Genomic DNA, 71,490 nt, shown 5'->3' on the forward strand with positions numbered 1-71,490 from the left:
CGCTTTCAGGTAGAGGGGACGGCCAGGTGATGCCCCCAGCTTGTGATAGGCTGTGCTTCTGCTGCTGCAATGCCGACCCCGCAGCTGACAGTGTGCCCTGCCAACTCCAGTGCTGGTAGTGTTGTGCCTCCCAGGTCCACTGGGGGTTGTGTACCATCTGCTCTGCTGACCCCTGTCTCAGTGTGGCCGGTAACTGTGGCCTTAGTGCCGGCTGTGCACTGACAGCGGAGGAGCAGTCCCACCAGAAACAACGATAGGTCAGCCAAAAACACTGACAGTGGCGCAGCAGCCAGGGAAGAAGGGAACGTGCCGGGCCATTAAACACACTGACAGCCACGTAGCAGTTCCGCCGGGGACAGTTAGGCCGCCTGCAGACGGGCGGGTCGGATCTGGCTGCGCGGATTCTCGCCGCGGGACCCAACTCGAGTGCCTGCAGAGAGCGGCGCGTACTCACCCGTGCCCGCGGCTCCGGTTGTTTGATGTGCTGGCTTGCCGGGCAGCCGGCGCATGCGCAGACCAGAGACGGTGGCCGGGCAGTGACGTTTCTGTGCGGGGCTCGCAATAGGGCATGCCTCGGTTTGTTTGCCGCGCGAGATTTCGTGCGGACAAACCGCGGCCGTCTGCCTAGGATTTCGTTTGCTAACGCAATCCTATGGCAGCTTCCAAGGATGGAAATTTCGCGAGAACTCCCACCGCGGAATTTCCACCCGTCTGCAGGCGGCCTTACAGGGCAGCCAGGTAACAAAGCAGCGCGACAGCCAGCAGAGGACAGTTACAGCGTCGCAGCAGCCAGGGAAGAAGGGAGCGCCGTGCACACGGACCTCACCCTGGAGGGGACATGATCTGACAGCAGCAGGGAAACATCAGCCACCAGCGTCAGCCAGTCAGGTGCTTGGGGTGTTCTCTAACTCCACCAGGACAAACCCATCTAGCCACCCAGGACAAACCCTTTTCTCCACCCCTAGTTTCGGTGGAGACAAGATACACTAGTACCTGGAGTCTGTTCTATTTTTAGGCGTTTAACGTTCCTCATCAATGCAGCCGAAAACTAAAATAAAATGCTGCAAAACACCGCGATTCAAATTGCAGCGCTTTCAGCAACACATGTGTGAGGGATGCCTAAGTGAATCGAGTTTGTTAAAACCCCATTCACTTACAATGTTCAAATTCTGTAGCCGAAATTCCTCAACAAATCTGCTGTGTGTAAACACTCACCCTTTTTAGGGCAAGTTCACACAGCAGAATTTTCTGCGTGAATTATGCCCAAAAAACTGTGTCAAAATCCATGGCTTTCTGCAGCAGTTTTTGGCCCTGATCTGCATGCGGAATTTACCATCAATAGGCAAAATTTGGCGCAATTTCTGGCATCAGAATTCTGCTTGTGGATTTTTCCCATTGACAAGGCAAATTCCACATGTGGATCAGCACCAAAAGATGCAAATTTTGAGCCTGTTTTTGAGGCAGAATTCTCTGTAGAAAACTCCACTGTGAACGCTGCCGTGTGAACTGACCCTTACAGCAGGAACAATGTGCCGCATGCTTTTAAGGAACAATGTGCCGCATGCTTTTAATTGTTGCAGAAATGCTGCAGATTTTCATCACTGAATTAATTGATTCCATGGTGTTGAATCTCCTCGTGTGGATTTCCTCCATGACGTGTGGTCATACCCATACAGAACAATGCTTCCTTCCACCATTGTCCTAAACGGATCACACCATACAAAGCTCTAACACGTATTCTCCGTCCAGCAGCCTGCATGGTCAGCCAATCACCTTCCGGATGCATTTTTCTCACAACCAATAGGATCGCTCAGTGGTATTTAAAACTGCTGGCACCATCCAGAGAGCCGAACACGGCGGGGGGCTGGGTATGAGGCGGGGCTTAGTTTCTTTTTACCAATGACAAGGCTCGATAAACTAATAGATAGCATTGTGAGCCAATGGAGTGTGAGGTGGGCGGAGATCTCCACTCCAGCACGGCTGATACAGCGTGTGGCACTTTAAACTCTCCCGTGGAGGTTCAGGCGAGCTGGTTCTTGTGGTGACCGGCATCCAGAGAGTACGGCTCTGCAGCAGGACGTCATGGGGAGAGGTAACGGGCCGCCATGTGCTTGTATTATCCAGCACTCATAGGGTGTTACTGGGAAATCTGCTTCTGCTGGCCGTGGCTGAGCCGGCGGACTCCGAAACCTGTTAGGACGGGAAGCTGCCATAGGTATCCGTTGCTGTGCAGCCCTCGCCATGCACGCTGCAGCTTTCTCTCGGTCGCTGCTAGTAGATTCCAGTATTCCCCGTATCATTGTAGAAATTGATGGAAATGCAGAATATCCCATGATGCATCGTTTCCTTAGGAACATTGTACACCTACTGGGGAATACCATGTTGGCTGCAGCTTCTTACTCGTAATAAACTTTTCAGCATTTTTATTTTTTCTTGTCCTTAACCCTTCAGTGACAAAGGCTGTTTGTGCCTTAATGGCTTTTTTTTTTTGCTTTCATTGTCTCATTCCATAAGGCCTCATGCACACCGGCAATTTGAATTGCGGAATCTGTGATTGACACCCGCGCAGGAGATCCGCTGTTCAAGTCACCCATAGAAAAGCATGGATTTAATTTGTGGATTCCGTGAGCAGAAAAGAAATCTCCGCATGTTCTATTAGTGCAGATTCTGTGCAGACGGGCTCAGTTGACTTCTATGGAAGTGTATTAATCGCAGTGCATCTGCAAATGTCATTGTGGTTTTGTAGGCGATTCTAATCAGGTTGCTTGGAGACCAAGCAGGAAGGTGGGTGAAAAAAGTGCCCGCCCCCCTTTTTTTAAAAATATACCACGCGGACAAAACCTTGAATCTGCGATAGTCCGCAAGCATTTTAAATTCATTTCTGCGATAGATCGCAGGTGTTCCGCAAGCTGAATCCGGATGTGCTGTGTGCAGGCGACCGTTTTACTCTTTAATTTTTTTTCTGTCGCCATAGCCTTACGAGGGCTTGCTTGTTTTTGTTTTTTTGGGGGGTAGGGGGGAATAAGTTGTATGTGTATTCTAATGAACTGGATTATAATTTTCTCCAGCAGGCTTTTGGGGTATTTTGTCGCTTCCAAATTGAGTATTGTGTAGAAGCAGTATGCGCACACTGACCAAGTCAAACACGAGGTATCAGTCTCATGCTCAAAATGGCTCTCTGCCCAGAAACAGCCAGACAGGGCCTTTTATTGTACAGACACACAATGGGCGTGCAACAGGTTACATCAGTAACATATAGGATTCTCATTTGTCGGATCATATATAATCCCCCCTCCTTCCTGCCCACCTTCTCTCAAGTCCAATGTATAAGCAAGTCTTTGTCTTTAACATGTGTCCAAATCTGAAAGTGAAAGTAGATATCCCTTTGTTCAAGAAGATTCTGTGTGTGGAGGATGGGAGGACTGGGAAAACACTCAAGCAATAACATAACACTGTGATTTAACTCTTAGAAGCTGGTTGTGCAACTTGTGTAACTTCTATGTACTTAACTAACATTAGATCAGACATCCATTGTCTAGCAAATACTATGATTAGATTGTGTGTGTGTCCTTTAAACTCTTGAGCTAAAAGTCATTACAACAACAAAATACATTTGGGTTATATTAATCGATAGACATGATGATTATTTATAAAATGTCTATCACAATCCCCCCTTAAAATGTCTATCCTCTAATTCTCTATCTAATTTTCACAGTTTTCTGCGCGTGAGCCTATAACTGGAGCGCGTTGAAGGTTCGTTTTAGAGTCTTCAAGGGGGTGTAGGACTTGTCCACTCCTTCTGGGGATGCATCCAGCAAACTCATGGTGGGAGCGGCTTTTCCAGCATCAGTTTCACAGGTCTCTCTGACACAGGGGATAACACAGCAGACTAGAACAGAAAGGGTAACCATCAGTTCACATACAACAGCGACGCCCGTCTGTGCCAGGATCCTTTACCACCCGCTCATCCATGGCGAGTGCTGGTCCCAAAAGTTAGCTCTTTTTAGTTAGTGCGGTCAGCTTCTTAATGGCAACTGCGTCTTTACCCGCGGGTCACGTGTCGTCTAGGATGTAGGTACAACAAGTCTCCCCTATCATCTTTACAGACACTCCCCTTTTTAGCTAAAGTCATATCTAAGGTCACTCTATTTTTTAAAAAAAAAGTCATAGTCGAGGGTAGGTCCTATTGGTCGACTAGTCCCTATAAGGCGTCTCTAGTATAATTTATAAACCACTGCTAACTATAATAAACATAATTAATCCAGTCAACGTTTATTTTACCATAATGATCAGGAAAATGGACTCGAATCTAGTTTTAACTTGATCTCTAATTTTTAAAACTTGTCAGGTACCCCCCTTGGCTATCCTATGATGTCAATGTATACGTGTAGATCAAAACTACCACCAGGGGTCTCTCTTCTCGCTCTAGTATAATGTTACAATACTAGTAGCGTGCACAGGTACGCACGGCGTGGGACTCCCTAATCTTCACCCACACCAATGTCCCTCCTGGAGATAGTCCTAATGGTGAACACGTCCAGGTCGCCTCACCCTTGCGTCAGGGTTTTCCCACTGCCCGTAAGTCCCTACTCCTAGGAGGGGGGGAATCCCTACCTCACCTCAGAGGGAGGCCATGGATTCCCTGGGCTCATTTCCGGGCATCCATACCCTCTATCTGTACAAGTTAACACCACACAGGGTGTGCCCTCGCCGGAACCTAAGGTCTTCTGCACTATCCCTTGGCAAATGGGAATTCCACTGACAATCCATCTTAGGAGATCGGGGCAGGCACAGTACTAGTACATTTCTCCTTTTCTTTGGTAGCGTATGTGTTTGGCATTATCGGATCTGGCTCTTCATCTTTTTTAAACAAGGGAAATATTGGTGAGTTCCCCAAAAATCTCCCTCTACCCTGCCTATTTGCCTGGCAGGTGTAGTTTCCAGGGTAGTCAGTAATACTCTCTCCGGTGCAAAACACTTAAGTAGTTATAGAGTATTCCTTCTTCCATTTCTCACGGACAGTGTAATTAGCGGAAATGTTCGTGAAGAGACTAATAAACCACTCTTCAGCATCTACAGGGAGATTTAGGGGGACTATCCCCGAGTGTAGCCGGGCACTACCGCACACGCAACAGTTAGACTTGTTGCTCCTGTTAGCATTGTACCTCATCAACTCCAACCAGAGATTCTGGTCAGAGTAGCCAGTCGCTACTGTCAAGGTGTCCTCAAAAGGTAGGGTCGGCTATGATCATCATGTTCGTCAAGGTCTTTATCTTACGGCGGAGGGGGTTAATTATGGGCACGGGACTAAGTGAAGGCTTCCATTCGGCTGCATCTACCATATCCCTTATTTTAAACTTCCCTAAGGGATCTGTCCTCCCGTACCGGTATGTCCCCAGACTATAAGTCTCCCCGTCCCCCGGGCTTGGATCTCCCATGGTTAATGTAAAAACCGCATTAAAACCAAGCAACATACTAAGTTCAGCCTTCCAATACCTGCTATCCTTATTATTCTCAAGGAGGGTTATACGACTAATTAGGGATTTCCCGCTCCTATCTTTCTTATTTAAGGCACTTCGCGGTTTATAGGACCAGTCTATTCCTGTGTTACATCCCACTAATCCCCAATAACGGCAGTCTTCTCCCCAGACGTTATCAGTGGCGCAAACATATTGTATTCCCCGGGTATATAAGTCATATAACCAGCTGGACTGAGCTAAATCTGGCCTGCGGTGGGATCTTGCGCCTAGACACGGGACCACAGTACAATAGTCGAAGGAATATGCGGCTACTTGAGCATTGGACGAGTTATACTAGAAGGTAACCATACCCCCATATTCTTCCGACTAAGGATTCCAGTTGCCACCCTCCTCTCTCACTAGCCCTAACCAGAGTAATGTCCTTGGCACAACTAAGACTGGTCTCCCGGATCTGAGGCTTTCTTACAGTATGAAGCATGGATCCATGTAAGTCTTTCGGCTAGTTTCACAGCTGTGGCAGTAGTCAGAAGCACCTGGTAGGGGCCATCAAATCGGGGCTCAGGAGGGTGCTTCCTGAGGAACTTCTTGACGCACACCCAATCCCCAGGCTGCAAGATATGTGTCCCAGTGTCTGCCTCTGAATCTGGAAGAGAACACCTGTGCATAGGCTTTGGTTAGTTCTTTAACAACGAAAATCACATACTCAGTCAACACATCAGATTGTAATTGTAACCACTGAGGATAGTAACGACCTAGCCTTGGGGCTAGCCCAAACAATCTCATAGGGAGATAATGTATAATCCCCCCTGGGTTCATATCTAACACTGTATAAGGCTATTGGATGACAGTCTTTCCAAAGTGGCGTCATTTTTAAGTATCTTACTTTTTTAGCGTGCCACTACGTCTCTCCACCTTTCCACTACACTAAAGGTGGTACAGTATGTAAAAGGCCTGGGATACACCCAGAGCAGACATGACATGTTACATTCACCTGCGAAGTTTATACCTCTGTCTGACTCTGAATCACCTCTGGTACCCCATATTCACAGTTTACCTCGTTCATGAGCTTCTTTGCGGTTACCTACTTGTTTACCTTGGTAACAGGGTCGGCCTCCAACCTGTAAAGACATCAACAAGCACGTATTCATACTTCCCAACAAGTGGGAGCTGAACGTAGTCAATTTGCAATCCCTGAAATGGGTAGAGTGGTCCCGGCAAGTGTGATGTGGCAAATTTACTTCTGCCCTGTCTCACCTATGGCATAGATCATGCTAAACCGGACAAATGATGCAGCAGCTACAGAGAATCTAGAAGTCGCCCAACCTCTTTCAAGCGTCGTCGTCATTACTGCTTTACTAGGTGGGTCTTTCCGTCCATCAGCTGGGCCATCATGGGATACAGGAACTGTGGTGGGCAAGTGCTGTTGACTGGTCACCACACGCTGTCCTGTTTCTGCTGCTCCCATATTAGTCCATTTATTCTTTCCTTCCTTGCTGGCTGGTAACTGTAAAAGTCTTTAGCATATCAAAGTCCAAATTTTTGTCAATGTCCAAAGTTTTTTGCCACTGACTCATGCTGTCAGTACCTTTCTTCTTTCTTCCACGGCTTGAGGGCCGCTGCCTTTGCTGCGCTGTCAGCGAGGGTGTCGTCTCTCGCCTCTCCAGTGTAGGAATCGGTGCGAACTCTCAACTTTGTCAGGTAGAAGTAGGGCCTCCATGCGACTCTGTACCGCTGCACCATACTCAATTGGTTGTCCTGCTAAGGTAAAAAAACTGTCTGGCCTTCCATATTGGGCCGTAATCATGAGCTGTGCCAAATGCATACCAGGAGTCAGTGTAAAGGATTGCCGGTCTTACCTCTCGCCACTCTACACGCCTCAGTGAGGGCTTCCAATTCCGCTTCTTGTACTGTGACATGCGGAGGCAGAGCTTCTGCTTCTAGGACATCTTGTTGTGTGACCACTGCATATCCGATGTGGAGTCATCAGTCCTCACCCTGATACCATCTGCAAAAAGCTCAACATATGCATTATCAACAGAGGTTCTGATAACTGTTTGCATACCTGCAGTTTCTTACTGAATTAGTACTAAATAATCGTTCTGATGTTCTATTTCACATGGCTCGGAATCTTGTAGCACAAAATCATTTATTTTTTTTTTTTTCAAACCCAATAGCTGATCTACAACACCTAGATCATCTATGACCCAGATCACCTCTGCCTCCCCCCTTTTGAACAGGAATACTCAATGCAAAAAGAGTCATTGCGTTCAAACTAGTAAACCAAGAGGCACAAAAACAAGCACTTTGTAGGTCAAGGTGACATTGTATGCAGCGAAGTCTGAGCAAAAATCTCCTTACAAAAAATTTTTTTTCCTTTCAGGTTGCAGTTAGCATTTTTTAACACAAGGGGGCGCCACACAATTCAAATTTTACGTCACCCAGTGTAATAGTATTTCAGGGTATGGCCAGCGTTTAGCTTTTACTCTCCTGTCGGAATATAATTATAGCTTCAGTGTAGACTGACACTAGAATATACAAAAGACTTAAAGAAAAACTAAAGAATACGGATGAATTAACATCCTACTCTGGGCAATTCAATCCCTCTTTCTTCACATAAAAAGTAAAATTACTTCACCAAATTGCATGAAAAAGTTTGCTGGGTGACTATAGGGAAATTATTTCATCTGTAGGAGCCTTCCATAACATCATCTGTCTGAGTAGGCATTGGAGAAGCGGGCAGTGGAAAACAGAGCCCCTGGGAACATGAGAGAGCGTCCCCTGTCATGTATTCCTGGTCTCTGCCCCCCATGCATCAACTCCAATCTTCCATGCACTATAAACCAGCTTAGTCATCTACTATGTCCCAAGCTGCATCTTCACAAAGGTTTGTTTCCCTGAACCTATCACACATCCAAAGTGGCCACATCTTGGAGCGTAACAAAGTCTGGTCAAACAAAACCTTACTTCAGACAATCATGATGTTAGCACTGGATACAGTGGCATTGGGGAATATAGGCCTCCCAAATGCAGCAAAATGGCCGCCAGAGGCAGAAAGGGGCGGGGCTACAAATCTCCCAAGTGAGGCAAAATGGCTGCTGAGTAGCAGCACGTCCAGGTGAGGCAAGATGGCCGCTGGAGGAGGAAGGGGCGGGGCCAGGTCCTGTCCCGGATGGGGAGGGACCGGAAGTAACATCACACACCCTGAAAGTGAGCACATGGGGGGGGGGAGTAACTTCAGGGTGGGGGCAGGCCTCACTACATTTACTGCAGAGTCACACTATGTTGGATTGTAAACATTGCAAGCCAGCCGCCATTACAAGGAGGGGCTGCAGTCAACACAAAGACATTACATTGTTCATTAGCAATACACATACCCCCCTACATGCTTTCCCCTCTTCAATCTCTTGACTACGTTATACCTTCTCCTAGCAATCTAAAAACACCTTTCTTTCTGCTAGGCTTCCTGCTCATCTTCTGAAACTTTCTACAGCCTATCTTATCTGTCCATGACCTGACATTTCTTTCTGCAACTTTTCCTGATCCTTTCCCATCAGCAACCAAATCACAAGCTCTATGACCTTTGTCCTTGTTCACTTTGCTCAACTCTATGCTACCTGCTTATTCTATTCTATTCAAAGTTTCTATTCATTCTATTCGAAGACACAGTAGTGTTTCTCTTGTAAAATCTGCTTTCTTCAAATCCTTCCCATATAACCTCTTTCCCACTCAGATTACAATACGCATTAATTCTATAAAACACAGGGAAAGACAAAGTAAACAGAAAGGGTTAATTGAGAAGTGCTCTTAGTGGCTTAACTTCAGTCCACTCTCTTACCAGCACCCCTCCCCCAATAATCAACACTGCACATTCTTTCTATAATAGCAGACAGACGGGATTACTGGAGAATACCCACAAGGGCTCAAGGTATATATATATATCCACCTTTATATCAACCCAAGGTATATATCTCATCTACCTTTTTTAACAACCCACCGTCTAGTAATCCCCAAGAGCACTCCTTGTACACGATCTAGACAGGACATTTAGCTATACACAGAGACTGACGATTATTTTCAATGACCAAAACTTCAACAATATTCTGGAGAAATCAGCCGTCACACCACGGCTATATTCACCCGTAAATACCTTTCCACATATGAGAACATAACACGCTCAATCATATGGTAAGTATACGTATCATAAATCTTCCTAACCTCACACTAGTTTTACCTAGGAGCACGTGTCACTGGCGTGTTCCCTCAGACTTAAACAGCCGAGTCCGCCCTCCCGACACATTAACCCTCACAGAATTTATCTCTTGGTCTTGCATAAACAATTTTTAACCGTCTCAGACATAACAGCCACAGCATACAAAATACCCCTTAAGCAGGTTAAAACGGTGGTCTTTTCCGAGTAAGAAAGAACTATATTACCTGCCTTTCATTGATTTATCACTCTGGACCAGGAACAGGCAGAAAAGCAGTCAGAACCCAGATCACATCGGTAGATTTACATAAAGCAATCTTACCGTGTTCTGTAGATTTTCGGGCCCCTGAGTTCTGCGTGCCATCCGCCGATCTCTGTATTTTTCCAGAATGAAAGAAATCAAAATCTCTTAACTCGGTCCACCCAGGAGACGCCACTGAACTGGATTATAATTTTCTCCAGCAGGCTTTTGGGGTATTTTGTCGCTTCCAAATTGAGTATTGTGTAGAAGCAGTATGCGCACACTGACCAAGTCAAACACGAGGTATCAGTCTCATGCTCAAAATGGCTCTCTGCCCAGAAACAGCCAGACAGGGCCTTTTATTGTACAGACACACAATGGGCGTGCAACAGGTTACATCAGTAACATATAGGATTCTCATTTGTCGGATCATATATAATCCCCCCTCCTTCCTGCCCACCTTCTCTCAAGTCCAATGTATAAGCAAGTCTTTGTCTTTAACATGTGTCCAAATCTGAAAGTGAAAGTAGATATCCCTTTGTTCAAGAAGATTCTGTGTGTGGAGGATGGGAGGACTGGGAAAACACTCAAGCAATAACATAACACTGTGATTTAACTCTTAGAAGCTGGTTGTGCAACTTGTGTAACTTCTATGTACTTAACTAACATTAGATCAGACATCCATTGTCTAGCAAATACTATGATTAGATTGTGTGTGTGTCCTTTAAACTCTTGAGCTAAAAGTCATTACAACAACAAAATACATTTGGGTTATATTAATCGATAGACATTTTATAAATAATCATCATGTCTATCACACTAATTTTTTTTTTTTTTTTTTGCCCAATTTGCACGGACAGATTTTATTTATAGAATCCTCGCGGGCCACCCGCAGCTCTAGCCGCCCATAGAGAAGCATTGGGCATCCGCACTTCATTTAAGTCCTGCGGATTTGATTTTTAAATGATTTGCAGATAATAATCCGCAGCGTGCTCCATTTTACCGCGGATCTGGCTCCATTCATCTCTGGGAGCTTCGGATCCGCAGTGCATCCGCAAATACATTTATGGATCTGCTGCGGATTTGAACGTTAAAAGCAATTGGAAAGATGGGGGTGGGGGGGGGGGGGGAGGCTGGGAGGTGGGGTTGCAGATGATCCGCAGTGAATCCACGATTTCCTGCAAGGAAAATAAAAATATTTTAAGATGAGCCGCGGTGCATGAAATCCGCTTGAAATATTTGTGCGTGCTGTGGACAATCTGGGTACATATAACGTACAGTAACTTTTTTTTTTTATTTTTTAGAGCGATTGGGGAAAAAAGAGGGGGGGGGGGGGGCGTATTCTGCCAATTTGTTTTTTTTTTTAATTTAATTTTTACAGCGTTCAGTATGCAAAAAAGATGATAAGATATTAGCTTTTGTCACATCATTCCAAGAGCCATAGCAGTTTTATTTTCCCACCAACGGGGCTCTATGGGGGGTTGCTTTTTTGCGGGATGAACTTGTCTTTTATTTATCTAATTTTTGGGAACATATAACAGGTTGTTTTTTTTTTGTCCTACTAGGGGATTTGAATATCACCATATTTTCTTAGTCTTGTAATACACTGCTATACATCAGCATAGCAGTGTATTAGAAAGCCTACATAGGCCACCGTAGCTGGCAGACTCGGAGGCTATATTCAAGCCTCTGGTTGCCATAGCAACCCATTGGGACTTGCGATCACTTCATGGGAACCTCCTCCCTCCGTCAGCGTCCTCCCTCCGTCAGCGTCTTACATGCAGCGGTCGCACTGACTGTGGCATGTAAAGGGTCAAACAGCGGGGATCCCGTGGTTCTTTTGGTCCTTGCTGTTAAAATAAGTACCAGGCTATCATCTAACACTGATCATCTGCTCTACGTAGCAGGGGAGACCCATGCCAGGCTTCTAATGAAGCTGCAATCGGGACATATGGGCAGTTGTTAAGGGGTTAAAGGGTTAAATGAGTTTGGTCCACTGATCTAACGCTGCAAACAGAGTGTAATGCCCCACATCAAACATAGTTGAGTGAGTTCATCTTAGCCCAAAGTGGTTCTGGGCATGGAGGTGGCATCAGTGTGCAAACTATTAATTTTAGTGATCTGAATAAGTAAAGGATTTTCCGGGACTAAACGCGCACAAAAAAATGGTTTAAAATGAATAAAATTGAAAATTGCAGCATGTTCTATTGCAGCGCGAATGGCTTCCATTTAAATCAATGGAAGCCGTCCGATCCGCGGCCCGTTCGTAGCTGACCCTGAGGACGGGCCGCGTAATCGGTGTCATTCATTCCCTAGCAACAGCGCGGCATAATCTGTACAACGCATGTGCTCCGGCTGCAAACATCCGCATGCAGATAAGAAGAAATCCGGACAGGTACACGGGGGTAACCGGCGGGGCACAGGGTCTGAGTCCGACCTGGTTGTGTGCGTTCGGCTTTATAGTGGCCTTTTACCCAATTTGATGCCAATTTTCATGTCCAGAACCACTTTGGGCCTCGCTAGACTCATTTGTATTTGATGCGCGGTATCACACTCTGTGCTCGGTGTAAGATCATTGGTCTAAACTCACTTAGGCCCCCTTCACACGAGTGCAGGCGTATTTGCACACACCTGAACGCTATGTTTTTGCGGAATGAACAATACTTTTTTGCGTATATGTCGATATGTTTTTGCACCCACAAGGCATGCATATTGGTGCTTCTGTTTCTGTGCACAAATCGAAACGGCTAATTAGTCTAATGAATACCAGATGTGCGTGCCTGCAAAATTGCGCAGCGGTTCATGCATCTCTAAGGCCTCATGTCCACGGGGGGGGGGGGGGGACAAAATTATGTCCGTACTTTATGTGGTTTCCATGTTGAGCAGCTCCATGTGATTTTGCAATTTGATGGGGGCTGAATCTATGATTCTGCATGAAAATCCCCAGCAGCACTCTTAATACTCGGCCTCAGATCTCTGCCACAGATTAAAGTGTTAAATCCATGTTTGAGAAATTCAACATAGATCTGACACTCCAAATGTTGTGTGAACGGGGTCTGGTACAGCCACCCCTACAGCTCTGGGGGCTCTTACTGTACCATTATGTGCCTCAGTGAGACTGTGTGCTCTGCAGCCAGCAAAAGACAACCGTGGATAAGGGATAACAAGCAATTGTGGCATAATCCTTCTGAAGGGGTATTTCGGGACCTTAAGGTTGGGTTCACACAGGGTAGATTTGTGGAATTTCCGTGCGGATTGCCCGCATGTGGCTCCTAATCCTAGGATAAGCCAGCAGAGTGGACGAGATTTGCAATAATCTCGTGCACGCGCTGCGGCCAATTCGTGCGGAAATTAAATATGCAGCATATCAATTTTTTTTTTCCCCGCAGCGGCCTTTCTATGGCAAGAGATGGGCACAGTGAAAATGCAGGCGGTGAAGCCGCTCCAAAACCCACAGCTGCAGTTTTCCAGTGGAATTCTCAAGGATTTTTGGTGCCAACTTCTCACAGAATGGCCACTGGAAAACTGTCCTGCATGAACCAAGCCTAAAGGTTTTTCCAGGCAGCGCCAGCTGTTGGTGCCAGGATTGGAGTGGAAGGTGCTGCTCCTGCTCCGACCGCTTCGTGGTGGCCAGCGCTTGTAATTGCAGGTGCAGCTACCTTTTTTTTTTTTTTTCTACCACAACTTGGAAGGGGGTTCTTTTCTGTAAGAGCAGTGATACTAGTGAACTCTCTACCTGAGGACATGGTGATGGGGAATTCGATGAGTTCAAGGCGGGCCTGGATGCCTTTCTTGAGCGATGCAATATTATATGTTATCTCTTCAGAAGGGTTGTTGATCCAGGGATTATTATGCACAGGGGGCGGAGCAGCGGCTCTGATCCCGGTCCTTACAGTGGGTGCTGCCTGGAAAACCCATATAACTACTCATAGGTCATCAGTAGTTGATGGATGGCTGCTGCTAATGACCCCCATGATCAGCTGATCATTCAGCCTGCGGTCAGTGCTACGGGCCGGTCGTGGTCATCAGAGGTCAGTGCCATAAGTGTAATAGCCGGCATTACTCCCATTGCAGTTAGTGTGGGGTGGGGGGAGAATGCCTGTGATTACACTTCCGGCTACTCATTGCGGTCAGGATTGGATTTATCCAAAGCAGAAATGCATTGTGAATAAGAAGCCAAGTTCATCGTGGTGGAAACCAGCCGGGCTGCACATCTCTGCCGTGAGCCCAGTCTGTGCGGGGAGAACTACATGTCACGTGTGCTCGTGTGTCTCATCGGCCGGCTGGACTAGGAGCACGGGATGGATCGGCGGCAGCCCGGTCTGTGGGCAGCTCGTTAGCGACCGGTCACAGCTGCTGTGCATCCGGCATTTCTCTCCTCCACTTCCGGGGTCTGACCGCACAGGTTATGGGGCGGCCGGCTGGAGTGGGCGGTACCCGCAAGGCTCGGTCTTCCGCCCTCTGAGCCCTTTAAAGATGGCGGCGCTAGGTTCAGTCATTAGTCGCTGACCAACCCAACTGCAATAAACGCAAACAAACCCACCCTGTCTGTCTCCTAGGTAAGAAAATGTCCAAACCCAGCGACGGAAGAAGTGGGGACGCACCAGAAACCTGTCCGCCCGGGGGAACCAATGAGAACAAACCGAAAATGAACGGGGTCGGTTGGCCAGTAACTGTCCTGTTTGTTCAGACCAGAAGGCCGAGTGTAGATCGGCACTACTTAGTTTGTGGGGCTGTGCAGCTGGGGAGGATGTAGCAGAGCTGAGTGTGTTACTGGAGTAGACTGCTGCATCCTTTCTGGATGGGGTGTAGTTAGCTGACTGCTCTGTGATGGTAATAGTGTTCTGTACGTGGAGTGTGGATGACAATCTGACAGTGTTGGTTATACTGCTGTAAACAGATGTAGTGATTGCAGATGGTTCCCGTTACAGGCTTGTTGCTTCCATCTGCATAGTGAAGGTTGATGTCGGGTACATAGATTTAGGCCAGCAGTCTGGAGTTCAGTATGAGCTAATATTAGTACTTTCCTTCTACAGACTCCCATGTGACTGTGCAGATTGCGTTGTAGAAGTCGCTGTTTATAGGGTGGCGACACACAGATTACTTGCTGCAAGCTTTCTACTGTACAAAACCCAGAGCAAATATGCAGGAATTCCACCGCTAAATTGTGCAGACTTGGCCAGAGTGTTTTGTAGTAGATCTGCTGTGGATTTTAAGTCTTGTATTGCAAGGATGCAAATTTGTAGCATAAGCAGGCATGCAGCAGACTTGAGGTATTTCCAGTGAAATACTACTGACCTGTCATCAATAGTTGATCGGCCAGGATTCGTCGCTCCGAACCCCGACAGATCAGCTGAGCGGGAGCATGCTGTCAGCGCTGCAAATACATAGAGGTCGGCGCGGAGACTTCTGCTCCAAATACACAGAGGTCGGAGTTACAAGTGCTGGCCACTACATGGGAGATCGGGATGGAGGCTTCCTCTCCGACCTCTGTGCTATTGCTGTGCTGACAGCATGCGCCTCTTTTAGCTGATCAGTTGGGGTCCAGAGCCACAGACCCTGGCTGATTTTAACTATTGATTACCTATCCTGATGATGGGTCTCAATGTAGAAAATTCGTAATCCAGCAGCACTCGCAGCAAAACACCGCGTAGGATGATATGGAAAAAGCTACATTTAGGGACTATGAACCTTCAGTCTGTATCAGAAGACCAATAGTTGCAAAAGATGTGGCAGCATAGATGATAAAATAACATTTTTATTCCTTTTTTTTTTTTTTTTTTTTGTTAAACATGGGTTAATAAAATTTTTGTAATTTTACTTCGTCTATGTTGCCACCTCGTTTGTAACTATTGCTATCCTGATGATGGGTCATCAGTAGTATTTAACTGGAAAACCCCTTTTAAAATCTACAACCTTTTTCAATAGCCCTACAGTTGCAGAAAACCTGCGCTCCATCTCCTTCACGTGGCTTGTACTGTTAATGCTGCAGCATTTAAAGTGCATTTACACGGATGTATGTGTGTTTTGGTCCATGAAGACGCAGCATGTTCATGGGCCAAAATATGCATTTGTCTTGCCTATTGGCAGTTTTTTTTACACACAAAAAAGCCTACAGAAAACCTGTGTATTTACACATGAAAGGAATGGGATTTCATATTTACGCATGCCCATTGATTTCAATAGGCTATTATGTGTAAGACATACCAAGATGGGACATGCTGCATTTTTTTCCCTATGTTATCGAAAGTCTCTTGAAAAATACGCAGCTGTGAATGAACCCATTGAAATCAATGGGCTCTATTGACTGCGTGTTTACACTTGTGTAAATGAGCCCTTACTCTGTTCGAGGCAGCTCATACTATGTTAAAAGGGTTCCGTAGATCTGACGTGCTAGCTGCCTGCTGTAGTGCTCTTGTTTGTACACAGAAGGACTCACAACCGGTTTAAAGTCAGAAACCTGTGAATAACTTAACAGGGTTCTGCTATTTTTAAAAATTCTATACTTGCCTATTCTTTCCCAGTCAGTCTACTTACCAGATCTTTACCTCCCCGATCTTTTCCTGGCTCCTGCACTTCTCCCGGGTCACGTCACCTCCAGCCGGACGGATCCTCTTCTTCCTGTGATGCATACATTGCCGCATTCTCTTTCCTGCAGGTCAATGTACGCTAGCTTTCACTGCCTAGCAGGGAATGTTGAATCCTCGTCAGTCTGCTTTAGCATTGTGGCGTGGCATCTCACCACTATACATACTACATAAACACTAGCGGTGAGACCCCACACCTGTTTATTAACCCCTTCCCGCTGCAGGGCGTAAGTTTACGTCCCGGCAGCAGGGTACTTCCCGCAACAGGACGTAAACTTACGTCCTGGAGATAGCGCGGGATCATATGTTATCCCGCGCTATCCCGCAGCGGGAGCCGGCTGTCAGTCACAGCTGGCGTCCCGCTGCAACAGTAGATCTAAGCAGCGGGACGCCAGCTCTAAGCAATCTAAGTAGATCGCGGCAGGGAAAGAGTTCACAGAGGGAGCGCGGCTCCCTCTGTGTCTCCGGCCGGAACTCGCGATGTCATCGCGAGAGCCCGGCCTGTCACCATGGCAACAGGACGCCAGACACTGGCGTCCTGTATTGCCTATGCCTAGGATGGCTGTATAAGCTATAAGGCATGGCAGAGCAGTAGCTCTGCCATGCCTTATAGCAGCGATCATCAGGGCAGTGGTTAAAGTCCCCAGAGGGACACAAACAGTGTAAAAAAAAAACACAAAGATTAAAAAAATGTAAAAAAAGAGTAAAAAAAAACATTTTTTTATGCTTTTTCTCAGATTAGCATAAAAAAAGGTAAAAAATAAATAAAATCCCACATATTTGGTATTGTCGCGTCCGTAACGATGCGTACAATAAGTTGCACATGCTTTTGACTGTGCACAGAAAAAAACGCTAAAAAACTGAGGCAAAATGCTAATTAGCATTTTGCCTCACTAAAAACGCAATAAAAGTGACCAAAAAAGCCATATGTACCCCAAAATGGTACCAATAAAATCTACAGCTTGTCTCGCAAAAAATAAGCCCTCATAGAGTGCCGTACATCAAAAAATAAACAAGTTACAGGACTTTGAATGCAGCGATTTAGAAAAAAAAAAGATTTCCAAGAAAAAGGGTTTTTATTGCAGAAAAGTGGGAAAACCTAAAAAAATGTAAGAATTTTGGTATCGTTGTAACCGTACCGACCCGCAGAAAAATGGAATGTCTCATTTATGCTGCATGATTAACGCTGTAAAAAAAAAAAAAAAATCTATGGCAGAATTGATGCGTTTTCTCTCCCTGCTATCATTAAAAAAAAAAAATAAAGTTTTACAATATAGTCTATGTACCGAAAAGTGGCACCGATAAAAACTACAGTTTGCCACGCAAAAAAACAAGCCCTCATACAGCCGCGTCGACGGAAAAATAAAAGTTATGACTTTTGATAAACGGAGAAGAAAATCCGCCAAAAATTGTTGCGTCCTTAAGCTCAAAATAGGCCATGTCATGAAGGGGTTAAAGCAGGTTGCCGAGGCTTCGGCCTTCCCTGCTCAGCAGTGAACGCTACGTCTCTCATAGCGTTTACTGCCCTACAGGTAGTGAACTGCAGCTCTAATGGACTCCCCAAAACAAGAGGAGGATCCGTCCGGCTGGAGGTGATGTGACCCAGGGAACTGGAGGAGCCAGGTGAAGATCTGGTAAGAAGACTGCCTGGGGAGGAATAAGTAAGTATAGAATTTTTTTTTTTTTTTTTAATTGACCAAACCCCTTTTTAAGTTATTTACATGTTTCTGACTTTAAACCGGTTCTGTGAGTCCTCCTGTGTACAAACGAGCACTAGAAGAGCGAGCCAGCACTTCAGATCTGGATTAACAGGAAGCACCTTAGCAAAATAAAGGCAGATAATAAACTTGGTGTGATGTGATTAGAGGAAATTATTCTCGCCCTGGCAGAAGTCTTCAGTGGGCAGCCCTCTCCGGGCACTACTGGATGTTTCTTTTTCATGTGACCTTTCTGTTGAGGCTTTTAATCTAACATTTGAGAAGCGATGATGGTTATTGAATGCATACACCATAGCTATTGCTGGCAGCTGCCCTTTAAGATGCCGGTGTCCTCTTGGCATTGACCTTAATGCATATATATCTTCAGTGGGATAGCATGCTTGCATGAAGAGAACAAGTTGATATTTTTCAGTGTAGGCAGTAGCTGTCTCTATAGTGCCTTTGCATGCCCTCCCTTCATGTTATTACAGAACTAGTAGCAGTTTGTGTTATGAACTACCTAACTAATTACTCTGTATATTCATCTTTATTTCAGCAGGATGTGAGAAATGGGGGACAGGCAAAAATCTATTCTTATATGAGCCCTCCTAAATCTGCCAGTACAAGACCACCTCTTCAGGAAGAAAACTCAGCAATACATAATGAAGGAAAATATCTGGGCAAAGCCTCTGTGGATGTACACAAGAAAGCGGATGGTAACTCATTCATATGCCCTGAAGCCTATTGGGCTCTGTTCACAACTACCTCTTAGCTTTTCACTGAAACCATGATGCAATGCCAGATCCAACATGCAGTGGTGCCTGATGGACCCCTATGGCATATATTGGGGTCCAATGGCTTCTGTAGAAGGGCCCATGGCTTTGATGGGGATAATGACATATTTTTCCCTTCAATAATGAAAATTTACAACAGAGGCAGACAACTGTTTAAAGCACATATTTGCATATGAGTGCTATTGACTCCCATTGTACTACAAAAATGAACTTTTTTCTTTTCTTTTGCCACATGGCATATGTGCTGTTACCATAGCTTGAATTGACCTTTCTGACATCATTAAAGGGGTTGTCCCGCGGCAGCAAGTGGGTCTATACACTTCTGTATGGCCATATTAATGCACTTTGTAATGTACATTGTGCATTAATTATGAGCCATACAGAAGTTATAAGAAGTTTTTCACTTACCTGCTCCGTTGCTAGCGTCCTCGTTTCCATGGAGCCGACTCATTTTCGGCGTCTAATGGCCAAATTAGCCGCGCTTGCGCAGTCCGGGTCTTCTTTTCTGAATGGGGCCGCTCGTGCAGGATGCCGGCTCCGTGTAGCTCCGCCCCGTCACGTGCCGATTCCAGCCAATCAGGAGGCTGGAATCGGCAATGGACCGCACAGAAGCCCTGCGGTCCACCGAGGGAGAAGATCCCGGCGGCCATCTTCAACCGGTAAGTAAGAAGTCACCGGAGCGCGGGGATTCAGGTAAGCGCTGTGCGTTTTTTTTTTGTTTTTTTTTTAAGTCCCTGCATCGGGGTTGTCTCGCGCCGAACGGGGGGGGGGGGGGTTGAAAAAAAAAGAAACCTGTTTCGGTGCGGGACAACCCCTTTAAGGGTCCCCATGGTCAGACCTCTCTGATTCTCAATTTTAAGGGACTCTGGGTACCTGCAGCTGGGAAAAGACACAATGTGGGCCAGTTAGGAAAATGGCAGCAGAACACCTTAAAAAAAAAAAAGCTGTCACCATAGAAAATCTTCCCTGAAATACCAAAATGTGTGACTAGCTGGAGAGAGAGATCCCAGGAACGTAATTATCTCTGAACCTTCTTCCTGTCCTGCAGTAAGCTGGCAGGCGGCCCCTGTTATGCATTGTAATGCATTCCCCGGAGTCGTAAAATCTGACAAAAGTTACCACAGACTCATTAGTATGCAGAGCATAGACAGTTTGTAAGCTCGCTTGCAGGGGAATGACGAGGGGTTCAGAGGTAAGTATATCCTTGGAATCTCTCTTAAGCCATCTACATACTAGTTTAGGGCTGTTTTTCACGAGATTCCCTTTAAAGGCTATGATCACCTTTGACGTGAAATTATTAAATGTCAGCGCTTACCAGGAGTAAAGTTGTACTAAAATTTAATTTGCAATCTCCATTCCTTTTTCAGTCCTCTTATATGCAGTTTGCAGCCTGCATCTAGTTTTCAGATATTTCTCATGTAGTGGTGTCCCTCCCAGTAATAAATACTGGATGTGAGGTCTGTGTGTCCAGGATGCTGATGCTTTCCCTAGCTCACATAATGGCACAGCTTGATTTCCTTATGGATTGCTCCTTTAACTGTCCAAAAGAGATCTCTTCTCTCTTGTGCTGATGCTGAAGAGTGTGTCACATTTCTTCAAGAGCTGCGTATGATACACTGTGAAATAGAGCATGCTGCAATTTATTTCTCCTGCGTATTCTATGCAGTGTTCAGTCGCAGTTCAAATGCAAGTATGAGTGAAAGTCCATAGACTTTCATAGCCTTCATTCACCACATGTCACGCAGGGTAATACGCAGTTGACAATACACCGTGTGAATGACCCCTGATAGAATGGACAAATTGGTTGGGTTTTTTTTTTTGTGTACAAATGCTAGTTTATTCTGACAAGTCCTCTGAAATGACAGGTCCGCTTTAACCCCTTGAGTGGCACGCCCGGAAATTTTCCGGGACCAGCTCCACTGCTCATAGCAACATAGCCCGGAAGATTTCCGGGCTATGTATCACTATGGGAGCTGCAGAGCACACTGCCACAAGCTGTGACATTGTGCTCTGCCTGCACAGACCCACAGAGAACAAAGCAAGGGCTTTGAAAAACCAGCAGAAGATATTGCCGACATGCGGGCAATCTCCTGCACTGGTTTGTTTACAGGTTGCCATAGAGACCATCGGCTTGTCAGAAGCAAGCCGATGGTCTCTGTGGCAGGGAGAGCTGGTTGTTAGCTGTGAGAGGACAGCTAGGTACCTGCTCTTACAGCAGAGATCAGAGAAAACATCCGATCTCTGCTGTTAACCCTTTACATGCTGCAGTCTATGTGACTGCAGCATGTAAAGATCTGTCACCATCGGACCCCCGGAATGTGATCAGGGGTCCTGATGGGTCCCTGTGGAAGTCCCCTAAAGGGACAAAAGAAAAAAAAAAATTAAAAAAAAGTACAAAAATTATAAAAACACTTGTCTCCCTTTACTTTGTAAAAAAATCTAAAATATAATCACACATGTGGTATCCATGCGTCGTAATGACCCAGAGAAGGAAGTTAATACATTATTTAACCCCTTAATGACATGGCCCCTTTTTTTCTTTTTTCCCCATTTCTTTTTTTCCTCCCCCCTGTTTAAAAAATCACAACTTGTCCCGCAAAAAACAAGCCCTCATATGGCCGTGTCAATGGAAAAATGAAAAAGTTATGGCTCTTGAGACGCAACTGCAAAATTAGTTGAAATTCAATGATTAGACCATTTTAAAAAAACCTGCCCTGGTGGGCACGACAGGGTGGTAGGAAACCCGCCACTCAAGGGGTTAAGGAAGATCTGTTATAGTGCACATCTAATTATTGAAGAATGTTTCACAGTGACTCCAATGTTTTGGGTTTTTTTTTCATATCATCCCCCTTTTCTTGGGCAGTATGCAACTTCTAACCTTGAGTTTCTGAACTTATTTTGGCTTTTTTTAGGGTGAGAAGTTGTAATACTTCAAGTGTATAAGCTGTCTGTCTCTTAAGTCTACACTCCTATTGGTTCTCCCAATCAGTGACATTTGTATCTGATATTTAATTTTAGTTGAGAACATAAAAGCTGCTGCCACAACAGAATTGGCAAAAGCCATCGAACGCAAACGAAACGGCTGTAATTCTACAGAAGCTATTCCTGATCAGGAGCAGTTGGTCCACGAAACTCAAAAGAAATCATTGTTGCCGCTTGCTGACAAGACATCGGGGCCTCAGAAGATGGTGAAGGCAAAATCTAACAGAAGGAAGTGAGTATGGCATGTCTGACCACCCAGACAAACTAGTGTGAATTCATGCTTTCAATCACATTGCCTCTTCAGATATGCTTAAATGTATGTTAAAGGGTTGTTGTCAGTCAAGTAACTTAACCCTTTCTAATCCACTGTCTGACGTCTTCCAACATTCTGATTGAAGCCTGTATACCTCCGATGTTGAAAGACGTCCGGAAGGGTATTCTTACTGTATTTTACTGGCCCCTCTGTCGGGGGGCCTCTCTGGAATTTCATATACTGCAGTACTAGCTCTAGCCAGCAGATGGCGCCATTGTATAATGGCAAAAAGAGAGAACCCCCTAGGAAACCCTGAATTCAAAACTGGATTGCAAAGGTTTAAGACCTGTTAAGAGTTGTCATCAGTAGAGGTCTGGGATCTAGGGCTCCAAGAACGTGAAGTACCATTGATCACAAGTTCTTGCATGTCTCAATTTGGTTGTAATGAATTGATCTCTTGAAGAAGCCCTGCATAAAAATGATTTGATTCTGATGGTAGTGTCTTACCCTTTTTGTTCTTACTTGTGCACAACAGAATTCCTTTTATTTTCATTAGTAATTAGGAATATACTATGTAGCTAGCATCTTTATTGTATTCCTAAAATGTGAATATTGGTGCCTGGGATTGCAGGCTTTCCTGTTTACAAACAGGACTCTTCTTGTAAAAAAAATAGCCCTAAACATTTCTATTTTAAAGCTTTGGTTCCAACAAATTGCTGTAAATATTGATGAATTATGAAGACTTATGACAAGTGCCAAAATTGTTTCTTTACTTTGACTTTTCTTTAGGGTACAAGAAACAAAATCTCCTGCAAACAGAAAAGTCACAGATTATTTCCCTGTCAGGCGAAGCTGCAGAAAAAGCAAAAAAGAGCTACAGGTAACGAGAGCCACGGATCTCTCAAGAAATCCATTTTAGTTGTAATGGTGCTTATTATTCTCTCATCTTTCAGATAGAAGAGAAGAAGAGAATAGATGACCTTATTCTAAGCGGGACAGAAGAAGGAATGAAGGTATATTGTACTTGCAAGATGGTTTTAGTTTCCATTTCAGATATAACAATAAAGTACTTGGAGTATGCTCCAACACATTGCAGACTGGAGGATTAGAAGGTCAGTGCGATGGTTCAATCATACAGTAGTTTAGAGCAGATTCATAGGGCAAGCTCTCCAGGACTGTGAATCTAATCTGCTCTGAACTGTTGATGAACAATCTGTAAATCAGCCTGACTGACAAAAGAATCTTAGTCGTCCAGCTTGTAATGTGTCAGAACATACTGCAGCGGCACTCAAGAACTCATGGTTAGATCCAGATTGGGTAAAAAGGGATACCTTTATTCAAACTCTATAAAGTAAAATAGACCTGTGACGTTTCTACCTAAGCGGTCTTTGTCAAGCCTTGACAGCACAAGGGAAATCAGGACTGCGAATGTGCGATGGCTGGCACATCCGCAGTACAAAAAAGACACTGTCAGGTATGTAGGGTCGCTGGGCACAGGCAGAATCCGTGCGTGCCCGTGTGTATTCGGCCTATATGCTGATGGGGCTTTTTTTTAAAAATGTTTGACAATTTTAAATAGAATATTTTAATTTTATGTTTATTTTATTGCTTTTTATACTAAACAATCAAGTGTGTCTGTGTTCATGAACGCTGTAGTATGATTGCTAATCTTGTGTTTAATGGCTGGTCTAGCAAAAAAGTGCGTGATCTATGCAAAAGTTTTTAGGCAGGTGTGGAATAATGCTGCAAAGTAAGAGTGCTTTCAAAAATAGAATTCTTAAGTTAATTATTGTTAGCAAAATGCAAAGCAAACTAACTTAAGAGAAATCTATATAAAATTTCATATTTGGTGTGACCACCCTTTTGCCTCCAAAACCACATCAATTCTTTTAGGTACACTTGCACAAAGGCTGGAATTTTGTAGGACTAATCTGGTATAATTTGTTACTCATACACTCAACAGGTGATAATGATCATTTTCAGAAGCAGGTTGAAATGGTCATAAACAAACAGCTGTGTAGGAGGCTTAAAACTGGGCAAGGAAGAGCTAAACTCTGCTACAAAGGTGAGGTTGTGGAAGACAGTCATGTCACATGTCATACACCATGGCTCCTATTTTTGAAAGCATTCTTACTTTGCAACTTTTTTGTCCACTCCTGCCTAAAATGTTTGCACCATAGTGTATATTAAAATCTTAATGACACTATTCTTGCACTTGCTCTTCAGATTGACATAATTACTGATAAAGGTAGAGGCGTGATTGCAACTCGTAACTTCCAACGTGGCGAATTTGTGGTGGAATACCATGGTGACCTCATAGAGACAACAGACGCTAAGAGGCGAGAGGCATTATATGCTCAGGACTCTTCCACTGGCTGCTACATGTATTATTTTCAGTACCTGAATAAAACCTACTGGTAAGTACTAGAGGCTAGCATGTAGTGCATTGAACTAAAGGGAACCTGTCAGCAGCTTGGAGCTGACGTAACTATGTTATGTAGGGAACAACAAGGTAGTGTGAGTGGTTATTAAAGCCCAAATGCCTTATAAATGTGACTTTCAATCATTCCTGTGCTATATGGTAATCAATCCTGAATGGTCCAATAGGTGGGCCCAGACTGTTTCTACTGCTCGCTGTGCCCTTGAATTCCCAGCCATTCTTCCTGTGGTTGCTAGGTGTTGGGGCAAAAAGAAAAGTTTGCTAAATGGGAAGAGCTGCTGTCACTCGTGCAGGATTTTTTAAATGTGCTTTTTGAAACCAAAACCAGGAGCAGATTCCAAAAAGTGAAGCGGTATCTTGTGCTTTATACCATTTTGCGCTGCACCTATAATCCTGGCTTTGTCAGATGGCACCCAAAGTGATGACCCATTTGTCTGAAAGAGAGAACCTATTTTAAATATACCTGTAGAGAAACTGATGCTGTCACAACATGGATCCTGTTAATTACCATAAGTGTCATACAATACCCATGACAACTGTACTTACTGCCCTACCTGCTGTGTGGATCTGTGCAGTAGTTTTGTAGAAACTGTGTTTTATCAGTACCATCACATGCACAGAGCACTACCTAAAGCAGTCCTGAATATTCATGAGCTGCAGGCTAGCCACACCCACTCCACCCTCCAGCAATTGACTGCTGTCTGCATATTACTGTGCATAGAGGGCTGTCAATCCTTGGCTGGAGGGTGGCGTGGGGGTGTGTTTAGCCTGCAGCTTATGAATAATCAGGACTATTCCAGTGTCTGAGTGCTACTAATTAAAAGATTCTCTAAAACTACTGCACGGGTCAGTACAGCAGCCATATCAGTGTGACAGGCAGTAACTTATGCTACATTCAATGAGGACTGCAAAAAGATGGGTGTCTCTTTAAGAAAACCTGGCAACAATTTAAAGGGCTCTTGTCATTTAAAAAAAAAAACACAAAAAACTTGCCTATTCCTCCCTAGGCAGACTCCTTGCTGGTTTTTCTCCTCCCTGATCTTCTCCAGTCCCCCGGTCACCTCACCACAAGCCGGCCAGATCCTCTTCTTGTTATAGCGTCCATTCTCCTTCCCGCCGGGCAATGTACGCTAGTCACTAGTGACTGGGTACATTGCCCGGCAGGAGAAGGCTGCAGAGAATGCTACTTGAGTTTTGCTACTTGCTTGTTCATGTACACTTTACAGCTCATCTCTGGTATTTACACTTTTCTTCTCTTCCCCCACCTTTCTTTCAGTGTTGACGCTACAAAAGAAACCAACCGCCTGGGAAGACTAATAAACCATAGCAAAAATGGAAATTGCCATACAAAGTTACATGATATCAACAATGTACCTCACCTTATATTGATTGCATCAAGGGACATAAAGGCAGGGGAGGAACTGTTGTATGACTATGGCGATCGAAGCAAGTCTTCCATCGAAGCACATCCATGGCTAAAAAGCTGACTTTAATGTGGACTACTGGATTTTACACCTTGCTTTCTGAATTTGGTTTTATCTCTCCTTTCATCCTATTTGTATATGCGGAGTTAAAAGTAATGCAGGCATTCTAGAGACGAAGTATAGTTTTATTCTGTGTTTTACATAGAGATGTGCATCCTGAGCATGCAGTTATTTGATATGCATTCTTTTTACCCCTTTCTAGAAAGCTTTGGGCTTGGCTGGGCCTACATACTAACAAATAATGTTTCTCCAGAGTATTTGTTGACAAGTCAAATTTTTTTTTTCCTTCAGGAAAAAATCTGTGAAAAAGGGCTATGGCTAGAAGCAATCTGTTTTTGTATTTACAAAAAAAAATATTTTCTGCCTGATATATTTAAAGAGAACCTGTCATGTCCCCACGGCACCATAAACTAGGGACGGGACAGGGAGCCAGGTGATGTATTTTTTTAATTTTATTTTTTTAATATATATTTACCCGCAATCCAGCGCTGTCGCGCAGTGCAGGGAGATCTGACTCCAGGCTTTCGTGCGCATGCACTCTCCAATAGACTTGTATGGGAGAGCACGCACATGAGAATCTGAAAAGTGAGCCCTAAAACTGTGTGTGTTGGAGTAATCATGTTGAATGAATAAAACTATAGTTGTCACAACTTGACCAAGGTGTATGAAGCTTCATGCTTTTTCATCTTTCAGAGTTGTAAAATGACAACCTCCAACAGCTGGAATCATAGACTGCAGATCTGGACATGAAGGGTCCCCTGCTGACCAAATCCTGCACTTTGCACTGTAGTTATCATTCTATGTGCTAGCTACAAGCAGCCCTTTGAAACATATGAATAGCTTGAATCATCTGTTTTATATTATCTCGGACTCTGGTGCTTTTGTTGGTGTTTGAATAGCAGAAATGGTGGAAAAAGCATCTTTAGTGTAGGATTTTAAATGGCAGTATACACTATTTTGTGATTGACTAAAAATCTACTATATAACTAAGGCCTCAGCGCACATGGCAGAATAGTGTCTTTGCAGCTCTGTACTGTGGATAACAGGCTCTTCATGCTGCATGGTATCTCCACATGGTGCTATTTTCTTCTAGAAGCAACGCTGCTGAGGAAAGATGCCTCCAAAATAGAGTATTCAATGGAACATGCTGACTTATTTTCTGGTATGAAATCGAGCAGCTGTACAGTATGGGCTCATTGAATCCTGTAGGTCAGGTCTGTAATATGGCTGTGTGCATAAGGTTTAAGACTGTCTTATATAATAACAGCCTGTATGATATCCTCAACTATGTTTAAGTCCAGATTGCTATAGTGTGGTTTTTTTTTTTTAATGCAGTGAGTGTATACTATCACATTGTAAAGACATTTTTATACTTCATTGGAAAGGATTCTGTGGAATAAATATTTATTGAGAATTTTGCTTTCATGTTTCCTGTTTTATGTTTAGCAATTACCACAGTTGGGCCTGGAAACATGTCCGTATTACGGATGCAGAATAGAGGATTTTCGTACTTTCTGTAAAATCTCTCATTGTGTTAATTGGGAGACACAAATCATGGAGTATAGGCTGCTGCCTTGATGGAGGCTTGACACTAAACAAAGTCTAACCGGAGCAAAACCTATCTACCTACAGGCACTGAGCTGATCAGTTTTGTGCCTCAGCAGTAGGAAAAACCATGCCAAAAGAATTAACAGAAAATGATTCAGAATGTGCGGGGTGCTATGTTTTCCAATGATCGCCACAAGAGACCTTTTTATGGCAAGTACAAAAATCCTCTCCTGTCACTTCATGAGCCGTCCCCAGGATGGGAAACAAAGGAACCTCAGGTGGAGGACTGCTATATTGCAGCCTGTGACAACTTGTGCCCAAGACCTCCATTCACTGACTTAAATGTGTGTATCCCATAAAGCAGAAAAAATGTGGATGGAAGACCCTGTTGAGCCTTGCAGAGCTGCAAGGCTGAAAAGGGATGGCACACTGCCCAAGAAGTATCCACCCCAATGGGAAGTGTGGGGGATACTGAACCTTCAGAGTGCCTTGGCACCTGCAAGAAGTGACATGAGTATAGACAAATGGCCCTCACTACATACAATGTGTACAGCAGCTGGCACATAGAGTGGAGGAGACTGGGGAGCAGATGAGCTTCAGTAGTCACTGCAGGGACACTGCTCGCATACCGCAGCGAGAATTCTTGCAGCAGGATCTGCCTGGGACATCTGTAGGAGGCCTAAGACTGACTGATGTGGTATGTGTTAGGTTTGAGACCAGATCATTGTCAGTTAGTGCCAAGTTTTAGCAATGTTATGACCTATCATTCATTGACTGCTCCCCATAGAGTAGACTAAATCCTTTAGAACGTGGGCATAAGCAGTCACCTGGAAACTTGTTGGTATGTTCACCCAGGGGTGCATGGCATATTTGGATTTAGGTGTGGATACTATGTCGTGCATTACAGCAACAACGTGGATGGAATTTACAGAAATCTCATCCACACGCTGAGTAAAAAAAAATCCGCAGCAGAAATTGACCTGCTGAAGGGATCACATCGGTTACAGTGTCAGGCCAGTAGAGATTGGTGTGGGAACAACCCAGAGTCTGTACACTGCAGGGAGAATTTATTTTTATTTAAAAGTTCACCTGGTCAGCTGTCTTAGGCCTCATGTCCACTAGCAAAATTGAATTGCAGATTCCGCTCATAGGAATATCATTGGCCATCTGCAGTCAATTAAATAGAATTTTGAACTTGCAAATGGCATTTTAATTGATTTGCGTTTTTCTCGTGCAGAAAAAAACGCAGCATGCTCCATTTTTAGTGCAGATTCCACGCAGATCGGCCATGTTGCTATCAATAGGTGCAGATATCTGCATGGAAAAAAAAAATTTAAAGCAAATCCGCACGGAATCTTTCAGAAATCTGCACGGATTGTATTTTTCTAGTGGACATGAGGCCTTAACCCCACAACTCCTTTTAAGAGAACTACAGTTGAAACAATGCTGTTGGATGAAAGGATGGTGATTTAACCCAGGTGTTTGTCATTGGCTCTTATAGGAGCCCATGCAGCGGCCGATGAATTTCTGCTGGAAAGATAGTTCCACACTGGTTCATTTGTGCATGTAATCAGAGAACAGAACTCATTTAAAATCCTTCACATTTCTGTATATTGTGTGTAAACTTCACTTGTGCAAAAACTAATAGAACAAGCTCTGTTATGCCTATTTGTGCACTAAAAGGTCCCCATAGAAGTAGGTAGGGGAGTGCACAAATGCGCACGTGATGTGTGAAACGCTGCTTAATTCCACTGGAAAGAACACAACTGGAACTAATGAGCAATTTCAATCTGCATCTGTTTGCAGCATACAAATGAACATGCCATGCTGCTGCAAAAAGTACAGTAAATATGATGTGCATGAAGAAAAAAACTGCTCATTCACAAACAAACACACTTACACCTTTGTAAGACCAGTCTTAGGGCTTATTCCGAGGTGCATATATCGGCTGTCCCTCTATGCAAGGGAAGAAGGCAGGTCGGGAGCAGTGCACTGAGCTCCTGCCCTCTCCGCCCCTTGCCACTGTTTGCAATGGGAGGGGCGGGCAGGCAGGGGTAGAACTAAGTTCTGCCCCCATCCCACCCTCTTCCATTACAAGCAGTGGTGAGGGGGTGGGAGCTTAGTGCACTGCTCCCAGCCCACTTCCTGCCCCTGCAGAGAGAGACGGCGTATACTGGGCCAGGCATGAAACCCCGGCCAATAGAGATACGTCAGAATAAGCCCTTTAATCTGAGAAGGTAAAAATTAAAAGGAAACCTGTCACCTGCGTAAAGCACCATAAACTAACAAGGTGCTGTTAGGGCAGGTGCCAGGTGATTTTTTTTTTTCTCTATACTCTCCCACTCCCTGGATCCCATGGTGCCCACCGCTGAAATCCAACTCTCTGGAGTAGTGTGCACACGCTCTCCCATACAAGTATATGGCGCATGGCACTCTGAAAAGAGTTGGATTTTCATGCACAACACTGAAGGCAGTGGTTGTTACAAGGGAATGGGCGAGTCAAAAAAGATAATATACATCACTTTGCCACCTGTCCTAACGCCATAAGTTAGTTTGTGGTGCTTTAGGCAGGTGACAGGTTTCCTTTTAAATGGTAGGGAAGCTGTCACCATGGAGAAGTGACTTTTCAGAGATATTGAAGTAGAAATTCTAATTGATCAGTTTTGGGGGTTATTGGCAGTCTCTCATTAGATCAGACAGACAAGCTAGTTTCCTTAGAACTGAAAGCCTACTCTACTACATCATCTACTTTCTACTCTTCCACTTCTACCTTTTTATTAAATACACATCATCTGGACCTTTTGTCTCTGATCATTCCTTTTGGACAGCAATTACTTCTCTCTAGGCTTAACTGTTTGCAATAGTACAAAATAACTAGTTTAAATGCCCATTTACACACTATTATTGCTCAAAATTCATTCAAATGCTGCATCTGAGCGATAATCTCTGCGTGTAAATGCTCCCATCGTGCACTTTGTCTAAACGATGATTTTGAGGTGAACTTAAAATCCATCGTTCAACAGCAGAAAGATGATGCATCTCCCAATAGACTGCATGCTGTGTTCTCAGCAGCAGTCGGAAGATTACATTGTATTCTGCTAGCATCCCAGATGAAAACAATGCAGCTGTGTGCAGAGCCCAGCCCACATGCTAGGCTCTAAACATCTTCTGGTGGTCCTTTTACATGCAAATGAAGATGATAGTGTTAATGGACATCAATGTCTGTTAACACTTTATGCAAAATGATTGCTAAAACTTTCAATTGTTTAAAAGGTTATCTTTGCATGTAAATGGGCCCTAAGAAACAAAACCTCCAGAACACTTGAAACGCATGGTGTGTTAGAAGCATGTACAAAAATTGTGTGAATGAGGCACAATACCCAATCTGATAAGTAGGCTACAAGTTTTTATTATAGGATCTAATAAAACGAAATTAGAGGTATGTGGAAGTACACTAAGGGCCCCATAAAGTTCTATTGTGGCAGTAACATAGCTGGTGGCTGAGGCCTTACATGCAGTCCATTTCTTGCTACACCTAGAAAAGTAATTGAACACAATCTACAAAAAAAAATTGCTTTTTATTAGTAATAAAAAAAAATTAAGGCATGTTTATAAGTAAAATACAAAGAGGTAGTACTATAGTGGAATGTATAGTAAATAGAGATATGTCTTTACTGCAACAACAAATCCCCCCCCCCCCCCCCCCCCCCAAACATTTAAGATCCTTCATCAGTCAGAACAAGAATATACAACATACTATACTGAACATAGAAACTTAGGCTTGTCTAAAGGCCCATTTAGATGGGACGAATGTTGGGCAAACAATGCCAGACCCTCTTCCCCGCACATAGTGGCTCTCGTGCTGCTGCACAGGAACTAGTATCGCTGGCTCGCTCACAGAGGGGCCAGAGGTGGGGAGGCTGCAAGAGATTTCACTCCTCACTCTTCCCCCGCCGCTGTCCATTGACTTAACACAGTGGCCATTCAGTACTGAACGATCAGCTCATCCTCCATGGTTTATGCTGCATAAATGATGAGCGATGAGCCGATCATTCAGTGTAAACAGCAGCCGTTCAGTACTGAAGTCCGCTATGTTAAGTCAATGGAGAGGGATGGGGGAGAGCAAAAAGTGAAATCTCCAGCAGCCCCACTGTGCGCCAATGATACTAGTTCCTGTGCAGCAGCATGAGAGCGGGTTAAGTGTGCTGGGACCAGTGTCGAACAGGGTTTGCCTGACATTTGTCCCATCTAAGTGGGCCTTTAGACAAGCCTATTTTTTCCCTGCTTAGGCTACATGCACTTGGCTTTTTTTCCCTGCTTATGATTTACAAGCCAAAATCACAGCACATCCTATTATCTAATTTTCAGATGAAAATAGGATGTCACTGTGTCTCCAACACGCTGAACAGCACATGGATGGGAATTGCCATGTGCAGACCAATTAGAGATTCTCTAGTGCAACTTTTTAGTCATCCTTGTGCATGTACCCTAAAACTGGATCCAAACTGATCAAAGACAAATCACTTATAAAATCACAAAAACAGGATACATGGAATGTTTTACTCTTTTTGTTTTTTTACTAATAATGTTCAAATGGCAAAAAGCTGAATAAACTGCATTCAGCAAATTTGTAATGCTATCTTGTACTAGACAAGTGTCCAAGATTAGAACATAACTAGTAAATTTCCATTCTTGTTATATTAATGCTAGTTCACTGAGAAATAAATATCCGTCCCCTTCATATGTCCTAATATCCTCTCATTCAAAATATATTTGTATATATACTCTTTATAACAAATAATTTGTTTTAAAAAATGTAAAGCATACCAATTACATCAAACATCATTCAATGATCTGGTAAAAAATACAGAAAATGGTATTACTGTTGTGCTTGCTTGTCTTGTCTGAAGGGAGAAAAGCTGCATGGGGAAAAAGGGAAACATAAGAAAAGTAATTTTATACCTCCTTTTTCTGAGATCTAGCAAAAGAGGAACAGTAGAAGGATGGATAATGCCCTAACAAGACATCTATTGCAGCGTTTCCAGGAACAATGGGATTTTTAAGCACTAATCACAGATTCACCAGAACATAGAAACAGCGAGACTTATGACTTTTACACACAGAGATCGTAAACTGTTTTCAGCTTGCTCAAATAGGTTTTCCTAAAGCGATAAACATACATATGAGCTAAATTATAAACACTGGACAATACTTATAGAATGTTTTTAACATACAGGAAGCCTGTTTTTCTTTACGCAACAACAAAATTGAGGGTTCCCTAGTGGGAAAAAAAATAAAGGACCTTCGCCTATATACTGTATGATTACATGGCATAAATAAAATTACCCTATGGGAATTAGCTATTTAAAATCATGGGCTTGGATGCATGTCTGAGTGGAATCTCTCTCAGCCGTATGCAAAAATGCTTATGGTTTATACTAATCCTCACATCAATAGGCCTTTTTAGTATTGCAGGATATCTCTTAAGGAGCCCATAGACTAAATGATCATTTTAACTGAGCAATGACAGAGTCATCGTCTGGAGGTAGGCCGGCCACGCTGGAATTTTTCCCTAGGTAGTTGAACGAAAGGTCTTAAGTCTACAAACTTTCCATAGTTGAAAGAATATTTTCAGAGAGACCTTCGACCATCGCCTGCTGTCATTGAACATGTATGGGCAGTTTAAACAACTTCAACTCTCAATGTGGGCTGAAATGAGTATGGCCAAGTCAGCAAATCCAGACAATGGTTTGTTCAAGAGCTGTACAACCATTACTCTACTTCTATCTAATGTGTAGGGGCACCCTTGCAAATACTAAATACGATTTTGAACAATATGTTACTATGTGTAAATGAAGAATTCCATAAAGGCAAAACAGTTTTTATCTTTGCCATGTATACCTTATTAAAAGGTATAAATCATGAAGGAGAGACTGGGTGGCTCCAGACAGGGGGTGAGCACACTGTTAGGCCTCATGTCCACTAGTTAAATAGAATTGTGGAATCCGCAGCGGATTTTGCCCATAGGGAATCATTGCCATCCGCGGTCCATTAAATAGATTTTTGCACCCGCGGATGGCATTTTAAAAGAATTGTGTTTTTCACGCGCGGGAGAAAAAACCGCGGCATGCTCCATTCTGCCGCAGATTCAGTGTGGATCGGCAACATTGCTATCATATTGATAGCAATGTGTGTGGATATCTGCATGCAAAAAAAATACCATTTAAAGCAAATCCGCCGCGGAAATCCACGGCAGATTCTGCGAGGATTGTATTTTTCTAGTGGACATCAGGCCTTAGGCCTCATGTCCACAACACGCGCGGATTCCGTGCAGGGAATCCCACACTGTCGCAGCCAGTGAGCCCTGCTTCACTATACTGCGCATGGTCCTCACAGCTCACGCTCAGACATGTGCAGTAAGTTTTTTTTCTTTAAAATCTCCTACTTTCCTGCTGATCCGCGGCACATCTGCAGTGTCAGCTGCAGGAGTGCCACGGATTGGAAGGCTTCCATTGACTTCAATGGAAGTTGTCCGTGCAGAATCCATAGAAAAACAGAGCATGCTGCGATTTGTTTTCCGGACCAAAAGGTTCGCAAATCAAATCTGCATGTTTTAATCAATGTACAGACATCAATGCATACCTATGGGCGGCTTGATTAGCGGATATCTTGCACGGGTGCCCCGCGCGGATTTCGCAAATCAAACCCACCCATGGACATTGGGCCATATAGCCACTAGGGTATAAAAGACCCAGGCATGGCTCAGAATTCAGGGGGAGGGGGAATCCAGAGGGAAACATGAAGAAATCCTTGGTGGGAGGGTGCGTATACTGTATGGTAATCATTACATCATTGAATTGATTATGTTTAACCCCCTTTTAACCATGAAGAGTGTACATGGGTTGTGTGGAGCAGGTTCAGGAGCTGAGCCTGCTCCATACCCTTTGACCCCTGAATGCCCCCCTCCTGCAATGAGATTGCAAGGTGCCATTTGGGCATGATGGCAGCCCGATGCCTTGTGAAGGCTCCCAGGGTGGCCATGAATTTCTGCCTATTAAGATGTGCCTGTGGCATGTCTAAATAGAAAGCCCACAAAACAATATACTGCAATACTGAAGTACTGTGGTATATGCTATAAGCAATCAGATGACTGCCAGTTCAAGTCCCTCTTGGGCCCAAAATAAAAATAAAAAAATCAGTTGAATAAAACAAAAAATTTATTGCAAAAAATAAATAAAGTTAAGAAGAAAAAATAGCTTTCCCGTTTTTAATAAAAAATAGATAGAAGAAAATATTAAACATATGTGGCATTGACAAGTCTGTAAAAGTCCAGGCAATTAAAATGACGTATTTATCTAGCATGGTAAACACAATCAGAAAAATAATTAGAATACACAATGCCAAAATTGTGCCATTTTAGTCAGCTAGTCTTTAAGAAAGAAAAAAAAAAAAAGATATTATAAAATCAATTAAAAGTCGTATGTGCTCCAAAATATAAAGAGGACATTGTCTCACAAAAAATAAATAAAACATTCACGTAACCCCAACAACATAGCATAACGGTTTTAATTTTAAGTCAGAAGACGGCATTTTTTTTCCCTCTTCTATAAAGTAGTTCAAACCCCGCTCCAAAAAGGGACTATATAAATTTGGTATCACAGTAGTTGTACTTGACCAACAGAATAAAGTTAACATGCTTCGCTCCATTGGACTAAAGGACATGCGCACGCCCCCTACATCCAATCTCAGGCCCGAAGAAGTCAGCTGCACCGCAAGAATCCACCCCTTTCTCACCACGGACACGCTAAAAACGCTCACGGTTACCCTCATCCACTCTCAGCTTGATTATTGCAACTCGCTGCTGATTGGCCTCCCCCGCACCAGACTCTCCCCCCTCCAATCCATCCTGAATGTGGCAGCCAGGCTCATCTTCCTGTCCAGCTGTTACTCGGACGCCTCTGCCCTGTGCCAGTCACTGCACTGGCTGCCTGTCAAATACAGAATTCAATTTAAACTCACTACCTTCATCCATAAAGCTCTCTATAGCACCGCACCGCCCTACATTGCCTCCCTCATCTCAATCCATCACCCAGTCCGCACACTCCGCTCAGCTAATGAAATCAGATAAAGTGCCCCTTTAATTTGAACCTCTCATTCCCGCCTCCAAGACTTCCCCAGAGCAGCACTAGTCCTCTGGAATGTGCTATGCAAAACTATCCGGGCAATTCTTGACACACAACACTTCAGGCGTGCCCTAAAAAAAACAAAAAAAACACACCTCTGCAGGGAGGCATACCACATGCCCTAAACCAAACCCACTTTACTCCACCTGATAATACACTCCCTGTCCTACTGACTGCAATCCCTGCTATCCGCCATCAACCGCTCCCTGTAGTCATACCGTTTCGGCCACTATACCGCTCAACCTGACCATTGTCTATGTGCATAGCACCCCTCACTCTCCATATTACCATACCGTGCACATTTCCAGCCCTTTACCTTCTGTATCACCCTTCTGCATTATCTGTAGTATGTAAGCTCATTGGAGCAGGACCCTCACCTCTACTGTTTCTATTTTTCGATTACTACATCTAACAGTGGTTTTGTATCTCTTCTCCCCTTTTTTATAAGCGCTGTGGAATATGTTGGCGCTATATAAATAGAGAATGATGTAGGAGGTAAAAACAAGACCCCCCAAAAAATAAGTGCAATATTGAGTTTTTGCATTTTGACCCACTTCAGGCTCACACAAGAGTGTTTTAAAATGTTGCATGTATAAAGCAGTGTTTTACCGCTGTGTGACCTAGCCTATCGCCGCTTATGGCAGCAAACTTTCACTGTGCATGGCAGCATATCTCACACACACTGTCATGTGTAATCTAACTTTCTTTGTTTTTTAATTTCCCGATCTGTCGCTCAGCAAAGTTGCATATAAATTTCAGACATACACAATATAATTACGTATGTACAGCCTTTATTACATGCCCATTAAGAACAATAGGGCTTTATCGCGCATAATGTGTTATAAAATAGAATATGCTGCTTTCTTTTTTTATGTGTGTATTAAACGCAAGTGTGAATACATCAATGAAAATCAATGTACTTTCATTGACTCCATTCACTGCATGCAGGGAATTTAAAAAGACACCCATAGCATTTTACAGATACCTTCAAGGGCATGAGCCCTTAAAAGGGTGGCTACAAATTCTTACACAATGAGTGGAAACATTTTTTTCTTGGTTTTCTCTTTGATAACCAGGTTGGGAATCACTAAACTATTGAGTAAAGGGGACCATAACAGATATCTATCCGATTTAGGCGAGGCTGGCCAATGATGACAGAAGTCATGGGAAAAAAAAAAAAAAAGATTGGGCAGTTGGATTTCAACTACCCAATCCTATAGTTTTCAGAGAGATCCATTGGTGTCAGAGGTGTCCGGCAGCAAGTTTCTCCCTCTCAGCATTCAGAATCGATATACAGTTGGCCAAGTGGAGCGTGCATGTGTATAGGAAGGGAGGTCGGGTGAGTTAGTTGCCAGACAGTGACAGTGCTTTCAAGAGCTATCTAATGTGTATTGTCTAAAGTCCCTTATACATGCAACGATTTTCGCTCAAAATTCATTCAAACGGCCAAGAGCGAGCGATCATTATTACGTGTAAACGCGGGCAGTCGTGCACTATTCGTTCACTTGTTGTTAGCCTCGGGTTTTAAGCTGGCATAAAAACCATCGCCTGGCAGTTCAAAAGTCGTTCCATTTGAATGTAATTCGTCCACTCTTGAGCGGCTTGCCGACTTCAGGGGGAAGTGTTTGTTTGCCTTCCATGCACAATGAGACTCACAATGACTCACACTGGGAGAAGACAATCGAATCTGCTGGACAGATAATCCCTCCCATAAGCACACGCCCACCTGAGCGAACAACTCTGAGTGTACTTTAGCTAATGAGGGAAATGAAGAGGATTAAAAGTCATTATCTGTACGTGTAATTTCATGCAAAAATGTCGTCAGTTCGTAGAGTCGTACGGCTGCTTTAGCGATAATCGTTGCATGTAAAAGAGCCTCAACTCCTCTTACCAGCATCTGCGTGCACGGTATGGAACTGTTTAACACAGAATCACTGTATCACCTACACAGGGTACACTACACTAAGGTAAGGCTTGTCTATAATGGAAATTGCAACAAAAATGTACTCTACGGTGAATATTAACACACTTACAGGCGCCTTATAGCTGATTTATCTTTGCTGTTGTCATTTCCCCTTGGTGAACTGGTGATTATGGATTCATTTTCCAATGTAACAATGTGGTCTTCAGTTGGGGGTATGACACCACTATGAAGAAAATTGGAGAAGTTAGTTTTTTAGCTTTGAAAATTTTAATTAAAGTTAAAAAATAATAATTTGAATTACTGGAAGGATAATGTCTAAAGCCTAAACATTCATGCAGGACTCACCTTTTATAACACTGCAATTCATCTTGTGCAACCAAAAGCTGAACTTTCAGCTTATTCCGCTCCTGCAGCACCTCTCTAAGCTCTTGTAATGTAAATCGTGGCCGGTTTGGGTCTGTGAGATCTATAACCATTTTGTCTGGCCCAAGGTCAGCCTACAAAACAAAATACAGTGTACAAGTCTTAGTATACGCAAAACATCCAAACACTAGATGTGTTACAAAGTAAAACTTCTGAAATGATACCTGCTGTGTATTGCTCTCCTCAATATTATGTAGGACACAAAATTTTTCTTTGGTAGCTATTAACTAAAAAGGTACAATATTTTTTTCAGTGCCCCTTGCTATTATAACCCAATCATCATAACATACTGTCGGCAAGCTCTCAGCTTAGTGGGCATTACCTGTGAAGCATGCTCTACATCTTCTCTTTGCTTCTCTCAATTTAGCTTGTATCTTGTTCCCTCACCTTCTCCCAGACAAGCTGGCATGTATATACACATAACATGCGGTGTGTAAATAACATTAACCTTCAGGCTGGGTTCACACAGGGCGGATTTGCCGCGGAAATTCGCCGCGGCAGATCCGCCTGCGGCCGCTAATCTCGGGATTAGCCAGCCATGTGGACGAGATTTCTCAGAAATCTCGTCCACACGGGACGGCCAATCCGCTGCGGTAAGTCAGGCAGGAACCGCAGCTGCGGCGACCGCAGCCGAGGCTTTACAATATGCAGCAGGTCTATTTATTTTTTCTTTCCGCTGCGGCCGTGCTCTCCTTTATGGGAGCGCCGGCCGCAGCGGAAGAGCGAGCGGCCGGGCTGCTTCAAAGCCGCCGGTTTTTCCGCGGCGGTTCTCCCGGCGGAAATCTCGCGGTTTTTGCTGCGGCCAAACCGCGGGATTTCCGGCGGGAATCCGCCCTGTGTGAGCCCAGCCTCACTGTTCATAGATGCCTCCGTTTAGTAGTAGGTTATGCCTGGTTTAGACACAACGATTATCGCTCAAAGGATGTCTTTTGAGCGATAATCGTTGTGTGCCTTTACAGAACAAAATGATCGCTCAAACGGGGTATGCAGAAGACAAGCGGGGCCGCTTGTCTTCTGCATCTAGCTGTTCTCTGCTCGGAGCGCCCAGCTGTTATACATGTGTTCTTCATACCCCGCCTGTGTTCAGGGAGCGGGATACAGCTGAAACAATAGTATTAGCTGTATCTCGCTGTGAATTCCTGATAAGGCTGATCATTGTCTTTCAGCATGCTGAAAGAGAACAATCAGCGATTCCTTAAAGGGGTTGTCCCGCGCCGAAACGGGGTTTTTTTTTAATTCAATAGGCCCCCCGTTCGGCGCGAGACAAACCCAATGCATGGGTTAAAAAAAACAAAACGGTTTAGTACTTATCCGAATCCCCGCTCTGCGGCGACTTCTTACTTACCTTACCAAGATGGCCGCCGGGATCTTCACCCACGATGCACCGCTGGTCTTCTCCCATGGTGCACCGTGGGCTCTGTGCGGTCCATTGCCGATTCCAGCCTCCTGATTGGCTGGAATCGGCACACGTGACGGGGCGGAGCTACAAGGACCAGCTCTCCGGCACGAGCGGCCCCATTCACCAGGGAGAAGACCGGACTGCGCAAGCGCGTCTAATCGGGCGATTAGACGCTGAAATTAGACGGCACCATGGAGACGAGGACGCTAGCAACGGAACAGGTAAGTGAATAACTTCTGTATGGCTCATATTTAATGCACGATGTACATTACAAAGTGCATTAATATGGCCATACAGAAGTGTATAACCCCACTTGCTTTCGCGAGACAACCCCTTTAACGAAAACTGCACGATGTCAGTGCAGTTACACACAACGATTATCGTTCAAAAGACTGCTTTAAATCGATTTTTGAGCGAAAATCGTTGTGTCTAAATCAGCCTTTAGTGCAGTGTTTCCCAACCATGGTGCTGCGGCATCCAGGGGTGCCACGGCTCTGCGGCTAGTATTCATTGTATTATGTCGCCACCCGCATATTCCGATGGCGACATAATACAAAGAGTCCAAGAACACTAGTAGCGGAGCCGCGGCACCCCTGGCAGCCTCTCTGCAAACAACATAGTTTGTAAAAGCGGTCTCTGTTGCCGCAGGCTCTCTGGATGAAACAGGCCCCCAGCCAATCAGAAGCTGGGGGCATGTTTCATCCAAAGAGCCGGTGGCAACAGAGTCAGCGCGCGAGAACGGCGACAGTGCTGGAGCACCGAGGTAAGCGGCTTTTTGCATGCCCTGGACTCCAGGGCCGCATGTAAAGTGGTGGTGGTGCCCTATTCAGCAATTCCAGCAACCTGATGGGTTGTTTGGTGAATCAGCCAACCCAAACAACCAATTAGGTTGCTGGAATTGCTGAATAGGGCAGAAGTCTTGTGGAAAGAGTTAATGTGTGGGGGGTAATGGGCGCGTGTGTGTGGGGGGGTAATGGGCGCATGTAAGGTGGTGGTGGGAGGGAAGGAATGGCCGCATGTAAGGTGGTGGAGGGAGGAAATGGCCGCATGTAAAATTCTGGGGGAGGCATATTGGCCTTTTACTCCCAACCTCTACATGAGCCAACCTAACAACCAATCACCGTTAATGCGTAAATACAAACATCAAATCAGGTTGCGAATAGTGTGGAGATGGGGAGTGAAAGGCTAATATGCGTGAGGGAGGGAATGGCAGCATGTAAAATGGTGGAGGGAGGGAATAGTTAGCAATGATCATTAAAGGGTTGTAAATGACTAGATTTTGTATATCATGTAAACATTTTGGGTAGTGGTGCCCCTGTGAAAAAAAAAATCCCACGTGAAAAATTGACATTCAATGCGAAATATATAATATGTCGTAATAAGCCACACCCCAACCACGCCCCTGGCCACACCCCCTTTTGGTAAGGTCACCGCACCGTAAATTTTTTTCTCCCAGGGTTGCCCCAAGGCTGAAAAGGTTGGGAACCACTGCTTTAGTGAATGGTGAGGGTAGTTGAGTAATCGGTCTACTTCTCAGGCTTAGACAATGTACTGGGCTTTAAGTCTGAAACTGCGGAGCAGTAGCCACATCAGCTTTGTATCGTAAATCTGCATTGGAGCTGTATAACAAAAAACAATAAGATAATCTGTTTAAGGCCAGGCTCACACGACCGGGTCGGATTCCGCATGCCCGGCCGGTGACCCAATGTACAGCGCTTAATTGTACGCAGGTGGTCATGCACAGTACAGCTTTTCTTTTGTTGTTTGCATTTTCCACGCCCTCGCTTAGTGATTACACGGGCACCTGCAGCCCATATGCAGTGTAATGGCTGTGGGTATATCAGCAACCATAGAGCAGAATGGGCTGTATGGTTGCAGATCCTGCACTAAAATAGAGCAGGCTGCGATTTTTTTTGCTCACTGAATACGCAGGGTTTAAAACTAAATGCCTTTCAATGTCCGTGTATTACCTTGGATCATCTGTGCAGACAGAGACCGCAGAATCCGCAATTCACATCCGGTTGTGAGAGACCGGCCAAAACGGTCTTCTTATTTTAATTAAATTGGATAACACAAGTAAATAATGCTTCATGTAACAAATCAAAATGGAAAATCAAGCAAGTATTAAAACCAAAGTCCCTTTGCAAGTGGAAAATCCAGTAATGGACAAAACAATAGGATATTTTTTAGTCAAGACTATATGAAAAGTTTCATTTTGCAGCAAGTTTAAAAAAAGAAAAAAAAACAAACCCAAAAACTGAAAACTACAAAGCTGTACGTAGCCTTTCAGTTATCATCCATGTTCTAGAGTCCACAATTCACTACTTCCTGTTCTCATTTCCGGCAGTGCACAGTTACCATAGAGAAAGAGACAGAGTGAATTAATTATTGAGAATCTGGCCGTTTGTTGATGCAGATTATACAATCGAACAGAGGGCAAGGCTTTCTGGGAAAGTGGTGTCACATAAATGCAATTTTGTGTGCAAATAACTATTGTGTGAAAATTACTAAGTAATTTTCATTTGATATAAACATTTGCAATTTGGTCTCAGTGGAGTGGCACGCATGCCTAGACAATTAGCACTATGAAATTCAAACTTATGTCACAACAGTCGAGTAAAATAGAACACAGCATTTCGAACGCGATGTTCGAGCGCTCTGTTCTACTTTCACTTTTAACGCACCTGATCACCCATCACAATGATGGGGTGCATTAAAAATCCCTGGCAGATGCTGTACAATGCGTTCAAAAACACAGTTCAAAATCATGGTAAAATACTGCGATTTTGAGCCGCGTTTTCTGAACGCATGTGTGAGAGTAGCCCAAGACCGACTGTTCTGTTTGCACTGTCTATTACACAACTTTTATAAATCTACTCCAATGTGTGGAAATCTAAATTCGAAATTAATGTTCCCACATAACAAGTTACCATCAAAAACCCATTAGCACGTCAATGCTGATGCAGCTCTTTAACACCAGCCGACAGTCTTTCAAATGACTGCACAAGCGCTGACGTCACGCTAACGAAGATCGTTAGCGCTTGTGCAGAGCATTCAAAATGCACGTGGCTCGCAGGCCTTTTTGCTCAGCACTTCCTATGGAAAGTGGTGAGCGGACACACAAGACGAGAAGCCAGCGAGAGCTATCGAGGTTTTAGAAGCTTCACACTGAACGATTATCTCTTACTTTCGCTCATTTCAGCGAATTTTGATTGATAATTGTTGTGCGTAAAAGGGCCTTTAGAGCTACATATGTTCCCATCATTACATGTATTAAAAATACAGACCAGGAAGACATGGCAGCATGTGTCACAAGCGCCTAACAAACTTAGATGATCTCAGATATTTTCTTTATCAGGGGTTTTGTGGGTTTCAAATATGAAAGTAAAAAAAAAATGATATCTAGAACAAAAAAACCAAAAACAAATAAACAAAAAAAAAAAAAAATCAACTACATTTTCAGCTACCTGATCAGCTTGTGGACTTTCTTTCACTAGTCTTTCCAGCTCTCCCTTTAGATTATCCCTTTCCATCTTCATTTCCTCAGTAGCAAGACTTGACTGGTTCACCAGTGTTTCCAGGACCTCCAGAACACGCACAATCTTAAACTGCAGATCGGCCACAAGATCTGTTACACCACGCGCTTCTTTGCTAATCTTCATAAGATCTTTGCCTATAACATGTGACATATCATAGACATCTTCTACCGTCATCTGAAAGGGGTCCTTGTCAAGTGCAGTTTCTGGTGACATGTCCTCTTGTTCAGTATCCATATTTCCGTAATCCACTTACTTGCTGCCAAAAACATAAACCAAAATGTTGTATTCACACCTGAGTAGATGTCAAAGACAGTAAAGAACCCCTGATGTCCTCAGTTTTATAGATCCACCGGGGATGGGATGAATGAATATACTGGTGACCATATAAGCCTCTGGTACCCTGCTCACTAATGGTTGGACTGCTACCTTCACCCAGACCAACACGTGCTCCGAGAAAGTTACAGAAAACTACATTTGCCGCTTGATGCTTCCACAGATGTGATACATACAGGTAAGGGAAACCAAAGGCTGGCACTACTTCATAAGCAGAGTACTGGCAGCACATCAAGCACCGTTACACCGAAGGCCTAACAAACGAGACGTGCCATAACTGCCAATGTTATAAATAATCTTTATTAGTACACATGCACAGGTTAAAAACATTTGAAGAGGCCAATGCAAATAAGGCCAGTCTCACACAGGAGTATTGTCATTGCGAGCCTCGTGCTCAATTTTTCTGTGTGCAGCACGCAATGACAATAACAATAACCCATCGATTTGTATATAGACACTCACACCTGTTTTTTCACGTGTATTACTTGCGCAAAAAAATAAAAATAAAATCACGGCACGTATTACGCTCACATATACGCCAAGAGAGTGCAGGGGGATTGGTGGCACACAGCAAGTATGCATGTCATTGCATACTTGCAGCGTTCCCACGGGCAGCTACTTACAACTGTGTGAGCCCGGTCTAAATCAGAGTATTGATCAATGAGTAAGCATATTAAATATTGATATATGATAATATATGGTAGCAACCCTCAATCAATAGAAAACCAAATGTCTGTTTAGACAGAGTTATCTAATGCAGCAAAGAAATACATAAATTAATAATGGCCAAAGGATAAGTAAGAGATAAGCCATTTAAATCCCTCAAAGAAATGTTTCATTCAGCAAACCCCTTACAATATAGATAGGGATAATAATGCATCCAAATGGGACCTAGTGATCAAATGGAGGGGTAAAAAGCTCATTAAAGTTGTCCCATGGAGCAAAAAAGTGCATATGCAGCTTATGAGCAAATGGGAAGTAGCATACAAACATGAAGGATTTCTCTAAAAAGTAAGTTATGTCCTCAGCCAACCCTAAGATAAATAAGGAATGACAATGCATACATACGGAAGCTGCCAGTGAGATACTCCACAAGTATTGTTCTGCGGACTTCCCCAGGATTGTTGCTCATAGCGACCCTGGTGTCACAGTTATACCATATTATGACTCACCTGAGTGGCATACATTGCACTGGTCACGTGCTCCTCCCACCCTGCGTCCCTCCCATGTATGGGAGGATATGAAGTGTGTACTGCACCTTGCCCTCACAGGAAGTAGGTGTTGTGCATAGGAAAATGTTCCCCATGCTAAAACAAGGATGCTGTAGAGTTGCTAAATCATTGCTGCCAGACTGTGCACTCACACGTTACCAGGTTGCATCCAGTATATGCTAGCAGTGCATTCTTACTCAGTCGGGAACATCACAGATTCCTTGTGGGATATAAAACACGCCAATGTTAAATAGTGTAATATCACATATATCCACCATGATATCATGCCGCATCCTACATGAGAGATATCCTGGAGTCATCGCCTTGTAATCAGCATGATATATCACACTAGATAGATATACATGGTTATTATGTGATCAATAGCCACACCCATCACATAATTATGGATATCTGCGGTTCACTCAGGGACAGCAATGTTAGGACTTCAGTCCAAGGGCGATATGTCACTGCATTATCGACGGCGATAATCCGGCTGTGGGCAATGCAGTGAACATTTTCCATAGATTTAACTATAGAAAGCACAGCCTGACGTCCACGAGCGGAGAATTACAGCCATTCTCCGCTCGCGGGATTCAAATCGTGGCATTCTGCGATTTGCCGCAGTGAGCCTATCTATCAGATAGGCTCACCGCGGAGACCTGTCATTTCTCCCCCTTGGCGGAATAGCGCTAGCAATATTCCGCCTCGGCCATGGACAGGCAGCAGCCTTAGGGATAGATTATGGAGAAACTTAGGACCCTTTTACACGGACCTATAGATTGTTCAGTGTAACTGCATGCCCCGACTGACCGACGAACAAGAATTCGTTTACTTCTTGTTCGTTGTTCATTCTCTGCAGACACAAGACTGAACGACGGATTGTTCCGTGTAAGCAGGCAGACATTTACCTGTGAACGACTGCCTGCTTACTGTGACCAGAGGCGGGTGGGCTGAAACGATCCCCGTCCCGCTCCAACTCCATTCACTAGTCATGCTCATTCCCTTGTAAAAGCACAGCCACGATTATCGCTGCTACGACCTGTCGGGCATCTGTACCTGACAAGTCGTCCCATGTAAAGAGGCCCTTAGGGATAGCTAGTATCAGAGATCACTTTTGCCACGTTGTATTTCTGTTTCCATCACCATCTGCTCTATTTGACCGTCACAATCAGGGGCGTAGCTATAGGTAGCAGTCGCTACGGGGCCCTAGAGCCTTAGGGGCCCCAAAGGCCCCTCTATCACATAAGAAGACACCAGTATTATGAATAGAACATGGCAAATAAGGGGCTCTGTTATGGTTTTTGTATCCGGGCCCAAGAGCTTCTAGTTATGATCATCAGATTAATATCACCATTAATCCTTGTCTTGTATTTGTGTTATTGCTACGTGCTTCATAGTTTTGTTCTTGAGCCTTCTGTCCTGTATTAGCATTATTTGGTCCTACTGTAAGTCGTTAGGGTCTCAGTACTGGGAGACACTAGTAGTATACAGCCACCTCCTATACGAGAAGTGCAGGTCTGCCCTCTAGTGTCCAGTGAGTGCTGTTACAACTTCAAAGCCTCTGTTTACAATTGTTATTCTCCAGGGGAAAAAAAGCTTTATAGTTATAATGCAGAGAAGGAATAATCTAGATATTGTATGTTACATGGCACTAAAATGTGTCAGGCAGACATATATGGACTCGCCTTGCTGCACACCAGTTTGGCTTTGGGCTTTCTGAGGTGGCAGCACCTGGGGAATCCTGATTTTCACACTTGACCCATCTAAATGGGATACTGAGATAGGCTTGAGACAGGGATGGCAGCAGTGTGTAAACTAGGTCAATGCTATATGTCAGGGAGCAGGCAAAAGCAGAGTCCAGAATACAGAGCTGAGGTCACGGAGCACAGAAGTCAGAATGGTCAATAACAGGCAAGGATCAGAAGCAGGACTACACAGGAACTGGGGCTGTCACAATGGCTGATGAGACCAATTGCTTAGGTATCCTCAATGAGGGGAGGATGCCTAATGTAGAAGGTAATGGCTGGTGATTCGTGGGGAATGGAATTAGGCCACGTGCATTGGCCCTTTAAGAAAGGGTGCCAAGGCGTGTGCGAGCCCTTCGGGCAGAGGCACAAGAGCGGGCAGAAACAGAGGAGTGATATGCAAAATGTGACAGTCGGTGGCGTCCAATCAATCCCAGGAGCAGGTAAGCAGCGGTGATGCACCGTGACAAAAAGTATATGCAACAATCAGCCATGACATTAAAACCACTGACAAGTGAAGTAAAAATATTGATTAGCTCATCACAGTGGCATCTGTCAATGGATCGGATATATTAGGTAGTAAGTAAGCAGTCAGTTCCTGAACTTGATGAATGAGAGGCAAGAAAAATGTGTGATCGTAACGATGTGAGCGATTTTGACAAGGGCCACATTTTGATGGCTGGACGACTGGGTCTTGTGGAGTGTTCTGGTATGCAGTGGTTAGTACCCACCAAAAGTGCTCCAAAGAGGGACAGCTAGTGAACCACCGACAGGATTACGGCTCGTGCACATGGGGGAGTGAAGGTTACCCTGTCTGGTCTGACCCTACAGAAGAGCTACTGCAGCACAAGTTGCTGAAAAAGCCAATCCAACTATGATAGAAAAGTGTAAGAATACACAGAGCATCACAGCTTGCTGCATAGCTGCAGATTGGTCAGTGTCCATGCTGACCTCTGTCCACCACTGAATATGCCTACAATGGGCACAAACATCGGGACTGGACCATGGAGCAATGGAAGAAGTTGGCCTGTTCTTAATCCTGTTTTTTTTACATCATGCAATGCTTAACCCGGGTAAGAGATGGCACTATGGGAAGCAAGCCGGTGAAGGTAGTGTGATGTCCTGCTGGGAAACCTTGGGTTTAGGCACTCATGGAATTCAAGGGTGTAACTAAAGGCTCAGTGTATTACTGTACTGCGCATGTGCGCCGGCCGGTACTTCCACACACATTTGCAGTATAGAAAAAAGAAGACAAAGAGAGGTACTTAGGGTCGCAGACCACGGGTCCTGGCAGATTCCGTGCGGGATTTCCCATGCGGAATCTGTGCGTGCCCATGGACATGAGCCCTTATACAGGGATCTGAGATTCTATCGTGTAGGCTGAATGACCAGGTCCCTCTGCCCACTAAGGCCTCCTGTCCACGGGTGGATGTGCGAAATCTGGAGCGGAATTCTGCTTCCGGATTTTGCAGCAAAATTCAGCACATAGCATGCTATGGAAAAACACGATTTTCTGCCCACGAACGGAAATCAATTACGATTTTCCGTTCACGGGAAAGAAATTGCAGCATGCTGTGATTTGCCACAGGCTACGCATGGGCAGCTTCCATTGAAGTCAATTGAAGCAGTCTGTGCCGTGGCCATTCCGCAATCATCATTGCGAAATGGCCGTAGGAGCCGCGTCATCGCTATAGCGACAATGCGGTGTTGCCGGCACATTGGCAGCACAGGAGGAGATGGAAAAGACGCCGGACAGGTGAGCAGACCTAGCAGTGGGTCGAACTCCACTGTGTGAAATCTGCATGCGGCCCATGGACATGAGGCCCAAAATTGCACTTTTAGGCCGCCTGCAGACGGCCGGGTCAGATCCGGCAGCGAGAATTCTCGCCGCGGGACCCGACCCGAGCACCTGCAGAGAGCAGCGCGGCACTCACCCACGCCCCGCAGCCCCGGATTTTTCATGTGCCACCTGCCGGCGCATGCGCAGACCGGAGCCGGTGAGTGACGTTTCTGTGCGGGGCTCTGCGAGCCCCGCAAAGAAATAGAACTTGTTGCAGTTTGTTTGCCACGCGAGATTTCGTGCAGACAAACCGCAGCCGTCTGCCTAAGGCCTCATGTCCACGGGGAAAATCAGGCCCGCTACGGATTCTACATGTAGAATCCGTAGCGAGTCCCTCCTGACCCGCGGACATGAGGGCTGAAAATAAGAATTTAAAAGAATTTACCTATCCGTAGCGGGCGGGGAAGGTCTGCTGTTCCTCACGGCCGGATCTTCTTTTTCGGCCGGCGGATGAATTCGTCACGCCGGCGGCACGTCGCCGGCACGCGCCGGGCACATCCGCCGAGCCGAAGCAAGAAAGATCCGGCCGTGAGGAAGAGAAGACCTTCCCGGTCCACTCCGGATGGGTAAATACTTTTAAATTCCTATTTTAGGTCTCCCGCGGATCCGGACGGCTTCCATAGGCTTCAATAGAAGCCCGCGGGAGCCGTCCCCGCGGGAGACCCGCACGAAAATGGAGCATGGTCCAGATTTTTTCATGCTCCATTTTTTTTAAAATCCCTTTTATTGACCATCCGCGGGTATTTATCTACCCGCGGGTGGTCAATGCATCCCTATGGGATGCGGATCCGCTGCGGATCTTAAATCATATTTTGCCCGTGGACATGAGGCCTAAGATTGCGTTTGCTAACGCAATCCTATGGCAGCTTCCAAGGGCGTAAATTCCGCGGAAAAACCTGCTGCGGAATTTCCGCCCGTCTGCAGGCGGCCTTATATAGGAATGAGATTCTCTGCAGAGCAGGCATCAGGTTGGAGAGCTCCCTGTTGGTTTATTTTGGCGTCTCTTTATAGGACCTTTATAAAAATAGATAAACACGGGTAGCAACAATAATAATAGTAATATTTATTTATATAGAACCAGCATATTCCACAACACTTTACAGAGGTACATACCGTATATAGACACAATCAGACACAATACACTATTTAAAGGGGTTGTCTCGCGAAAGCAAGTGGGGTTAAGCACTTCTGTATGGCCATATTAATGCACTTTGTAATATACATCGTGCATTAAATATGAGCCATACAGAAGTTATTCACTTACCTGCTCCGTTGCTGGCGTCCCCGTCTCCATGGCTCCGTCTAACTTCAGCGTCTAATCGCTCGATTAGACGCGCTTGCGCAGAAGGGAGGTAAGTGAATAACTTCTGTATGGCTCATATTTAATGCACGATGTATATTACAAAGTGCATTAATATGGCCATACAGAAGTACTTAACCCCACTTGCTTTTGCGAGACAACCCCTTTAAGAAATAAACAATTTGAACAATCGTTCAATACTATAAGATGAAGGGGGTCGGGTTTTGAGAGAGCATCTAGAATAAAGGTAAACACAGACATTAAATTAGGGTATATGATAGGGCTCCCTAAAGAGTTATGTTTTTAGGGCACACTTAACACTGTGGGTGTTGTCTGGGGTAGCGTATTCCAGAGAACTGGTGATGCTCAGGAAAAGTCTTGGAGATGGGAGTAGGAGACTTAGTAAAGTGTTTGATTATCAACTCAAGCTACAACAGTCAATAGTGGTCCTACAAAATTTAAATCAAGATATTGATTAGTCCTTGTCATGGAATATCTGGGGATATAAACAGCAGGTGCAGCTATTCTGTCATCCAGCCTGGAATATCTGGGGATGGGGGGAAAAAAAAAGCGTAAAAATTAAATATATTTTTAATCATGGGCTACATTTAACTAAACAATATTTTTGTGGGGATAATTTGCTGATCAATGTGAGGGGTCTCACTGCTGAGGCCCCTGAAGTTTTCCTGAACAGGGCTCCCATATCCCTTGTCCTCGTCACTGCATGATTACTGCATCCTCGCAGTGAGGAGGAGACTGCATAGAGAGCTGGAAGCGCATGTGCACTAGTGCTCCATTGGCTTGCAATGGGACTGCACAGATAGACAAGTGACACCAGTTTTGGTATTTCTGTTAGCCCCTTTGAGATGAATGGAGCGTCTAACAGTGCCTGCTCGGCTAGAGCTCCAGTCAATACGACATTACTGCAGGGAGAGGAGTGACCCCCACAGTGAAAGCCAGAGCAGGACATGGGAGTCCACTTTTTGAGATTGGCGGTTGTCTCAGCGGTGAGACCACCTATCAGTAAATTATCCCCTATCCTTGGCTAGGGAATAACTTGCAATCTTGGTCCAACCCCTTTCACCTCTAAAGTACCATCTACTTTTCATTTCTTCATCCACACTGTTCAAGTGCCATAATCTTTCTACTTTTCTTTCTATATAGTCATAGGAGAGCTTGTTTTTTCTATGGGATGAGTTGTATAAATGGCATGATTTAATGTACAATACAGCGTGTTAAGCGGTCTAAGTACGGTGGTGCCTTGGGTTAAGAGTTTAATTTGTTCTGTGATGGAGCTCTTAACCCAAAACACTTGTATCTCAAAACCAGTTTCCCCATTGAAATGAATGGAAAAGCCATTAATCCATTCCGGATCGTGAAGCTCTCCCACTGATTTCAATGGGGATGGCGTTGCCCCATTGAAAGCAATAGTACGCCGGCATCCCAGCAGAGATTTTCGGGATGGGCTTTAAATATAAGCCCTTCCCTGAAATCATCTCTAGCTGCAGTAAAAAAAAAAAAAAAAAAATGTAGTCACCTCTCTGCCGGGGCTCAGGCGCATCTAGCCGCCGCTTGTTCTCCCTGCACTGCTCTGAAACTTTTCAGCAGGCAGGGATTAAAAATGCAGGGAGAACAAGCGGAGGCTAGACACGCCTGAGCCCCGGCAGCGGCAGACAGGTGAGTATATATTTTTTACTACAGCTGGGGATGATTTTCAGGGAAGGGCTTAAATTTAAAGCCCTTCCCCGAAAATCACTGCAGGGTTGCCGACAGGCCATTGTTTTCAATGGGGCCACCGGCGGCCCCATTGAGAGCAAGGCTCTTAACCCAAGTTTTTGCTCTTAAGTCAAAGCAAAAATTCGGGAGAGAGCCTGCTCTCAAGCCAAAAAGCTTGTAAGTTGAGGCACTCTTAACCCAAGGTATCACTGTAGTTTGAAATGGAGATACAAATCCCTTATTGCTTTGTGTTGCCATATTTTTAAACCTATTACTTTTTCTTGAGATGAGAGCTTATTCAGACGACCGTATATCGGCCGGGTATTCATGCCGGTCGATATACGGCATCCCTATCTGCAGGGGGAGGAGGCTGGAAGAGGCGGGAGCAGTGCACTGAGCTCCACCCCCTCTCCGCCCCTCGGCACTATTTGCAATAAGAGGAGGCGCCCCCTCCCATTGCAAATAGTGCTGAGGGGCGGAGAGGAGGTAGAGAGAAGGGGCTGGAGCCTAGTCCTCTTCCAGCCTCCTCCCCCTGCAGAGAGGAACGCCATTTATCGGCCGGCGTGAACTCCTGGACGATATACGGTCGTCTGAATAAGCCCTAATGGTGTTTTTTTTTATGGGGCCACAGTTTTATTTGCAGCATTTTGGGTATTACAGCTTTTTTTTTTTTTTTTTTTTAAAGGAGATCACATACCCAAATCTCTTCCCACAATTCCTGCATTTTATTTTAGTTTACCACGTTCATTGTGCTACGTGACAATGCCATATTTTAATAATTCTGACATAAGGACATGACGATACCAATTAGGTTTAATTTTTTTCTATTATATAAAAAAATATGGGGAAAAAAGTTGTTAAAATTTGAAATAGTTTAATTTGTAAAAATCTTATTTTTTAAAGTTACATGCATGTGTAGTACATATTGCAAGTTTTCTATATAGCAGTATATTGTTAGTGTGACTTTTTAATCACTGTATTCATCTTGTAGTTGGGGGACACAGAGGCCCATCGCTCTCTGCTACCTGACCTAAATGGGAAAGAGAATAAAAAGAGAAAAAAGGTAGAGCAGCTATCTAACCTCAAATGTGAGGTAACATAGTAACATAGTTTGTAAGGCCGAATGAAGACAATGTCCATCTAGTCCAGCCTGTTTTATCCTTCTGTGTTGTTGATCCAGAGAAAGGCAAAAAAACCCCCCACAAGAGCAGAAGCCAATTAGCCCTTTTGGGGGAAAAAAATCCTTCCCGACTCCCTAATGGCAATCAGACTGTTCCCTGGATCAACCCCTAATATTTCCTACCTGCTGTGTACCCAGATTAACAGTTAACCTAATATTTATATCCTGTAATATCCTTCCGCTCCAGAAAGACATCAAGTCCCTCTTTTAAACTCCTCTATGGATTTTGCCATCACCACATCCTCAGGCAGAGAGTTCCACAGCCTAACTGCTCTTAAAGTAAAGAACCCCTTTCTGTGTTGGTGATGAAACCTGCTTTCCTCTAGACGTAGCAGACGCCCTCTCGTTACTGTCGCCGTCCTGTGCATAAACAGATCCTTGTATCGTCCCCTCATGTATTCATACATACGGTAGTTATTTGGTCGCCCCTTAGTTGAGCAGATGTGGAGAACCAGACCTGTGCTTGCCTCCTGCTGACCCTAAGCTAAAACCAATTAGCTCAGCATCAGTAGGCTGCGGGCATACTCTGCATAGAAGTAGCAGACTTTCTTCTTTTTAGTCCCACCCCTCCTAGTGGCGGAGCCTATAACCACAGTCCGGTGTTCCCCAATAGAATACCTGAGAAAATAATATTTCTCACAGCTTTCAGTAAGGAAACATGAATGAAGAACTTGGAATGATTCCCTTTGGTTTCCTATCGCATCTCTGATGCATCGTCTGATTATTCGGAGAACGTGCGCCACGTCTGCATCGGGGAAATAAATTTTGTGCTAAATACATAAATCTGTAGATCCACGTTATTGAGGAACATTTAAAAGGGAGTTTAAACTAATCCGTTCATTTTACATCCTTGATGGGGAGCACAAGAAATGGTGACTGACACGAGCACAATGTGTACCAGTAAAGCGTTGTGCCTCCCACACATATCGGGAAGATCCATGGTGGTTTTGAAGTAAAATGTGCACATTTTACATGTGGATTTTTTTTGTAGATCCCATCACAGATTTAACCCTATGCATTCTAGTACACCCAGTGCAAGCAGAGCATTGCATCCTAGTTCAACCAAAGCTCCCAGACCACGCAGAGCACTACATCCCAGTGGACCCAGAGTCCCCCCAGGCCATGCAAAGCGTCGCATCCCAATGTGCCCAGAGTCCCCCCAGGCCATGCAGAGCGTCGCATCCCAATGTGCCCAGAGTCCCCCCAGGCCATGCAGAGCGTCGCATCCCAATGTGCCCAGAGTCCCCCCAGGCCATGCAGAGCGTCGCATCCCAATGTGCCCAGAGTCCCCCCAGGCCATGCAGAGCGTCGCATCCCAATGTGCCCAGAGTCCCCCCAGGCCATGTAGAGCATCACATCCCAATGTGCCCACAATCCCACAGGTCATGCAGAGCACTGCATTGCATCCTAGTCATACAGAGCCCCCTAGTCCATTCAGAGCATTGCATCTGTAGGAGGAGTGAGCCCCCAGAACATTGCAGCTGTGGCTCACCTCGGGGTGATGGTCTTCCAGTAAACCGTATAGATGTCTGCGGCTGCTGGTAATAAGTCGAGGAAACCAACAAGTTCCACAATGACTTCTCTGCTACAGCCGCTCACAACTACCTGGGAGAAGAGAACTTCTTAGCAAACTCCAGAATGGCTCCTCCCACCCGGCAGTCTGGTCACATGGCCGTGACGTCACCACAGGTCCTGCAGCTCACTAGGACTTAGCTCCTATCGGCTCGCATATTAGCCTATTACTCCCCACTTCTACTTTGGAGCAGCTGGCTGGACGGTAAGTGAGAGACGCGAGGAGGGTGAGTCTGGAGGCTCCACCGACGGCAATAACCGGTTTATTACTAGGGCCGTGTTCTCACCTGCGCTGGAGATCCTGCAAAATACCGCAAGAGATATCCCGCATGCAGCACTTCTTCTTCCATCCAGGAACCGGGCAGCTGCGTGGAAAGCGAACGGACCCCGTTATAGTCAGTGGGGTCCGCCTGGCGCTGTTCTACCATAAGACGGTCCCGTTCAGCCAGGGGATCCCCCCTTACTGCTCCCCAAACCGAGCAGGAAACCGATTCCCCATGCAGGTGTGAATCCATCCTGACCCCTGCCTGTTCTTTACCTGCTGGCTGGGTAAGGGTCACTAGTCCCACCAATGCAGTATATAACATAGCACTGTATCACCCTGAAGGGGAGTGACTTTTGTCTGCGTATAACGGTGTATCTCGCGCTGACATGCGCAATTTTCCGTGTTTTTTTTTTTTTGCCTTTAAACTTCCCGCTCTGTCGCTTAGCAACATTGTGTATAACCGCCGCACATAGACCATGTAACTGCGCATGTGCAGCGTTTTGTGGCACCCATAGAGAACAATAGGGCTCTATCACGCAGCGTCCGCCGTAGGATAGAACATGCTGCGTTTTTTACTTGCACAGTATATACTATGAAAAACCGCTAGCGTGAGTGCGACAGCGAAAATCAATGAATGTGAATTGCCGCTATGTACTGCGTATTATGCGCACAATTCAAATACGCTCATGAGAGCCCGGCCTGAAAGTCCCTTTTTTCTACACAATCAATTATGTTAACCCCTTCCCACCCAGGCCAGTCTGGGTCTATACAAGCGAGCCCAAATGATCAAACCGGACATGTTTCACTTTATGGTAATAACTTTGGGGCGTTATTACTTATTCAAGTGATTCTGAGATTGTGTTTTTTCGAGATACATTTTACTTTATATCCATGGTATACTTTGTTTGGTATGTTTTATGTTTATTTAGAGAAAAAATCCTAAATTTAGAGGCCTGCCTGGATGTTTGTAGCCTATGGGCGGTCCTGAAGGGGTTAAGGCCTGTTCCAGACGAGCATATGATGGCGTTACAGCCATATGTCAGCCATATTTGCCGCTGTATATTTTCTTTTGTCAAATACTGATCTGTATTTGCTCTTTATAAAAGAAGAGTAACCAAGAGGCGAAAATACAAAAAACAGGTCATGTTGTGTTTGAAAAAAAAAAAACAGCCGTGAAAAAAAATGCAGTATAAACAATGAGCGATGAGTTTAACTATGACAGTGCAGTGTAAATAGCAGCTGTTCAGTATTGAACAGCCACTATGTTAAGTGAATGGAGAGGGGCGGGGGAGAGTGAGAACTGAAATCTTCTCCAGCCACCCCGCTGTGAGCCAGCGATACAAGCTCCCGTGCCAGAGCATGTGAGGGGGCATGTGCGGGGATGAGTGTCGGGTATCATTTGCCCAACATTCGTTCCGTCTAAATGGGGCTTAACAAATCATCTGTTCAGTAACCAAAGACGAAGGCACTGACTGTATCACACAATGTTGGCGCAACCCATCTAAAGTTCTTATAGAGCAACTAAACGTTTAAAAACAGTCATAAATCAACAGTGCAAGCAACAATAAGAACGTTTGTAATATATTTTATTACTTCTCAGCCACTTCTTCACCTTCCTACTTTTTGTACTGATAAAATGTGTATTAAAGGGGTTGTCCCGCGGCAGCAAGTGGGTCTATACACTTCTGTATGGCCATATTAATGCACTTTGTAATGTACATTGTGCATTAATTATGAGCCATACAGAAGTTATAAAAAGTTTTATACTTACCTGCTCCATTGCTGGCGTCCTCGTCTCCATGGTGCCGACTAATTTTCGGCCTCTAATGGCCAAATTAGCCGCGCTTGCGCAGTCCGGGTCTTCTGCTGTCTTCAATGGGGCCGCTCGTGCAGAATGCCGGCTCCGTGTAGCTCCGCCCCGTCACGTGCCGATTCCAGCCAATCAGGAGGCTGGAATCGGCAATGGACCGCACAGAAGCCCTGCGGGCCATAGAGAGAGAGGATCCCGGCGGCCATCTTCAGCAGGTGAGTATGAAGACCCCAGACCGCCGGGATTCGGGTAAGTACTACCCGATTTGTTTTTTTAACCCCTGCATCGGGGTTGTCTCGCGCCGAACGGGGGGGGGTTTAAAAAAAAAAAAAACCCGTTTCAGCGCAGGACAACCCCTTTAAGTTTGAGATGAGATTATAGCTGCAGCCCATAGAAGTCTATGGAGACTAAAGGAGGGAGGGGTGGGAGAGGAGCGAGCAGATACAGAGAAACAAGAGACATGCTGTAGCATCTAATAAGTGGTTTTATCTCACCGAAGTCATGGGCACACCTCTAGACTACTCAATACTGCCATATAATGCCCTCCATGCTGCAGCTTCTGAGGGTGAGCAACTAAGATATCAGGAGAGCAGGATCTCTTTCGCTGTGTATGGGAGTCTTCGTAACAGCTCATCTCTACCCCCCCCCCCCCCCCCAAAGCTGATTTAAGAGAAATCTGTCCAAAAGATATTAAACCTGCGGCAAGGTAAAACAGCTAAAAATGCAGGATGCAAGTCATATAATAGCCAGAAATGCTGTTATTTCTAATATACAAACACAACCGTTTATTCTGAAAAGTCATCTGAAAGTGTAGTTATGCTTTAAAGGGTTCTGTCATTAGAAGAAAAAAAATTCTATACTTACCTATTCTTCCCCAGGCAGACTCCCTACAGATCTTCTCCTCCCTGATCATCTCCTTTTTTCTGCAGCCCCCCGGGTCACCTCAGCTCCAGCCGGCTGATTCTTTTTCCAGTGACGAAGAGTCCATTCTCTGTAGTCTCCTTCCTGCAGGTCAGTGTACCCGGTCACTAGTGACGTAGCCTACACAGCCCAGCGGGGAGTGCTGAGCTATTGGCGAGACTGTGCATGCGAGTGGTCTCTCTACAATAATATATGAACTCTTGCGACAAGACAGCACGCATGAGCAGTTTCGGCAATACCTTGGCATTCCTTGTTAGGCAGTGAGTATTATGTCACTAGTGACATAATCTACACTGACTTGTAGGAAGAAGACCGCCAAGAATGGACGCTCGTATAACAGGAAGAAGAGGATCCGGCCAGCTGGAGGTGAAGTGACCCGAAGGGACTGGAGAAGATCAGCGAAGAAAAGATACAGTAAAAAGACTGACGTGGGAGGAATAGGTAAGTATTGATTTTCTTTTTAATGACAACCCCTTTAAGGGGTTTGTCTGATTGAGAAAACTCACTTTTGAATACCTTATTGAGGAATTCTAAATTAGAAGGGTCTCATATTCAGCATCCTCATGTATTAGTCAGAGTGGAGAGTGGTGATTCTTGCTGTAGTAGAAGACCCGGCACATCCATGCATTACATGGACAACTTTTTGATTTAAAGAAGAACTGTGTATTGCTTAAAGGAGATGTCCCGAGGCAGCAAGTGGGTCTATACACTTCTGTATGGCCATAATAATGCACTTTGTAATGTACATTGTGCATTAATTATGAGCCATACAGAAGTTATAAAAAGTTTTATACTTACCTGCTCCGTTGCTAGCGTCCTCGTCTCCATGGAGCCGACTAATTTTTGGCCTCCGATGGCCAAATTAGCCGCGCTTGCGCAGTCCGGGTCTTCTGCAGTCTTCTATGGGGCTCCGTGTAGCTCCGCCCCGTCACGTGCCGATTCCAGCCAATCAGGAGGCTGGAATCGGCAGTGGACCGCACAGAAGAGCTGCGGTCCACGGAGGAAGAGGCCATCTTCAGCGGTGAGTAGAGAAGTCACCGGAGCGCGGGGATTAAGGTAAGCGCTCCGGTGAGCTTTCTTTACCTCCCTGCATCGGGGTTGTCTCGCGCCGAACGGGGGGGGGGGTTGAAAAAAAAAAAAACCCGTTTCGGCGCGGGACAACCCCTTTAAATTTGTAGTCTGATTTCAGTTCAATGAACCCGTATATACAACTACCACATCAAAAGCTCATTAGAGTTGTTTGATTTTGTAGTTAGATTCTTTCAATGAAATTAAGGTCTCTTACTCATTTTTTTTTTCTTTTTGTTTCTGTATATATTTCCTACCTCTAGAAAATGAATGAATGGACACCTTTAGCAAAGGATTATGATCCGCTTAAAGCTGGAAGTATTGATGGCACCGATGAAGAACCTCATGATCGTGCCGTGCTTAGGGCAATGTTGGCCCGCTACGTTCCCAATAAAGGTGTTGTTGGGGACCCTCAGTTGACTTTGTTTGTGGCTCGCTTAAGCCAGCAAACAACTGAGGAAAAACTAAAAGAGGTGTTTTCTCGTTATGGAGACATTCAGAGGCTTCGATTGGTTAGGGATTTCATAACTGGCTTTTCAAGGGGTTATGCATTCATTGAATATAAACAAGAACATGCCATAAAGAAGGCCTACAGAGATGCCAACAAACTTGTCATCGATCAGCGTGAAATCTACGTGGATTATGAATTAGAAAGATCTTTGAAAGGATGGATCCCCCGCAGGCTAGGAGGCGGATTTGGTGGCAAAAAGGAGTCAGGCCAACTGAGGTTTGGAGGTCGTGATAGACCATTTAGAAAGCCAATTAATTTGCCAGTTTTCCCAAGTAACATCCGCCTAGAAGGCCATGGGGACAAAAGACAGAGGTCCTCCTCCAGAGAAAGGTCTTATGACTGGAGAGAAAAGAAGACAGAGTACACAAGAGACAGAGGAAGAGATAGATATCCACAAAGATCTGACCGAGAATATACTACAGAGAGACATTCCAAGGAGGGAAGGAACAGAGATCGTGAGAGGGATAGCAAGGACAGGAGAAGAGAAAGCAGAAGGGAGAGAAGCAGAGAGCGAGATCACAGAAATTAATGTACAAAATCTGTAGGTTTATATAGAACAACCTCGTGTGAGGGACTTCATGTGAGAGAGGGGATAAGTCAGCTTTTCTGTAATATAGTAATTTTTAATGTGTTGGACATGCAAAGCAGACAAAATAAACCAATCCCGGTTTTAGTGGGTGTTTTTTTTTATTATGTAAAGATTGTTAGTCCTTCGTGATTTAGGATTATTGTTCTTTTTATTTCATTATGTATTTGTGAGGGTGCGTTCACAAGAGCGTATATCGGCTCGGTTTTCACGCTGAGCCGATATACATCCTCCTCGTCTGCAGGGGGGGAGCCTGGAAGAGCCAGAAGCAGAAACTGAGGCTCCCGCCCCCTCTCTGCCTCCTCTCCGCCCCTCTGCACTATTTTCAATGAGAGGAGGTGGGGCGGGGCTAAGGTCCACGAATTAGCCCCGCCCCACCTCTCCATTGCAAATAGTGCAGAGGGGTGGAGAGGAGGCAGAGAGGGGGCGGGAGCTCAGTTCCTGCTCCTGGGCTCTTCCAGCCTCCCCCCCCCCCCCCCTGCACATGAGGACAACATATATCGGCTCGGCGTGAAAACCGAGCTTATATACGCTCTTGTGAACGCACCCTTAGGAAGACAATTTACAGAAGATACAGTAGCATCTGAAGAGAAGTTGCATCTAGAATATCAGAATGTCATATTGAAATGACATTTGGGATTTCTGTTTTCATTATAGTCTGATATTTATACAATCCGGCTTATAATTATTTAATTGTAAAGTACCGTTAATTCCAAGGCGCTGTACAAACAAAGAATAGGGTTAAAATACATTGCACTACATGTACAGTACTGTGCAGAAGTTTTAGGCAGGTGTTGAAAATTTGCTGCAAAGTAAAGGCCCATTTACACTGAAAGTGAATGAGTTTTGAGTGATCATCTTTGCATAACTCTTAAGTAGCTGATTAGCTACTTAAGGAGTTAAATGCAGGCTGAGTGGGACACGCTGATAACTCAGAGAACAGCATCTGTTTTGTATATGCAAACAGCTGCTTTGTTCTCAGAGCTTTCAGCTGGTATCCTGCTGAGAAGTCCCAGCGGGATACCAGCTGAGAGAATGCTATCAGCGGTACCCGCTGAGAAAATTAGCATGCGGCGCTGATAAGTCATCAGTGATTTCTAGCTTGCTAGAAATCAGCGATTAATGAATAGTGCACAATGGTCGTGCATTTAGACAACGATTATCACTCAAAAGATGGCTTTTGCGCAAACTTTGAGCGATACTTAAGAATGCTTTCAAAAATACAAGTGCTAATGGTTTACTTTTGTCAGTCAACAAAATGCAAAGTAAATGAACAAAACAGAAATGTAAATCCACTCAGTGTTTGGTATCCCACCCTTTACCTTCACAACAGCATCAATTCTTTTAGGCACACTTGCACAAAGTTTTTGGGAGGTTGTTCCAGACCTCTTGGAGAACTAACCACAGATCTTCTGTGTATGTAGACGTGCTCAAATCCTTCTGTCTCTTCCTGTAATTCCAAACAGACTCTATGATGATGAAATCAGGGGGCTATGGTGACCATATCACTTAGGCTGCCTGTCCACGGGTGAATTTTCAGTGCATTCCCGCCGCGATAATCCAGCCACGGGGAACGCAGTGAACGCTTTTCATAGTGCTGCTATGGAAAGAGCAGCCCCCCCTTGTCCATGAGCGGAGAATCATAGCGACCATCCGGCAAATTGCAGCTATCTGCCAGATAGGCTCATCGCGGAGATCAGTCAGCTAGCTTCTGCTCCCGGGGGGGGGGGGGGGGGGGGGCGACTCCCATAGCGGAGATCCACCGCGGGATATTGCAACGCCTGAGGACAGACAGCCTTACAGGACTCCTTGCTCTACTTTACACTGAAGATAGTTCTTCAAAATATTGGCTATATGTTTGGGGTCGTTGAACTGCTGCAGAATAAATTTAGAGCCAATCAGACCCTCCCTGATAGTACTGCATGATAGACCAAGGACTCCATTATACCTGACCAAATCCCCAACTTCACTTGCTGAAATGCAGCCCCAAACGTGCAAGGAACCTCCACCATGCTTCACTCTTGCCTGCGGACACTGATTATTGTACTGCTTTCCAGCCCTTTAGTGAACAAACTGCCTTCATTTTACAGCCAAATATTTGAAATTTTGATTTATCAGGCCAGAGCACCTGCTGCCATTTTTCTGCACCCCAGTTCCTATGTTTTTGGACAGAGTTGAGTCACTTGGCTTTGTTTCTTCAATGACGGCATGGCTTTTTGGTTGCAATTCTTCCATGTAGACCACTTCTGGCCAAACTTCTCTGAACAATAATGGGTGCACCTGGGTCCCTCTGGTTTCTGCCACTTCTGGGTGGATAGGTACTGCTGAACATCTTTCAATTTTGAAGGGAAGTAAACATGATGTGTCTGTCATCTGCTGTACGAAGTTTCCTTAGCCAATCACTGAATTGCCTATTTCTTTGTTCTTCTCCCAGAACAGCTTGAACACCACATCTTGAAAGCCCAGTCGGCTTTAAAATCTTTGCCTGGGGGGAGACCTTACTGATGCAGTATAACTACCTTGTTGCTGCGCTTAGTCTTACCATGGTGTATGACCTGTGACATGAAATGGTCTTCCACAACCTCACCTTTGTAGCAGAGTTATGCTGTTGCGCTGCCAGTTTTAAGCCTCCTACACAGCTTTTTCTGTTTTAATGACCATTTCAACCAACGTATGAAAATGATGATCATTATCTCCTGTTTGATATAATTGGTTAATCATACCCCCGACTATAAACCCACAAAATCCCTAACGTTGTACACGTATACCTAGAAGAATTGCTGGTGTTTTGAAGCTAAAGGATGGTCACTCCAAATATTGAATTGATTTAGTGCTCTTTTGTTCATTAATTTTGTATTTTGTCATTTCACAAAAATAAGCTATGAACACTTCTATTTTTGAAAACATTCTTTCTTCACAGCATTTTTAACACCTGCCTAAAACTTACTGCACATTACATATTTAAAATGGGAACAGTAAATAGTAAACATTCACTAAATGACTGACAATTTGATAAATAGGGAGACAGCCCTTCCTACAAGGACTCGCAGTGTACAGAGAAGGAGACAATAGATGAGGGTGCTTTTAGTTAGGCCAACTGCACATGGGCGAGCATGATATTGGGCCAAGACGTTTTTACATGCTCAGTATGTTCTGAGGCTCATATGATTTCTAAGGACCTGGAAAAGAACGGAAAGGTTGTAAAATACAGGTGAGGATCAGCTCTGGATATAAATAATGTGGACTCGTTTTAGTAGTAGTTCTTAATATTTCTCTTCTGTACAACACCACAAGGATATAGGAAATCATATGTACACCATACAGTGCTCCCTCAAAAAAACAAAACATGGAAATGAGTGACGATATAATCCTCCACAGCACTACCTATTAGATGGTAGCTAACCTTAGAGTCAATATCTGACCTTACAGACTCATAGACTGGTAAAGTTGGAAGGGACCTCCAGGCTCATCGGGTCCAACCCCCTATACTCTTCACTATAGACTGCCTGGCAGCACCCGGCCTTATTAGCAAGTCCGGGTGCCAACTGGCAATTAGCAGTGATCGGCACAGTTTTTGCGAATCTACTATAACATGTATGTGTATCCTTAACAATACTGATAGACTGCATGAACGCAGGTCAGAACCGGTTTTCAACCTTTCAATTTAAATCAAGAGCATCAAGGTCTTACGCACACGTGTATCTGAAATCCGAATACAGTGTTAACCTGTTCCTTGAGCCATGCATACCTCCATACAGTGAAACAAAATAGTTTTTTCTGCATAGTGTTAAAAAAAATGCTCATGCTCTAAATGATGTAGTATATGAAACCATTTTCTCCTCTAAGCCTTGCTATACAAATCGATTTATAAATCAATCTAACAGTAAGCAGGTCTGGAAAATGAAATAAAGTACATTAGAAAGTTTCATAGCTTTTTAAGTTAAACTTTATTTACATAATACTGGATACTCATTTAAAGCCAAGCACCAACTCACTCATATATTATTTTACCAGTGTAAACTTGGATTTAGCCACATTTATTGCCTTCACTGGAAACTTGCTTTCCTGTATATGAACTAGAATATATGACAACTTAAAGAGTAATTACGCTTTTGGCTAACTTTCGACATGTCAGAGTATTAATTGGGGATCCCGCTGCAGACACCCCTGCTGATCACTAAAATAAGGGACTGCATTGCTCAACCGAACACGGTCACCCTCGCAGGTTTTCAGCTGCTTCCGGCAGTTCTATGGCATAGAGATTTATAGAAAGTGCTATACGCTGGAAGCAGCCGAAAACCAGCGAAGATAGCCAAGGGGGCACAGCGCTTGGGCGAGTGCTACAGCCCCTCATACCAGCTATAAGCAGGGTTATTGGCAGCAGGATTCATCAAACAATAGTTTTGACATGTCTCTATAACATGTGAAAAAATTAGCCGAAAGTGGATTGTCTGGCTACTATGTGATTTTGTATTTTATTTTTTAGATCTAAGGACAGGTCCTCCTGGTCTTTGTTTTGGAAGGGCTACCGCCTGACTATTGCAGCCAATCAGAGGCTGCCATGTCCAGGTGCCTTTCTCCAGGGCATTATGGTTTCCAGCATCTGAGCAGATATGCCAGGAGAACGACATCTGAGCTCTGAATGTTCCGATTGGCTGCAGCAGTCAGGTGGTAGCTGTTCAAAGACAGAGAACCGCAGTACTGGGTCTGGGGATGGTAAGTACTGCTGGATTTGTTATTTTAACACCTGTGACCTGTACTTAAAAAATAAAATAAAAAAAAAAAATCATAGTAACCAGACAACCCTTTAACTTTAATTTAAAAAAAGCCTTTGACAATTATTGAAAGATGGTCAATTTTCCCTTCTTTCCATTTGCGTAATACATGATACAGCTAAACATGTTTTGCAGCAACCAGAAAAACACATAGCTACATTACTTTTTTTCTAATGTATAAGTTATATCTAAATTTGACACAGTTCTTTCATCTATGATACTCAGTGGTCATGTCCGAGCAGATCTATACAGTTCAGTGTTTGGAGTTTGATCTCAAGGCTATTAATTTATTACATAGTCTCTGGAAGTAGCAGAAAAATATAAAAAAGTTGCAACAAACAGCAAAAAGCCAAGTCTACAGGCAAATAAGCTCAACTGCAAGGACAGGTGAAGAAGAATTCTGAAAAAAATGGTGTGCTGCAAAAGGTAGCTGCAACTAATTTCTCAGTACCCGCAGGAACTCAATCAAAAACCCAGTCCAGTTGTCATGAATCTCAATTTACAGACAAATGTGTTGAGTAGTAGAAAGTATTCTCTTCAAAGTTTTGACATCATTTTTGAAGCAAGTCCGTGGTCCATGCAGAGTGATCCTGTCAGTCATCAACAGCCATTCATGACTACTTGGTTTAGACAGAACCGTTTATATTGCAGGTATTGTCAGTGACTTTTCAGTCCACAGCCAACGCTAAAGAATAAACAGACAGACAAGAACAACTTGTGCTTATAGTTTACAATGAACGCTATAGGTTTAGTGGCAGTGCTTCAACATAGCTTCCATTAATCATCCCATTAGTAAAAATATGTCATTTATTTATTTTTTAAAGTTCCACAACAAACTGTCTATTGCACATCACTCTGTAGCATTATTGTGGTAGCAGCCTAGTTTCTGCACGTAGGTACTGGATTAATAGGGTTTTAAGCTGTGATCTCACATTGTAGTAGTAAGAAAGTCACAGCACTCCCCGGGACTGTTTTTTTTTGAGCGAAAAATAATATTTTATTTATTTCTGCTTACATGCAGAGCAGTTAAAGTGATATTTTAACTCACAAGACGCAGACTGGTTCCAGTTACAACAGTGCAATTGACATTCTGGACCTCAGTCTCACTGTCGTGCCCAGTGGAAGTAGAGTAGGTTTAGGAGATGGCAACTACTGTGACAGATATTGCAGACAACATGGCAACATAGGTACCACCTCCTCAACCTTTCCAATTCAACTGGCCAGGAGGACCAAAACATTGATGATGTGAGGTTGGAACATGAACCAATTTATGCGTTATTTGAAATTCAAATATCACTTTGAATCTTCTGCATAGAAGGTGAAAAAATGTTTGCACGAAAAACAGACTTGGCGAGTGCCGAGATTTTCTTACTCCCTGTAGTGGGGCCTCCCCTTCAACGAGCACCTCCTCCTCTAGCCCTTTTTACTTCGCACATATACATTTTTTGTGTAACCCCTTTTCATGGCTCTTCTCCAGAAGTAACATTCTACTATCTTACAATTAATTAATTCAGCTGCATCCTCTTTTCCAGCAAAAAAAATAGTTTAAAGTAGACCCATCGCCTACATACAGTGAAGGCAGCGACATCATAAGATATAAAGTCATGGCTTGGTATGATCATTATCTGTCTACACAGCTCTGGTGACAATGAGGTGGCAGAAAGTCTAAATAGTCCAAATAATGGAGAAGGCTCCACAAAATAGCAATGAAATGTACCAGGCACGGTTTTCCTTAATACTGATAAAAAAGCTACTGTTTGTAGGCAAATCCAGTACAACCTACAATGCAAAAAAAACCTTTTTCCCTGTACTTTTAATATAAACAAACCACTATATAGTAACCCGGGTTACTAGGTTAAATGACCATGCAGCTTGCAGACATCCCCGTATTACTTTGCTTCTGTTAACCAAGCAAATCTCCACAGCTTATTACGTATGGTGAAATGTTTTCAGGCATGTAAGGCAGAAGAAAAAAAACCACATCAGTTGCGGTATGTGTGCATGTATTGTCTCTTGTCCAGTTACATATGCTGTAAAGCTTCTTGTCCCTGCTCTGTGTAGCCATCATCTCTGTTGTAATCTGCCCAGACACCAAAAGATTCCTGAAAAGGGACATTTCTCTGTGTCATGGGCATCCGTTTTTTATCCCTTGAGAAAAAGCTAAACCTAGAGAAAAAAACAAAAACGTGATTACATATATGGAAAAGTACAACACATTGTATTAGTTTCTTTCTGCATTATCATAGATTTCTGCAAGCTCTAGTCGGATGTATGGGACTGGTGCAGAAATCTCTGCTACCTGTTAATTCAGCTTAGATTTTACAAATCAGGCGGATTATTGTACATTTGAAATGTTTGTTATTTAGTGTATGCTTCTGGATTCCTAGTGGCACAACAGATGGCAGAACTATGGGTGCATTCACATGCAGCAGATTGTGTTGAGGGAATTTCTGCAAATGAGAATCAGTTCCATTCATTTGTTGGGCTCTGTAAGCACTGTTCCTCCAAGTTTCATTTAGATGAATGAGACTGTTACAGAAGTTTCTGCAACACAATCTGCCACACGTGAAGCCACCCTTAAACTAGTGGCATCTGGCCGGAACTGCAAGTTGTGCCCAAGGGACAACCCCCTTATGTTTCATGTCCAAGATGGCAGTTTGTGTACAGTGCAAAGTGAGGAAAACAAAACAATAAAAAACAAACTACTATCTAGTGCGTCACATGGGCCCATTCATTCACACCAGCGTTGGGGCTTTCCATCTCTGTTTTTGGAACCGAGAAACAATTAAAAACAGAGAAAAAAAAGTGTTTCCATTTTGTCCCCTATCGATTTCAAAGGGTTTTTAAAGTAGAGCAAAACAACGTTTTCCATTTAATTCCCTTTTTTTGGACAGAAAAATACCAATCTGAAGCATTATTGTTTCCATACATAAAACAGAGACCTTACGGAATGGAAGCAAACGGAAGCCATTCCGTTTGCTTTCCTTAAAAAAAAAAAAAGATATTAGAATCAATGGGGAAAAAAAATAATCTGCTTTTCCAGTTTTATCAAATTTCTAAATGACTAAAAAGATGAAAACCCTAACGTGGTTGTGAAAGCAGTCTTATAATAGAGGAGATTGCAGCTCATACTCCTGATTGTATACTTATGGTCTTTAGCTTATTTAGTTGAAGACAGAATGTACCATATCTGTCATGGGTAAAACTCTGCTATTAGTCTCTAGCTGCTCATGTATTGCTGTGCTGATGCATCATGGGATTGATGTGAAAGCAAAAAGCTCAGCTTCAATTTGCTGCCTGATAAGCATCAGACAGGAGGATGCATTGCATAGAAATTAGTGAACATAGGAGACCTCCAGAGTGTGTCAATCAGGTGAAGGGGGCAGGGGAAAAAAAAAAAAGTTTTCGCTGCAGTGGCCTTTTAACAAAGCAGTATAAATGTAGTATCATTGTTCCACCACCAGACACATACATATCAAGAATGAAAATCCACCAAATATCCAAAAATTATGTGGCCAGGTGTTATTTTAAAGTCTACTGCAAACTATTTAAAAAGTCTATATACAAAGCATTTTGGGATCTGTCATTTTGGAGTCCGAGACTTTTGTAATGCAGCATGCTTTAGGTTCGGCATCTTTCCTACCATCTAATTGTTATTGTATAACTCTACATACAACAGGGTAAGCTACTACACTGTTGCTTACTACAAAAAATAAAATAAATTGCAATATATACAGACAGATGCCAAAGCAACATGAATTGAGCCCTAAATTTGGTATATACATCAGGAGCTTTTTATGGTGTATGCTGTAAACGGGATGTTAATAATCTAATCTAGATGTCTTTTCCAATGCTGAAGTACATGATACATTTGAGTTCATCAGCTCACAAGGATACAATCTGTTCAGTCTACAGTCCTCTTCATTAATGTGTAAGACTTGTGAGAAGGCACTCACTGGCCATTCTGATTGGCTGATTGTTGAGATGAACATCATGCATCCAGCTGCCAGTCAGAATGGCACCAACACCACACGATGGGAGCACACTCACTCCATGCACAAAAGTGACAAAAAGCAATACAAAGACAATGAAAATGAGTCCTACAAGAGAGAGAAGCCTGCTGATTGGCTGCAAAGTGGGATCATCTGCAATCAACCCAGCTGCTACCATGGGCATTATGGCTGTAAACATCCTGATGAAAATAGACAAACAAAAACATTATGGAATGTCAGTAGGTATTGGGTACTGCACAGTACACACTTTTACTATTCACTTTTTCTGCATACAAGTGTAGTTGACTTCAATAGAGTTGAGACAATGGTATTCTGACATACACTAAAGGCCCATTTACACAACGATTATCGTTTAGAAGTCGTTCAAACGACCAAAAATGAGCGATAATCATTGCGTGTAAATGCTGCCATCATGCAATTTTCGTCTGAACAAGGATTTTAAGATGAACCTAAAATCCATGGTTCGGCCGCAGAGAGATCAAGTATCTCTCAACATTTCCTTTTCTTATTTTAGTACAATGGGCGCTAAATAAGGCGCATTGTCCAGTAACAGGAGAACCCCTTTAACAGAGAACCAATGGCTGAGCAATAATGGCACGTTCACATGTGGCATAAAATTCTGTGACTGAAAATCCATTTTATTCATCTGAATGGGTTATTTTCTGTAGCATGTGTATGAAATTTTTAACGCAATTCAAATTTGTGGCATGGATTTACATAGTGCAAATCTTATTTAATCTATCTCCCCACCTCCCTGCAGTAGTCACATCCAGATCCCGCCCACCCCACCGCAGTAGTCGCATCCAGACCCCCCCACCACAGTAGTCGCATCCAGACCCCCCACCACCACAGTAGTCGCATCCAGACCCCCCCCACCACAGTAGTCGCATACAGACCTCCCTACTAGTTGCATCCGAACCCTCCCTGCAGTAGTCGCATCCAGACCCCCCCCACCTCCCCGCAGTAGTCGCATCCAGACCCCCACACACACACCTCCCCGCAGTAGTCGCATCCAGACCCCCACACACACACCTCCCCGCAGTAGTCGCATCCAGACCCCCACACACACACCTCCCCGCAGTAGTCGCATCCAGACCCCCACACACACACCTCCCCGCAGTAGTCGCATCCAGACCCCCACACACACACCTCCCCGCAGTAGTCGCATCCAGACCCCCCCCACCTCCCCGCAGTAGTCGCATCCAGACCCCCCCCACCTCCCCGCAGTAGTCGCATCCAGACCCCCCCACCTCCCCGCAGTAGTCGCATCCAGACCCCCCCCACCTCCCCGCAGTAGTCGCATCCAGACCCCCCCACCTCCCCGCAGTAGTCGCATCCAGACCCCCCCACCTCCCCGCAGCAGTCGCATCCAGACCCCCCCACCTCCCCGCAGTAGTCGCATCCAGACCCCCCCACCTCCCCGCAATAGTCGCATCCAGACCCCCCCCACCTCCCCGCAAAAGTCGCATCCAGACCCCCCCACCTCCCCGCAGTAGTCGCATCCAGGCCGCCCCACCTCCCCGCAGTAGTCGCATCCAGACCCCCCCACCTCCCCGCAGTAGTCGCATCCAGACCCCCCCACCTCCCCGCAGTAGTCGCATCCAGACCCCCCCCACCTCCCCGCAGTAGTCGCATCCAGACCCCCCACCTCCTCGCAGTAGTCGCATCCAGACCCCCCCACCTCCCCGCAAAAGTCGCATCCAGACCCCCCCACCTCCCCGCAGTAGTCGCATCCAGACCCCCCCACCTCCCCGCAGTAGTCGCATCCAGACCCCCCACCTCCCCGCAGTAGTCGCATCCAGGCCGCCCACCTCCCCGCAGTAGTCGCATCCAGATCCCCCCCACCTCCCCGCACTAGTCGCATGCAGACCCCCACCTCCCCGCAGTAGTTGCATGCAGACCCCCCACCTCCCCGCAGTAGTCGCATGCAGACCCCCCACCTCCCCGCAGTAGTCGCATCCAGACCCCCCCCACCTCTCCGCAGTAGTCGCATCCAGACCCCCCCACCTCCCCGCAGTAGTTGCATCCAGACCCCCCCCCCACCTCCCTGCAGTAGTTGCATCCAGACCCCCCCCCCACCACCCCGCAGTAGTCGCATCCAGACCCCCACCACCACCCCACAGTAGTCGCATCCAGACCCCCCACCACCACCCCACAGTAGTCGCATCCAGACCCCCCCCCACAGTAGTCACATCCAGACCCCCCCACCTCCCCAGAATAGTCGCATTCAGACCCCCCCCACCTCCCCGGAATAGTCGCATTCAGACCCCACCTCCCCACAGTAGTTGCATCCAGACCCCCCCCCCCCCTCCCTGGGATAGTCACATCAAGACCCCCCCCACCTCCCCACAGTGGTCGCATCCAGAACCCCCACACACACACACCTCGCAGTAGTCGCATCCAGAACCTCCACACACACACACACCTCCTCGCATTAGTCGCATCCAGAACCTACACACACACACACACCTCCTCGCATTAGTCGCATCCAGAACACACACACACACACACACACACACCTCCTCGCAGTAGTCGCATCCAGAACCTACACACACACACACCTCCTCGCAGTAGTCGCATCCAGAACCTTCACACACACATACCTCCTCGCAGTAGTCGCATCCCGAACCTACACACACACTCCTCGCAGTAGTCACATCCAGATCCCGCCCACCCCACCGCAGTAGTCGCATCCAGACCCCCCCTCCACAGTAGTCGCATACAGACCTCCCTACTAGTTGCATCCGAACCCTCCCTGCAGTAGTCGCATCCAGACCCCCCCACCTCCCCGCAGTAGTCGCATCCAGACCCCCCCACCTCCCCGCAGTAGTCGCATCCAGACCCCCCCCCCACACACACCTCCCCGCAGTAGTCACATCCAGACCCCCACACACACACCTCCCCGCAGTAGTCACATCCAGACCCCCACACCACACACACCTCCCCGCAGTAGTCGCATCCAGACCCCCCCACTTCCCCACAGTAGTCGCATCCAGACCCCCTCCCCACCTCCCCACAGTAGTCGCATCCAGACCCCCCCACCTCCCCACAGTAGTCGCATCCAGACCCCCCCACCTCCCCGCAGTAGTCGCATCCAGACCCCCCCACCTCCCCGCAGTAGTCGCATCCAGACCCCCCCCCCTCCCCGCAATAGTCGCATCCAGACCCCCCCACCTCCCCGCAGTAGTCGCATCCAGACCCCCCCACCTCCCCGCAGTAGTCGCATCCAGACCCCCCCACCTCCCTGCAGTAGTCGCATGCAGACCCCCCACCTCCCCGCAGTAGTCGCATGCAGACCCCCCCACCTCCCCGCAGTAGTCGCATGCAGACCCCCCACCTCCCCGCAGTAGTCGCATGCAGACCCCCCACCTCCCCGCAGTAGTCGCATGCAGACCCCCTACCTCCCCGCAGTAGTCGCATGCAGACCCCCTACCTCCCCGCAGTAGTCGCATGCAGACCCCCC

General features: G+C 44.9%; 3 protein-coding genes across 11 annotated transcripts; 2 read left to right on the plus strand and 1 right to left on the minus strand.

The window, feature by feature from the left end:
* Window positions 1–1,978: 1,978 nt before the first annotated feature.
* KMT5A (lysine methyltransferase 5A) lies at window positions 1,979–27,576 on the plus strand. 4 transcript variants are annotated; one of them, XM_066603342.1, is made up of 8 exons: window positions 1,979–2,092; window positions 14,488–14,585; window positions 18,769–18,928; window positions 22,025–22,220; window positions 23,031–23,121; window positions 23,195–23,254; window positions 24,468–24,658; window positions 25,958–27,576. In XM_066603342.1, exons 1-8 carry the CDS (start codon window positions 2,083–2,085, stop codon window positions 26,166–26,168), a joined length of 1,017 nt encoding a protein of 338 aa, XP_066459439.1. In that variant the 5' UTR covers window positions 1,979–2,082; the 3' UTR covers window positions 26,169–27,576. The 4 variants fall into 4 exon arrangements, with proteins under 4 accessions (XP_066459439.1, XP_066459440.1, XP_066459441.1 ...); XM_066603343.1 differs by having other exon boundaries at window positions 18,772–18,928; XM_066603344.1 differs by lacking the exons at window positions 1,979–2,092; window positions 14,488–14,585 and adding an exon at window positions 14,370–14,487.
* A 3,840-nt stretch (window positions 27,577–31,416) lies between these two features.
* On the minus strand, window positions 31,417–54,139 carry RILPL2 (Rab interacting lysosomal protein like 2). Of its 5 annotated transcripts, none has more exons than XM_066603348.1 (5): window positions 53,999–54,139; window positions 43,110–43,437; window positions 38,166–38,317; window positions 37,930–38,043; window positions 31,417–32,632 (listed from the first exon to the last, which is right to left on the minus strand). In XM_066603348.1, the coding sequence occupies exons 2-5, from the start codon at window positions 43,413–43,415 to the stop codon at window positions 32,593–32,595; spliced, it is 612 nt and encodes a 203-aa protein (XP_066459445.1). In that variant the 5' UTR covers window positions 43,416–43,437; window positions 53,999–54,139; the 3' UTR covers window positions 31,417–32,592. The 5 variants fall into 5 exon arrangements, with proteins under 5 accessions (XP_066459445.1, XP_066459446.1, XP_066459443.1 ...); XM_066603349.1 differs by lacking the exon at window positions 53,999–54,139 and adding an exon at window positions 44,687–44,731; XM_066603346.1 differs by lacking the exon at window positions 53,999–54,139 and adding an exon at window positions 44,583–44,675.
* A 48-nt stretch (window positions 54,140–54,187) lies between these two features.
* SNRNP35 (small nuclear ribonucleoprotein U11/U12 subunit 35) lies at window positions 54,188–59,326 on the plus strand. 2 transcript variants are annotated; one of them, XM_066601929.1, is made up of 3 exons: window positions 57,037–57,164; window positions 57,379–57,515; window positions 58,406–59,326. In XM_066601929.1, the coding sequence occupies exon 3, from the start codon at window positions 58,409–58,411 to the stop codon at window positions 59,180–59,182; it is 774 nt and encodes a 257-aa protein (XP_066458026.1). In that variant the 5' UTR covers window positions 57,037–57,164; window positions 57,379–57,515; window positions 58,406–58,408; the 3' UTR covers window positions 59,183–59,326. The 2 variants fall into 2 exon arrangements, with proteins under 2 accessions (XP_066458025.1, XP_066458026.1); XM_066601928.1 differs by lacking the exons at window positions 57,037–57,164; window positions 57,379–57,515 and adding an exon at window positions 54,188–54,283.
* Window positions 59,327–71,490: the final 12,164 nt, after the last annotated feature.

This window comes from Eleutherodactylus coqui, chromosome 5 (genome assembly GCF_035609145.1).
Source record: "Eleutherodactylus coqui strain aEleCoq1 chromosome 5, aEleCoq1.hap1, whole genome shotgun sequence".
NCBI lineage: Eukaryota > Metazoa > Chordata > Amphibia > Anura > Eleutherodactylidae > Eleutherodactylus > Eleutherodactylus coqui.

Excerpts from the sequence above, each read along its gene's own strand:
- KMT5A (XM_066603342.1), top strand. Across the intron at positions 14,586-18,768 it reads ACAAACCGAAAATGAACGGG|CAGGATGTGAGAAATGGGGG; the intron begins GTCGGTTGGCCA and ends TCTTTATTTCAG. Across the intron at positions 23,122-23,194 it reads AAAGCAAAAAAGAGCTACAG|ATAGAAGAGAAGAAGAGAAT; the intron begins GTAACGAGAGCC and ends CTCATCTTTCAG.
- SNRNP35 (XM_066601928.1), top strand. The coding sequence starts at position 58,409 with ATGAATGAATGGACACCTTTAGCAAAGGATTATGATCCGCTTAAAGCT.
- RILPL2 (XM_066603348.1), bottom strand. The coding sequence starts at position 43,415 with ATGGATACTGAACAAGAGGACATGTCACCAGAAACTGCACTTGACAAG. Across the intron at positions 38,318-43,109 it reads AAAGTCCACAAGCTGATCAG|GCTGACCTTGGGCCAGACAA; the intron begins GTAGCTGAAAAT and ends TTTGTTTTGTAG. Across the intron at positions 38,044-38,165 it reads GAATTGCAGTGTTATAAAAG|TGGTGTCATACCCCCAACTG; the intron begins GTGAGTCCTGCA and ends TTTTCTTCATAG.